This window comes from Triturus cristatus, chromosome 1_1 (genome assembly GCF_964204655.1).
Source record: "Triturus cristatus chromosome 1_1, aTriCri1.1, whole genome shotgun sequence".
Classification (NCBI taxonomy): Eukaryota; Metazoa; Chordata; class Amphibia; order Caudata; family Salamandridae; genus Triturus; species Triturus cristatus.
Window position 1 is genome coordinate 721,238,538 of NC_140579.1, and position 72,089 is coordinate 721,310,626.

The following is a 72,089-nucleotide window of genomic DNA, read 5'->3' on the forward strand; positions in this document are numbered from 1 at the left end:
CCCGAAACACCAGCCCCAGCATGACCCCCTACACTGCCCGAACACCACAGCACTGCCCTAATCCCTGAAACACCACCCCCTGCACGACCCCCACACTGCCCGAACACCACTGCACTGCCCTAAATCCTGAAACACCACCCCCAGCAGGACCCCCTACACTCCCTGAACACCACTGCACTGCCCTAAAACCTGAAACACTGCCCCCAGCAAGACCCCCTACACTGCCCGAACACCACTGCCCTAAACACTGAAACACCACCCCCAGCAAGACCCCCTACACTGCCCGAACACCAATGCCCTAAACACTGAAACACCAGCCCTAGCATGACCCCCCACACTGCCCGAACACCACTGCACTGCCCTAAACCATGAAATACCACATCCCAGCAAGACCGCCTACACTGCCCGACCTGCACTGCCCTAAACCCTAAAACACCAGCCCCAGCACGACCCCCTACACTCCCTAACACCACTGCACTGCCCTAAAGCCTGAAAGACCACCCAGAGTACAACCCCCTACACTACCTGAACAGCACTGCACTGCCCTAAACCCTGAAAAAACAGCCCCAGCACAAACCCCTACACTCCCCGAACACCACTGCACTGCCCTAAACCCTGAAACACCAGCCCCTGGACGATCCCCCACACTGCCTGAACACCACCGCACTAAACCCTGAAACACCAGCCCTAGCACGACCCCCTGCACTGCCTGAACACAACTGCAATGCCCTAAACCCTGAAACACCACCCCAGCAAGACCCCCTACACTGCCCGAACTGCACTGCCCTAAACCCTGAAACACCAGCCCTAGCACGACCTCCTACACTCCCGAACACCACTGCACTGCCCTAAAGCCTGAAACACCTGCCCCAGCACGACCCCCTACACTGCCCGAACACCATTGCACTGTCCTACACCCTGAAACACCAGCCCCAGCATGACACCCTACACTGCCCCAACACCACTGCACTTCCCTAAACCATGAAACACCACCCCAGCACGACCCCCTATACTGCCCGAACACCACTGCACTGCGCTAAACCCTGAAACACCACCCAGAGTATGACCCCCTACATTACCCGAACAGCACTGCACTGCCCTAAACCCTGAAACACCAGCCCCAGCACGACCCCCTACACTCCCCGCACATCATTGCACTGCCCTAAACCCTGAAACACCAGCCCCAGCACGACCCCTACAGTCCCCGAACACCACTGCACTGCCCTAAACCCTGAAACACCACCCCCAGCAAGCCCCCTACACTGCCACAACACCACTGCACTGCCCTAAACCCTGAAACACCACCCCAGCAAGCCCCCTACACTGCCAGAACACCACTGCACTGCCCTAAACCATGAAACACCACCCCAGCACGACCCCCTATACTGCCCAAACACCACTGCACTGCACTAAACCCTGAAACACCACCCACAGTATGACCCCCTACATTACCGGAGCAGCACTGCACTGCCCTAAACCCTGAAACACCAGCCCCAGCACGACCCCCTACACTCCCCGAACATCATTGCACAGCCCTAAACCCTGAAACACCAGCCCCAGCACGACCCCTACAGTCCCCGAACACCACTGCACTGCCCTAAACCCTGAAACACCAGCCCCAGCATGACACCCTACACTGCCCCAACACCACTGCACTTCCCTAAACCATGAAACACCACCCCAGCACGACCCCCTATACTGCCCGAACACCACTGCACTGCGCTAAACCCTGAAACACCACCCAGAGTATGACCCCCTACATTACCCGAACAGCACTGCACTGCCCTAAACCCTGAAACACCAGCCCCAGCACGACCCCCTACACTCCCCGCACATCATTGCACTGCCCTAAACCCTGAAACACCAGCCCCAGCACGACCCCTACAGTCCCCGAACACCACTGCACTGCCCTAAACCCTGAAACACCACCCCCAGCAAGCCCCCTACACTGCCACAACACCACTGCACTGCCCTAAACCCTGAAACACCACCCCAGCAAGCCCCCTACACTGCCAGAACACCACTGCACTGCCCTAAACCATGAAACACCACCCCAGCACGACCCCCTATACTGCCCAAACACCACTGCACTGCACTAAACCCTGAAACACCACCCACAGAATGACCCCCTACATTACCGGAGCAGCACTGCACTGCCCTAAACCCTGAAACACCAGCCCCAGCACGACCCCCTACACTCCCCGAACATCATTGCACAGCCCTAAACCCTGAAACACCAGCCCCAGCACGACCCCTACAGTCCCCGAACACCACTGCACTGCCCTAAACCCTGAAACACCACCCCCAGCAGGCCCCCTACACTGCCCGAACACCACTGCTCTACCTTAAACCCTAAAATATCACTCCGAACACGACCCCCTACACTGCCCGAACTTCACCGCTCTTCGCTGAACCCTGAAACACCACCCCCGCACGACCTACACTGCCTGAACACCACTATACTGCCCTAATCCCTGAAACACCACTCCCGCACGACCCCCCACCACGCCCGAACACCAATGCACTGGCCTACACCCTGAAACACCACCCCCTGCATGACCCCCCACACTGCCCGAACACCACTGCATTGCCTTAAACCCTGAAACACCACCCCCAGCAAGACCTGCTACACTGCCCAAACACCACTGCACTACCCTAAACCCTGAAACACCACCCCAGCAAGACCCCCTACACTGCCCGAACACCACTGCCCTAAACCCTGAAATACCACCCCTAGCAAGACCCCCTACACTACCTGAACACCACTGCACTGCCCTAAACCCTGAAACACCAGCCCCAGAATGACCCCCTACACTGTCCGAACCCCACTGCACTGACCTAATCCCTGAAACACCAGCAACAGCACGACCGCCTACACTGCCCGAACACTGCACTGCCCTAAACCCTGAAACACCAGCCGCAACACGACCCCCAACACTGCCCGAACACCACTGCACTGCCCTAAACCCTAAAACACCACCCCCAGCAAGACCCCCTACACTGCCCAAAAAGCACTGCACTGCCCTAAACCCTGAAACACCAACCCCAGCACGACCCCCTATTCTCCCCAGACACCAGTGCACTACCCTAAACCCTGAAACACCAGCCCCAGCAAGACTCCCTACACTGCTCGAACACCACTGCACTGCCCTAAACACTGAAACACCGCCCCCAGCACGACCGCCTACACTGCCCGAACACTACTGCACTGATCTAAACCCTGAACCAGCATCCCCAGCATGACACCCTACACTTCCCATACACCACTGCCCTAAACTCTGACACACCACGCCAGCAAGACCCCCTACACAGTCCGAACACCACTGCCCTAAACCCTGAAACACCACCCCCAACATGACCCCCTACGCTCCCCGAACACCACTGCACTGCCCTAAACCCTGAAACACCAGCCCCAGCACGACTCCCTACACTGCCCGAACACCACTGCTCTGCCCTAAATCCTAAAACTCTACCCCCCGCACATCCCCCTACACTGCCAGAACACCACTTCATTGTCCTAAACCCTGAAACACCACCCCCAGCAAGAACCCCTACACTGCCCGAACACCACTGCCCTAAACCCTGAAACACCCCCAGCACGACCCCTATACTGCCCGAACACCATTGCTCTGCCCTATATCCTAAATCGCCAGCCCCAGCACGACCCCCTACACTGCCCGAACACCACTGCACTGCCCTAAACCCTGAAATTCCACGCCCAGCACGACCCCCTACACTGCCCTCACACCATTGCTCTCCCTAAATCCTGAAATACCAACCCCAGTAAGAACCCTCTACACTGCCCGAACACCACTGCACTGCCATAAACCCTAAAACACCAGCCCCGGCACGACCCCCTACACTGCCCAAACACCACTGCACTACCCTAAACACTGAAACACCATCCTCAGCACGACCCCCTGCACTGCCCGAACACCACTGCACTGCACTAAACCCTGAAATACCACCCCCTGCACGACCCCCACACTGCCCGAACATCACTGCACTGCCCTAAATCCTGAAACACCACCCCAGCAAGACCCCTAAACTGCCCAAACACCACTGCACTGCTCAAAAACCTGAAACACTGCCCCAACAAGATGCCCTTCACTGCCCGAACACCACTGCCCTAAACACTAAAACACCAGCCCTAGCGAGACCCCCTACACTGCCCGAACACCACTGCACTGCCCTAAACCATGAAACACCACCCCCAGCAAGACCCCCTACACTACCCGACCTGCATTGCCTTAAACCCTGAAACACCAGCCCCAGCATGACCCCTACACTCTCGAACACCACTGCACTGCCCTAAAGCCTGAAACACCTGCCCCAGCACGACCCCCTACACTGCCCGAACACCATTGCACTGTCCTAAACCCTGAAACACCAGCATCAGCATGATCCCCTACACTGCTTGAAAACCACTGCACTGCCCTAAACCCTGAAACAGCAGCCCCAGAAAGACTCCCTACACTGCCCTAAACACTGAAACACCAACCCCAGCATGACCCCCTACACTGCCCGAACACCACTGCACTGCCCTAAACCCTGAAACATCATTCCCAGCTAGACCCCTAAACTGCCTGAACACCTCTGCCCTAAACCCTGAAACACTACCATCAGAACGACCCCCTACACTTTCCGAACACCACTGCTCTGCCCTAAATCCTGAAACTCCACCCCCAGCACGTCCCCCTACACTGCCCGAACACCATTGCTCTGCCCTATATCCTAAATTGCCAGCCCCAGCACGACCCCCTACACTGCCCGAACACCACTGCACTGCCCTAAACTCTGAAACTCCACCACAGCACGATCCCTTACACTGCCTGAACACCATTGCTCTGGCCTAAATCCTGAAACACCAGCCCCAGCAACACCCCTGTACACTGCCCGAACACCACTGTACTGCCCTAAACCATAAACACCACCCCCTGCATGACCCCCACACGGCCCGAACACCACTGCACTGCCTTAAACTGTGAAACACCAGCCCAAGCACAACCCCCTACACTGCCCGAACACCACTGCACTGCCCTAAACCCTGAAACATCATCCCCAGCATGACCCCCTACACTGCCCGAACACCACTGCACTGTCCTAAACCCTGAAACTCCACCCCCAGCACGACCACCTACACTGCCTGAAAACCACTGCACTGCCCTAAACCCTGAAACAGCAGCCCCAGAAAAGACCCCCTTCACTGCCAGAACACCACTGCACTGCCCTAAACACTGAAACACCAACCCCAGCACGACCCCCTACACTGCCTGAAAATCAATGCACTGCCCTAATCCGTGAAACACCAGCCCCAGCAAGACCCCCTACACTGCCCGAACACCACAGCACTGCCCTAAACACTGAAACACCAGCCCCAGCACGACCCCCTACACTGCCCAAATGCAACTGCTCTGCCCTAAACCCTAGACCAGCATGACGCCCTACACTGCCTGAACACCACTGCACTGCCCTAAGCCCTGAAACACCAGCCCCAGGATGAACCCCTACACTGCCCGAACACCACTGCACTGCCCTGAACCCTGAAACACCAGCCCCAGCACGACCCCCTACACTACCCGAACACCACTGCACTTCCCTAAATCCTGAAACACCAGCCCCAGGATGACCCCCCACACTGCCCGAACACCACTTCACTGCCCTAAACCCTGAAACACCACCCCCAGCAAGACCCCCTACACTGTCCAAACACCACTGCACTGCCCTAAACCCTGAAACACCACCCCCGAACATCCCCCTACACTGCCCGAACACCACTGCTCTGCCCTGAACCCTGAAACACCGGCCCTAGCACGACCCCCTACACTCCCAGAACAACATTGCACTGCCCTAAACCCTGAAACACCAGCCCCAGCACGACCCCTACAGTTCCCGAACACCACTGCACTGCCCCAAACCCTGAAACACCAGCTTCAGCACAACCCTCTACATTGCCCGAACACCACTCCACTGCCCTAAACCCTGAAACACCAGCCCCAGCACAACCCCCTACACTCCCCGAACAACATTGCACTGCCCTAAACCCTGAAACACCAGCCCCAGAACGAACCCTACAGTTCCCAAACACCACTGCACTGCCCTAAACCATGAAACACCAGCTTCAGCACGACCCCCTACAATGCCCAAACACCACTGCACTGCCCTAAACCCTCAAGCACCAGCCCCAGCACGACCCCCTACACTGCCCGAACACCACTGCACTGTCCTAATCCATTATACACCAGCCCCAGCACGACCCCTACAGTGCAGGAATACCACTGCACTGCCCTAAACCCTGAAACACCAGCCCCAGCACGACCCCCTACACTGCCCGAACACCACTGTACTGCCCTAAATCCTGAAACACCAACCCCTGCATGACCCCCACACTGCCCGACACCACTGCCCTGCCCTAAATCCTGAAACACCACACCCAGCAAGACCCCCTACACTGCCCGAACACCAATGCCCTAAACACTGAAACACCGCCCCCAGCAAGACCCCCTACACTGCCCGATCACCACTGCACTGCCCTAAACCCTGAAACACCACCCCCAGCAAGACCAACTACACTGCCTGAACACCTCTGCCCTAAACCCTGAAACACCACCATCAGAACGACCCCCTACACTTCCCGAACACCAATGCCCTAGACACTGAAAAAGCACCCCCAGCAAGACCCCCTACACTGCCCGATCACCACTGCACTACCCTAAACTCTGAAACACAAGCCCCAGCACGACCCCCTACACTGTCCGAACACCACTGCACTGCCCTAAACCCTGAAACACCAGCCCCAGCATGACCCCCTAAACTCCCCGAACACCACCGCTCTGCCCTAACCCTGAAACACCAGCCCCAGCATGACCCCACCACTGCCAGAACACCCCTGCGCTGCCCTAAACCCTGAATCACCAGCCCCAGCACTTCCCCCTGAACTGCCCGAACACCAATGCACTGCCCTAAACCCTGAAACACCAGCCACAGTACGAACCACTACACTGCCCGAACACCACTGCACTGCCCTAAACCCTGAAACACCAGCCCCAGCACGACCGCCTACACTGCCCGAACACCACTGCACTGCCCTAAATCCTGAAACATCAGCCCCAGCACGACCCCCTACTCTGCCCGAACACCACTGCACTGACCTAAACCCTGAAGCACCAGCCCCTGCGCGACCCCCTACACTGCCCGAACACCACTGCACTGCCCTAATCCATGAAACACCAGCCCCAGCATGCCCCCCTACAGTGCGAGAACACCACTGCATTGCCCTAAACCCTGAAACACCAGCCCTAGCAAGACCCCTACACTGCCCAAACAGCACTGCACTGCCCTAAACCCTGAAACACCACCCCCGGACGAACCCCACACTGCCTGATCAACACTGCACTGCCCTAAACCCTGAAACACCACCCCCAGCAAGACCAACTACACTGCCTGAACACCTCTGCCCTAAACCCTGAAACACTACCATCAGAACGACCCCTACACTTCCCGAACACCACTGCTCTGCCCTAAATCCTGAAACGCCACCCCCAGCACGACCTCCTACACTGCCCGAACACCATTGCTCTGCCCTAAATCCTAAATCGCCAGCCCCAGCACGACCCCTACACTGCCCGACCACCACTGCACTGCCCTAAACCCTGAAACTCCACCCCAGCACGATCCCTTACACTGCCTGAACACCATTGCTCTGACCTAAATCCTGAAACACCAGCCCCAGCAAGACCCCTCTACACTGCCCGAACACCACTGTACTGCCCTAAACCATAAACACCACCCCCTTCATGACCCCCACACTGCCCGAACACCACTGCACTGCCTTAAACCGTGAAACTCCACCCCAACACAACCCCATACACTGCCCGAACAGCACTGCACTGTCCTAAACCCTGAAACACCAGCCCAAGCACGACCCCCTACACTGCCCGAACACCACTGCACTGCCCTAAACCCTGAAACACCATCCCCAGCATGACTCCCGACACTGCCCGAATACCACTGCACTGCCCTAAACCCTGAAACTCCACCCCCAGCATGACCACCTACACTGCCTGAAAACCACAGCACTGCCCTAAACCCTGAAACAGCAGCCCCAGAAAAGACCCCCTTCACTGCCAGAACACCACTGCACTGCCCTAAACACTGAAACACCAACCCCAGCACGACCCCCTACACTGCCTGAAAATCAATGCACTGCCCTAATCCCTGAAACACCAGCCCCAGCAAGACCCCCTACACTGCCCGAACACCACTGCACTGCCCTAAACACTGAAACACCAGCCCCAGCACGACCCCCTACACTGCCCAAATGCAACTGCTCTGCCCTAAACCCTAGACCAGCATGACGCCCTACACTGTCTGAACACCACTGCACTAAGCCCTGAAACACCAGCCCCAGGATGAACCCCTACACTGCCCAAACACCACTGCACTGCCATGAACCCTGAAACACCAGCCCCAGGATGACCCCCCTCCACTGCCCGAACACCACTACACTACACTGCCCTGAACCCTGAAGCACCAGCCCCGGCATGACCCCCCACACTGCCCGAACACCACTTCACTGCCCTAAACCCTGAAACACCACCCCCAGCAAGACCCCCTACACTGTCCAAACACCACTGCACTGCCCTAAACCCTGAAACACCACCCCCGAACATCGCCCTACACTGCCCAAACACCACTGCTCTGCCTTAAACCCTAAAACATCAGCCCGAGCACGACCCCCTACACTGCCCAAACACCACCACTCTGCGCTATACCCTAAAACACCAGCCCCAGCACGACCCCCTACACTGCCCAAACACCACTGCTCTGCCCTAAACCTTAACCCAGCACAACCCCCTACACTGCCTGAACACCACTGCACTGTCCTAAACCCTGAAACACCAGGCCCAGCATGACCCCCTACACTGCCAGAACACCACTGCACTTCCCTAAGCCCTGAAACACCACCCCCAGCAAGACCCCCTACACTGCCCGAACACCACTGCACTGCCCTAAACCCTGAAACACCACCCCCAGCAAGACCCCCTACACTGCCCGACCACCACTGTCCTAAACCCTGAAACACTGGCCCTAGCACGACCCCCTACACTCCCAGAACAACATTGCACTGCCCTAAACCCTGAAACACCACCCCTAGCAAGACCCCCTACACTGCCCGAACACCACTGCACTGCCCTAAACCCTGAAACACCACCCCCAGCAAGACCCCCTACACTGCCCGACCACCACTGTCCTAAACCCTGAAACACCGGCCCTAGCACGACCCCCGACATTCCCAGAACACCACTGCACTGCCCTAAACCCTGAAACACCAGCTTCAGCACGACCCTCTACACTGCCCGAACACCACTCCACTGCCCTAAACCCTGAAACACCAGCCCCAGCACAACCCCCTACACTCCCCGAACAGCATTGCACTGCCCTAAACCCTGAAACACCAGCCCCAGAACGAACCCTGCAGTTCCCGAACACCACTGCACTGCCCTAAACCATGAAACACCAGCTTCAGCACGACCCCCTACAATGCCCAAACACCACTGCACTGCCCTAAACCCTCAAGCACCAGCCCCAGCACGACCCCCTACACTGCCCGAACACCACTGCACTGTCCTAATCCATTATACACCAGCCCCAGCACGACCCTCTACAGTGTGGGAATACCACTGCACTGCCCTAAACCCTGAAACACCAGCCCCAGCACGACCCCCTACACTGCCCGAACACCACTGTACTGCCCTAAATCCTGAAACACCAACCCCTGCATGACCCCCACACTGCCCGACACCACTGCCCTGCCCTAAATCCTGAAACACCACCCCCAGCAAGACCCCCTACTCTGCCTGAACACCACTGAACTGCCCTAAAGCCTGAAACACCGCCCCCAGCAAGACCCCCTACACTGCCCGAACACCACTGTCCTAAACACTGAAACACCACACCCAGCAAGACCCCCTACACTGCCCGAACACCAATGCCCTAAACACTGAAACACCACCCCCAGCAAGACCCCCTACACTGCCCGATCACCACTGCACTGCCTTAAACCCTGAAACACCACCCCCAGCAAGACCAACTACACTGCCTGAACACCTCTGCCCTAAACCCTGAAACACCACCATCAGAACGACCCCCTGCACTTCCCGAACACCAATGCCCTAAACACTGAAACAGCACCCCCAGCAAGACCCCCTACACTGCCCGATCACCACTGCATTGCCCTAAATCCTGAAACTCCACCCCCAGCATGACCCCATACACTGCCCAAACACCATTGCTCTGCCCTATATCCTGCAACATCAGCCCCAGCACGACCCCCTACACTGCCCGAACACCACTGCACTGCCCTAAACCCTGAAGCACCAGCCCCTGCGCGACCCCCTACACTGCCCGAACACCACTGCACTGCCCTAATCCATGAAACACCAGCCCCAGCATGCCCCCCTACAGTGCGAGAACACCACTGCATTGCCCTAAACCCTGAAACACCAGCCCTAGCAAGACCCCTACACTGCCCAAACAGCACTGCACTGCCCTAAACCCTGAAACACCACCCCCGGACGAACCCCACACTGCCTGATCAACACTGCACTGCCCTAAACCCTGAAACACCACCCCCAGCAAGACCAACTACACTGCCTGAACACCTCTGCCCTAAACCCTGAAACACTACCATCAGAACGACCCCTACACTTCCCGAACACCACTGCTCTGCCCTAAATCCTGAAACGCCACCCCCAGCACGACCTCCTACACTGCCCGAACACCATTGCTCTGCCCTAAATCCTAAATCGCCAGCCCCAGCACGACCCCTACACTGCCCGACCACCACTGCTCTGCCCTAAACCCTGAAACTCCACCCCAGCACGATCCCTTACACTGCCTGAACACCATTGCTCTGACCTAAATCCTGAAACACCAGCCCCAGCAAGACCCCTCTACACTGCCCGAACACCACTGTACTGCCCTAAACCATAAACACCACCCCCTTCATGACCCCCACACTGCCTGAACACCACTGCACTGCCTTAAACCGTGAAACTCCACCCCAACACAACCCCATACACTGCCCGAACAGCACTGCACTGTCCTAAACCCTGAAACACCAGCCCAAGCACGACCCCCTACACTGCCCGAACACCACTGCACTGCCCTAAACCCTGAAACACCATCCCCAGCATGACTCCCGACACTGCCCGAATACCACTGCACTGCCCTAAACCCTGAAACTCCACCCCCAGCATGACCACCTACACTGCCTGAAAACCACAGCACTGCCCTAAACCCTGAAACTTATTTTAATAAACAAAGGTCCTTGGCATAAGAGGAAATGATACGAATGTTTCAACATAGACTACAATGAGCACTATGGAGGTTCTTCCAATGTCCAGCCGGACAGAGGAATATTTATTCCGGCTGGACATTGGAAGAACCTCCATAGTGCTCATTGTAGTCTATGTTGAAACATTCGTATCATTTCCTCTTATGCCAAGGACCTTTGTTTATTAAAATAAGTTATTACCCGAGGTCCCTAGGCTACCAAAACGGGTTCCCTTGTTCTTTTCTCTATACTAAACCCTGAAACAGCAGCCCCAGAAAAGACCCCCTTCACTGCCAGAACACCACTGCACTGCCCTAAACACTGAAACACCAACCCCAGCACGACCCCCTACACTGCCTGAAAATCAATGCACTGCCCTAATCCCTGAAGCACCAGCCCCAGCAAGACCCCCTACACTGCCCGAACACCACTGCACTGCCCTAAACACTGAAACACCAGCCCCAGCACGACCCCCTACACTGCCCAAATGCAACTGCTCTGCCCTAAACCCTAGACCAGCATGACGCCCTACACTGTCTGAACACCACTGCACTGCCCTAAGCCCTGAAACACCAGCCCCAGGATGAACCCCTACACTGCCCAAACACCACTGCACTGCCATGAACCCTGAAACACCAGCCCCAGGATGACCCCCTCCACTGCCCGAACACCACTACACTGCCCTGAACCCTGAAGCACCAGCCCCGGCATGACCCCCCACACTGCCCGAACACCACTTCACTGCCCTAAACCCTGAAACACCACCCCCAGCAAGACCCCCTACACTGTCCAAACACCACTGCACTGCCCTAAACCCTGAAACACCACCCCCGAACATCGCCCTACACTGCCCAAACACCACTGCTCTGCCTTAAACCCTAAAACATCAGCCCGAGCACGACCCCCTACACTGCCCAAACACCACCGCTCTGCGCTATACCCTGAAACACCAGCCCCAGCACGACCCCCTACACTGCCCAAACACCACTGCTCTGCCCTAAACCTTAGCCCAGCACAACCCCCTACACTGCCTGAACACCACTGCACTGTCCTAAACCCTGAAACACCAGGCCCAGCATGACCCCCTACACTGCCAGAACACCACTGCACTTCCCTAAGCCCTGAAACACCACCCCCAGCAAGACCCCCTACTCTGCCCGAACACCACTGCACTGCCCTAAACCCTGAAACACCACCCCCAGCAAGACCCCCTACACTGCCCGACCACCACTGTCCTAAACCCTGAAACACCGGCCCTAGCACGACCCCCTACACTCCCAGAACAACATTGCACTGCCCTAAACCCTGAAACACCACCCCTAGCAAGACCCCCTACACTGCCCGAACACCACTGCACTGCCCTAAACCCTGAAACACCACCCCCAGCAAGACCCCCTACACTGCCCGACCACCACTGTCCTAAACCCTGAAACACCGGCCCTAGCACGACCCCCTACACTCCCAGAACACCACTGCACTGCCCTAAACCCTGAAACACCAGCTTCAGCACGACCCTCTACACTGCCCGAACACCACTCCACTGCCCTAAACCCTGAAACACCAGCCCCAGCACAACCCCCTACACTCCCCGAACAGCATTGCACTGCCCTAAACCCTGAAACACCAGCCCCAGAACGAACCCTGCAGTTCCCGAACACCACTGCACTGCCCTAAACCATGAAACACCAGCTTCAGCACGACCCCCTACAATGCCCAAACACCACTGCACTGCCCTAAACCCTCAAGCACCAGCCCCAGCACGACCCCCTACACTGCCCGAACACCACTGCACTGTCCTAATCCATTATACACCAGCCCCAGCACGACCCTCTACAGTGTGGGAATACCACTGCACTGCCCTAAACCCTGAAACACCAGCCACAGCACGACCCCCTACACTGCCTGAACACCACTGTACTGCCCTAAATCCTGAAACACCAACCCCTGCATGACCCCCACACTGCCCGACACCACTGCCCTGCCCTAAATCCTGAAACACCACCCCCAGCAAGACCCCCTACACTGCCTGAACACCACTGAACTGCCCTAAAGCCTGAAACACCGCCCCCAGCAAGACCCCCTACACTGCCCGAACACCACTGTCCTAAACACTGAAACACCACACCCAGCAAGACCCCCTACACTGCCCGAACACCAATGCCCTAAGCACTGAAACACCACCCCCAGCAAGACCCCCTACACTGCCCGATCACCACTGCACTGCCTTAAACCCTGAAACACCACCCCCAGCAAGACCAACTACACTGCCTGAACACCTCTGCCCTAAACCCTGAAACACCACCATCAGAACGACCCCCCTACACTTCCCGAACACCAATGCCCTAGACACTGAAACAGCACCCCCAGCAAGACCCCCTACACTGCCCGATCACCACTGCACTTCCCTAAATCCTGAAACTCCACCCCCAGCACGACCCCATACACTGCCCAAACATCATTGCTCTGCCCTAAATCCTGAAACATCAGCCCCAGCACGACCCCCTACACTGCCCGAACACCACTGCACTGCCCTAAACCCTGAAGCACCAGCCCCTGCGCGACCCCCTACACTGCCCGAACACCACTGCACTGCCCTAATCCATGAAACACCAGCCCCAGCATGACCCCCTACAGTGCGAGAACACCACTGCATTGCCCTAAACCCTGAAACACTAGCCCCAGCAAGACCCCTACACTGCCCAAACAGCACTGCACTGCCCTAAACCCTGAAACACCACCCCCTGCACGAACCCCACACTGCCCGATCACCACTGCACTGCCCTAAACCCTGAAACACCACCCCCAGCAAGACCAACTACACTGCCTGAACACCTCTGCCCTAAACCCTGAAACACCACCATCAGAACGACCCCCTGCACTTCCCGAACACCAATGCCCTAAACACTGAAACAGCACCCCCAGCAAGACCCCCTACACTGCCCGATCACCACTGCATTGCCCTAAATCCTGAAACTCCACCCCCAGCATGACCCCATACACAGCCCAAACACCATTGCTCTGCCCTATATCCTGCAACATCAGCCCCAGCACGACCCCCTACACTGCCCGAACACCACTCCACTGCCCTAAACCCTGAAGCACCAGCCCCTGTGCGACCCCCTACACTGCCCGAACACCACTGCACTGCCCTAATCCATGAAACACCAGCCCCAGCATGACACCCTACAGTGCGAGAACACCACTGCACTGCCCTAAACCCTGAAACACCAGCCCCAGCAAGACCCCTACTCTGCCCAAACACCACTGCACTGCCCTAAACCCTGAAACACCACCCCCTGCATGAACCCCACACTGCCCGAACACCACTGCACTGCCCTAAATCCTGAAACACCACCCCCAGCAAGACCCCCTACACTGCCCGAACACCACTGCACTGCCCTAAACCCTGAAACACCAGCCCCAGCACGAACCGCTACACTGCCAGAACACCACTGCACTGCCCTAAATCCTGAAACACCACCCCCAGCAAGACCCCCTACACTGTCCAAACACCACTGCACTGCCCTAAACCCTGAAACACCACCCCCGAACATCCCCCTACACTGCCCGAACACCACTGCTCTGCCTTAAACCCTAAAACATTAGCCCGAGCACGACCCCCTACACTGCCCAAACACCACCGCTCTGCGCTATACCCTGAAACACCAGCCCCAGCAAGACCCCCTACACTGCCCAAACACCACTGCTCTGCCCTAAACCTTAGCCCAGCACAACCCCCTACACTGCCTGAACACCACTGCACTGCCCTAAACCCTGAAACACCAGGCCCAGCATGACCCCCTACACTGCCAGAACACCACTGCACTGCCCTAAATCATGAAACGCCACCCCCAGCAAGATGCCCTGCACTGCCCGAACACCACTGCACTGCCCTAAACCCTGAAACACCACCCCCAGCAAGACCCCCTACACTGCCTGAACACCACTGCCCTAAACACTGAATTACCACCCCCAGCAAGACCCCCTACACTGCCTGAACACCACTGCCCTAAACACTGAAACACCACCCCCAGCAAGACCCTCTACACTGCCCGAACACCACTGCACTGCCCTAAACCCTGAAACACCACCCCCAGCAAGACCCCCTACACTGCCTGAACACCACTGCCCTAAACACTGAAACACCACCCCCAGCAAGACCCTCTACACTGCCCGAACACCACTGCTCTGCCCTAAATCCTGAAACTCCACCCCAGCACGACCCCCTACACTGCCCGAACACCATTGCTCTGCCCTAATTCAAAAATCGCCAGCCCCAGCACGACCCCCTACACTGCCCGAACACGACTGCCCTCAACACTGAAACACCACCCCCAGCAAGACCCCCTACACTGCCTGAACACCAATGCCCTAAACACTGAAACACCACCCCCAGCAAGACCGTCTACACTGCCCGAACACCGCTGCACTGCCCTAAACGCTGAAACACCACCCCCAGCAAGACCCCCTACACAGCTCGAACACCATTGCTCTGCCCTAAATCCTGTCACACCACCCCCAGCAAGACCCCCTACACTGCCCGAACACCACTGCACTACCCTAAACCCTGAACACCACCCCCAGCAAGACCCCCTACACTGCCTGAACACCACTGCCCTAAAACCTGAAACACCAGCCCCAGCACGACCCCCTACCCTGCCCAAACACCACTGCACGGACCTAAAGCCTGAAACACCTGCCCCAGCACGAACCCCTTCACTGCCCCAACACCATTGCACTGTCCTAAAACCTGAAACACCAGCCCCAGCACGACCCCCTATACTGCCCCAACACCACTGCACTTCCCTAAACCATAAAACACCACCCCCAGCACGACCCCCTACTCTGCCCGAACTCCACTGCACTAAACCCTGAAACACCACCCAGAGTACAACCCCCTACAATACCCAAACACCACTGCACTGCCCTAAACCCTGAACCACCAGCCCTAGCACGGCCCTACACTCTCCGAACATCATTGCACTGACCTAAACCCTGAAACACCAGCCCCAGCACGACCCCTACACTCCACGAAGACCACTGCACTGCCCTAAACCCTGAAACATCAGCCCCAGCACAACCTACTACACTGCCCGAACACCACTGTACTGCCCTAAACCCTGAAGCACCAGCCCCTGCGTGACCCCTACACTGCCCGAACACCACTGCACTGCCCTAATCCATAAAACACCAGCCCCAGCACGACCCCCTCCAGTGCGGGAACACCATTGCACTGCCCTAAACCCTGAAACACCGTCCCCAGCACGACCCCTACACTGCCCAAACACCACTGCACTGCCCTAAACCCTGAAACACCACCCCCTGCATGAAACCCACACTGCCCGAACACCACTGCACTGCCCTAAATCCTGAAACACCGCCCCCAGCATGAGCCCCTACACTGCCCGAACACCACTGCACTGCCCTAAACCCTGAAACACCAACCCCAGCACGAACCCCTACACTGCCAGAACACAACTGCACTGCCCTAAACCCTGAAACACCACCACCAGAAAGACCCCCTACTCTACCCGAACACCACTGCACTGCCCTGAACCCAGAAACACCACCCCCAGCAAGACCCCCTACATTGCCCGAACACCACTGCCCTAAACCCAGAAATACCAGCCCTAGCACGACCCACTACACTGTCCGAACACCAATGCACTGCCCTCAACCCTGAAACACCACCCCCAGCAAGACCCTCTACACTGCCCGAATTGCACTGCCCTAAACCCTGAAACACCAGCCCCAGCACAACCCCCTACACTCCCTAACACCACTGCACCGCCCTAAATCCTGAAACACCTGTCTTAGCACGACCCCCTAAACTACCCGAACACCATTGCACTGTCCTAAAACCTGAAACAGCAGCCCCAGCATGACCTCCTACACTGCCCCAACACCACTGCACTTCCCTAAACCATGAAACACCACCCCCAGCACGACCCCCTACAGTGCGGGAACACCACTGCACTGCCCTAAACCCTGAAACACCAGCCCCAGCATGACCCCCTACACTGTCCGAACACCACTGCACTGCTCTAAACCCTGAAACACCACCCCCTGCATGAACCCCACACTGCCCGAACATCACTGTACTGCCCTAAATCCTGAAACACCACCCCCAGCAAGACCTCCTGCACTGCCCGAACACCACTGCACTGCCCTAAAACCTGAAACACCACCCCCATCAAGACCCCCTACACTGCTCGATCACCACTGCCCTAAACACTGAAACACCACCCCCAGCAAGACCCCCTACACTGCCGGAACACCAAGACCTAAACACTGAAACACCACCCCAGCAAGACCCCCTACACTGCGCGAACACCACTGCACTGCCCTAAACCTTGAAACACCTGCCCCAGCACGACCCCCTACACTGCCCAAACACCATTTCACTGTCCTAAAACCTGAAACACCAGCCCCAGCACGACCAGCTACAACACCCCAACACCACTGCACTTCCCTAAACCATGAAACACCACCTCCATCATGACCCCCTACACTCCCTGAACATAATTGCACTGCCCTAAACCATGAAACACCAGCCCCAACACGACCCCTACACACCCCGAACACTACTGCACTGCCCTAAACCCTGAAACACCAGCACCAGCACGACCCCCTACACTGCCCGAACACCACTGCACTGCCCTAAACCCTGAAGCACCTGCCCCAGCACGACCCCCTACACTGCCCGAACACCACTGCACTGCCCTAATCTATGAAACACCAGCCCCAGCACGACCCCCTACAGTGCAGGAACACCACTGCACTGCCCTAAACCCTGAAGCACCCGCCCCAGCACGACCCCCTACACTGCCCGAACACCACTGCACTGCCCTAATCTATGAAACACCAGCCCCAGCACGACCCCCTACAGTGCAGGAACACCACTGCACTGCCCTAAACCCTGAAACACCAGCCCCAGCACAACCCCCTACACTGACCTAACACCATTTCACTATCCTAAACCCTGAAGCATCACCCCCTGCATGACCCCCACACTGCCCGAACACCACTGTACTGCCCTAAACCCTGAATCACCATCCCCAGCAAGACCCCCTACACTGCCCGAACAACACTGCACTGCCCTAAAACCTGAAACACCGCCCCCAGCAAGACCCCCTTCACTGCCCGAACACCACTGCCCTAAACACTGAAACACCACCCCTAGCAAGACCCCCTACACTGCCCGAACACCAGTGCACTGCCCTAAACCCTGAAACACCACCCCCAGCAGGAACCCCTACACTGCCCGAACACCACTGCCCTAAACCCTGAAACAACACCCTCAACACGACCCCCTACACTTCCCGAACACCACTGCTCTGCCCTAAATTCTGAAACTCCATCCCAGCACTACCCCCTATACTGCCCGAACACGATTGCTCTGCCCTAAATCCTAAATTGGCAGCCCCAGCACGACCCCCTACACTGCCCAAACACCACTGCACTGGCCTATACCCTGAAATTCCACGCCCAGCACGACCCCCTACACTGCCCGAACACCATTGCTCTCCCTAAATCCTGAAACACCAACCCCAGTAAGACCCCTCTACACTGCCCAAACACCACTACACTGCCATAAACCCTAAAACACCAGCACCGGCACGACCCCCTACACTGCCCGAACACCACTGCACTGCCCTAAACCCTGAAACATCAGCCTCAGCACGACCCCCTACACTGCCCGAACACCACTGTACTGCCCTAAACCCTGAAACACCACCCCCGCACATCCCCCTACACTGCCAGAAAACCACTGCTCTGCCCTAAACTCTAAAATATCAGCCCAAGCACGACCCCCTACACTGCCCAAACACCACTGCTCTGCCCTAAACCCTAGCCCAGCATGACCCCCTACACTGCCTGAACATCATTGCACTATCCTAAACCCTGAAACACCAGCTCCAGCATGACCCCCTACACTGCCCGATCACCACTGCCCTAAACACTGAAACACCACCCCCAGCAAGACCCCCTACACTGCCCGAACACCACTGCACTGCCCTAAACCCTGAAACACCACCCCAGCAAGACCCCCTACACTGCCCGAACACCTCTGGCCTAAACCCTGAAACACCACCCTCAGCACGACCCCCTACACATCCAGAACACCACTGCTCTGCCCTAAATCCTGAAACTCCACCCCAGCACGACCCCCTACACTGCCCGAACACCATTGCTCTGCCCTAAACCCTGAAACTCCACCCCCAGCACGACCCCCTACACAGCTCGAACACCATTGCTCTGCCCTAAATCCTGACACACCAGCCCCAGCAAGACCCCTCTTCACTGCCCGAACACCACTGCACTGCCCTAATCCCTAAAACACCAGCCCTGGCACGACCCCCTACACTGCCCGAACACCACTGCACTGCCCTAATCCCTGAAACACCAGCCTCAGCACGACCCCCTACACTGCCCTAACACCACTGCACTGACCTAAACCCTGAAACACCACCCCGCACATCCCCCTACACTGCCCGAACACCACTGCTCTGCCTTAAATCCTAAAACATCAGCCCAAGCACGACCCCCTACACTGCCCAAACACCACCGCTCTGTGCTAATCCCTGAAACACCAGCCCCAGCACGACCCCCAACACTGCCCAAACACCACTGCTCTGCCATAAACCCTAGCCCAGCATGACCCCCTACACTGCCTGAACACCACTGCACTGCCCTAAACCCTGAAACACCAGCCCCAGCATGACCCCCTACACTGCCCGAACACCAATGCACTGCCCTAAACCTTGAAACACCAGAACGCTTATGACCCCTTACACTGCCCGAACACCACTGCACTGCCCTAAACCCTGAAACATTACCCCCTGCACGACCTCCCACACTGCCTGAACACCACTGCATTGCCCTAAACCCTGAAACACCACCCCCAGCAAGATCCCTTACACTGCCCGAACACCACTGTACTGCCCTAAACCCTGAAACACCAGCCCCAGAACAACCCCCTACACTGCCAGAACACGACTGCAATGCCCTAAACCCTGAAACACCCGCCCCAGCATGACCACCTACACTGCCCAAACACCACTGCACTGCCCTCAACCCTGAAACTCCACCCCAGGACGACCCCCCACACTGCCCAAACACCGCTGCACTGCCCTAAACCATAAAACACTAGTCCCAACTCTACCTCTACACTGCCCGAACACCACTGCACTGCCCTAAACCCTGAAACACCAGTCACAGCATGACAACCTACTCTGCACTAACACCACTGACTTGCCTAAACCTTGAAACACCAGTCCCAGCATGACCCCCTACACTCCCCGAACACCACTGCACTGCCCTAAACCCTGAAACACCAGCCCCAGCATGACCCCCTACAGTGCACGAACACCACTGCACTGCCCTAAACCCTGAAGCACCTACCCCAGCACGACCCCCTACACTGCCTGAACAGCACTGCACTGCCCTAAACCATGGAACACCAGCCCCAACACGACCCCTACACTCCCCGAACACCACTGCACTGCCCTAAACCCTGAAACACCAGCCCCAGCACGACCCCCTACAGTGCCCGAACACCACTGCACTGCCCTAAACCCTGAAGCACCTACCCCAGCACGACCCCCTACACTGCCCGAACAGCACTGCACTGCCCTAATCCATGAAACACCAGCCCCAGCATGACCCCCTACAGTGCAGGAACACCACTGCACTGCCCTAAACCCTGAAACCCCAGCCCCAGCACAACCCCCTACACTGCCCGAACACAACTGCACTGCCCTAATCCATGAAACACCAGCCACAGCATGACCCCCTACAGTGCGGGAACACCACTGCACTGCCCTTAACCCTGAAACACCAGCCCCAGCACCACCCTCTACACTGCCCGAACACCATTGCACTGCCCTAAACCCTGAAACATCACCCCATGCACGACCCCCACACTGCCGGAACACCACTGCTCTGCCCTAAACCCTGAATCACCACCTCCAGCAAGACCCCCTACACTGCTCGAACACCACTGCACTGCCCTAAACCCTGAAACACCACCCCCAGAAAGACCCCCTACACTGCCCGAACAACACTGCACTGCCCTAAACCCTGAAACACCACCCCCAGTAAGACTGCCTACACTGCCCAAACACCACTGCACTGCCCTCAACCCTGAAACACCAGACCCAGAACAACCCCCTACACTGCCAGAACACCACTGCAATGCCCTAAACCCTGAAACACCAGCCCCAGCATGACCACCTACACTGCCCAAACACCACTGCACTGCCCTCAACCCTGAAACTCCACCCCCAGGAAGACCCCCCACACTGCCCAAACACCGCTGCACTGCCCTAAACCATAAAACACCAGTCCCAGCTCTACCTCTACACTGCCCGAACACCACTGCACTGCCCTAAACCCTGAAACACCAGTCACAGCATGACAACCTACACTGCACGAACACCACTAACTTGCCTAAACCTTGAAACACCAGTCCCAGCATGACCCCCTACACTCCCCGAACATCATTGCACTGCCCTAAACCATGAAACACCAGCCCCAACATGACCTCTACACTCCCCGAACACCACTGCACTGCCCTAAACCGTGAAACACCCACCCCAGCACGACCCCCTACACTGCCCGAACACCACTGCACTGCCCTAATCAATGAAACACCAGCCCCAGCAGAACCCCCTACAGCGCAGGATCACCACTGCACTGCCCTAAACCCTGAAACACCAGCCCCAGCACAACCCCCTACACTGACCTAACACCATTGCACTGCCCTAAACCCTGAAACATCACCCCCTGCATGACGCCCACACTGCCCGAACACCACTGCACTGCCCTAAACCCTGAATCACCACCCCCAGCAAGACCCCCTACACTGCCCGAACAACACTGCACTGCCCTAAAACCTGAAACACCGCCCCAGCAAGACCCCCTTCACTGCTAAACACTGAAACACCCCCCCAGCAAGACCCCCTACACTGCCCGAACACCACTGCACTGCCCTAAACCCTGAAACACCACCCCCAGCAAGAACCCCTACACTGCCCGAACACCACTGCCCTAAACCCTGAAACACCACCCTCAGCACGACCCTCTACACTTCCCGAACACCACTGCTCTGCCCTAAATTCTGAAACTCCACCCCCAGCACGACCCCCTATACTGCCCGAACACCATTGCTCTGCCCTAAATCCTAAATCGCCAGCCCCAGCACGACCCCTGACACTGCCCGAACACCACTGCACTGCCCTAAACCTTGAAATTCCATGCCCAGCACGACCCCCTACACTGCCCGAACACCATTGCTCTCCCTAAATCCTGAAACACCAACCCCAGTAAGACCCCTCAACACTGCGCTAACACCACTGCACTGCCATAAACCCTAAAACACCAGCCCCCGCAAAACCCCCTACACTGCCCGAACACCACTGCACTGCCCTAAACCCTGAAACATCAGCCTCAGCACGACCCCTTACACTGCCCGAACACCACTGCACTGCCCTAAACCCTGAAACACCACCCCGCACATCCCCGTACACTGCCGGAAAACCACTCCTCTGCCTTAAACCCTAAAATATCAGCCCAAGCACGACCCCCTACACTGCCCAAACACCACCGTTCTGCGCTAATCCCTGAAACATCAGCCCCAGCACGGCCCCCTACACTGCCCAAACACCACTGCTCTGCCCTAAACCCTAGCACAGCATGACCCCCTACACTGCCTGAACACCACTGCACTACCCTAAACCCTTAAACTCCAGCCCCAGCATGACCCCCTACACTGCCGGAACACTACTGAACTGCCCTAAACCCTGAAACACCAGCCACAGCATGACCCCCTACACTGCCCAAACACCACTGCACTGCCCTAAACCCTGAAACACCAGCCCCAGCACGACCCCCTACACTCCCTGAACACCACTGCACTGCCCTAAACCCTGAAACATCAGCGCCAGCACGACCCCCTACACTGCCCAAACCCCACTGCACTGCCCTAAACCCTGAAACACCAGCCCGACCCCCTACACTCCCTGAACACCACAGCACTGCACTAAACCCTGAAACAGCAGCCCCAGCACGACCCCCTACACTGCCCAAACCCCACTTCACTGCCCTAAACCCTGAAACACCAGCCCCAACACGACCCCTACACACCCGAACACCACTGCACTGCCCTAAACCCTGAAACACCAGCCCCAGCACGACCCCCTACACTCCCCGAACACCACTGCACTGCCCTAAACCATGAAACAGCAGCACCAGCACGACCCCCTACACTGCCCGATCCCCACTGCACTGACCTAAACCCTGAAACACCAGCAACAGCACGACCGCCTACACTGCCCGAACACTGCACTGCCCTAAACCCTGAAACACCAGCCCCAACACGACCCCCAACACTGCCCCAACACCACTGCACTGCCCTAAACCCTAAAACACCACCCCAGCAAGACCCCCTACACTGCCCGAACACCACTGCACTGCCCTAAACTCTGAAACGCCACCCCAGCAAGACCCCCTACATTGCCTGAACACCACTGCACTGCCCTAAACCCTGAAACACCACCCCCAGCAAGACCCCCTACACTCCCCTGTCACCATTGCACTGCCCTAAACCCTGAAACACCACCCCCAGTAAGACCCCCTTCACTGCCCGAATACCACTGCTCTGCCATAATCCCTGAAACTCCAACCACAGCACGACCCCCCACACTGCCCGAACATTACTGCACTAAACCCTGAAACACCAGCCCCAGAACAACCCCCTACACTGCCCGAACACCACTGCACTGCCCTAAACCCTGAAACACCAGCCCCAGCACGACCCCCTACACTGCCCAAACACCACAGCACTGCCCTAAATCCTGAAACACCATTCCCAGCAAGACCCGCTACACTGCCCGAACTACACTGCACTGCCCTAAACCCTGAAGCACCAGCCCCAGAACGACCCCCTACACTGTCCGAACACCACTGCACTGCCCTAATCCATGAAACACCACCCCCAGTAAGTCCTCCTACACTGCCCGAACACCACTGTTCTGCCCTAAATCATGATCACCTGCCCCAGTACGACCCCCTACACTGCCCGAAAACCAATGCTCTGCCATAATCACTGAATCTCCAACCCCAGCACGACCCTCTACACTGCCCGAACACTATTGCACTGCCCTAAACCCTGAAACACCAGCCCCGGACTAACCCCCACACTGCCGGAACACCACTGCACTGCCCTAAACCCTGAAACACCAGCCCCAGCACGACACCCTACACTGCCCAAACACCACTGCACTGCCCTAAATCCTGAAACACCATTCCCAGCAAGACCGCCTACACTGCCTGAACACCACTGCACTACCCTAAACCCTGAAACTCCAAACCCCAGGATGACCACCCACACTGCCCAAACACTGCTGCACTGCCCTAAACCATAAAACACCAGCCCCAGCTCCACCTCTACACTGCCCGAACACCACTGCACTGCCATAAACTCTGAAACACCAGTCACAGCATGACCCCCTACACTGCACGAACACCACTGCACTGCCCAAAACTCTGAAACACCAGCCCCAGCATGACCCCCTACATTCCCCGAACATCATTGCACTGCCCTAAACCCTGAAACAAAAGCCCCAACACGACCCCTACACTCCCGAACACCACTGCACTGCCCTAAACCCTGAAACACCAGCCCCAGCACGACCCCCTATACTGCCCGAACACCACTGCACTGCCCTAAACCCTGAAGCACCAGCCCCAGCACGACCCCCTACACTGCCCGAACACCACTGCACTGCCCTAATCCATGAAACACCAGCCCCAGCAAGGCCCCCTACAGTAAGGGAACACCACTGCCATAAACCCTGAAACATCAGCCCCAGCACGACCCCCTACCCTGCCCGAACACCACTACACTGCCCTAAAACCTGAAACACTACCCCAGCAAGACACCCTATACTTCCTGAAAACCACTGCACTGCCCTAAACCCTGAAGCACCAGCCCCAGCACGAACCCTACACTGCCCGAACCCAACTGCACTGACCTAAACCCTGAAACACCAGCAACAGCACGACCGCCTACACTGCCCGAACACTGCACTGCCCTAATCTATGAAACACCAGCCCCAGCAAGGCCCCCTACAGTGCGGGAACACCACTGCACTGCCATAAACCCTGAAACACCAGCCCCAGCATGACCCCCTACCCTGCCCGAACACCACTACACTGCCCTAAAACCTGAAACACTACCCCCAGCAAGACACCCTATACTTCCTGAAAACCACTGCACTGCCCTAAACCCTGAAGCACCAGCCCCAACACTGCCCGAACACCACTGCACTGCCCTAAACCCTGAAACACCACCCCCAGCAAGACCCCCTACACTGCCCGAACACCACTGCACTGCCCTAAACCCTAAAACGCCACCCCAGCAAGACCCCCTACATTGCCTGAACACCACTGCACTGCCCTAAACCCTGAAACACCACCCCCAGCAAGACCCCCTACACTGCCCGAACACCACTGCACTGCCCTAAACCCTGAAACGCCACCCCAGCAAGACCCCCTACATTGCCTGAACACCACTGCACTGCCCTAAACCCTGAAACACCACCCCCAGCAAGACCCCCTACACTCCCCTGTCACCATTGCACTGCCCTAAACCCTGAAACACCACCCCCAGTAAGACCCCCTACACTGCCCGAACACCACTGCTCTGCCCTAAATCATAATCACCTGCCCCAGCACGACCCCCTACACTGCCCGAAAACCACTGCTCTGCCATAATCCCTGAAACTCCAACCCCAGCACGACCCCCTACACTGCCCGAACACTACTGCACTGCCCTAAACCCTGAAACACCAGCCCCAGAACGACCCCCTACACTGTCCGAACCCCACTGCACTGACCTAAACCCTGAAACACCAGCAACAGCACGACCGCCTACACTGCCCGAACACTGCACTGCCCTAAACCCTGAAACACCAGCCCCAACACGACCCCCAACACTGCCCAAACACCACTGCACTGCCCTAAACCCTGAAACGCCACCCCAGTAAGACCCCCTACATTGCCTGAACACAACTGCACTGCCCTAAACTCTGAAACACCATACCCAGCAGGACCCTCTACACTCCCCTGTCACCATTGCACTGCCCTAAACCCTGAAACACCACCCCCAGTAAGACCCCCTGCACTGCCCGAACACCACTGCTCTAAATCATAATCACCTGCCCTAGCACAACCCCCTACACTGCCCGAAAACCACTGCTCTGCCCTAAATCCTGAAACACCATTCCCAGCAAGACCCCCTACACTGCCCGAACACTACTGCACTGCCCTAAACCCTGAAACACCAGCCCCCAAATGACCCCCTATACTGCCCGAACACCACTGCACTGCCCTAAATCCTGAAACACCATTCCCAGCAAGACCCCCTACACTGCCCGAACACCACTGCACTGCCCTAAACCCTGAAACTCCACCCCCAGGATGACCCTCCACACTGCCCAAACACTGCTGCACAGCTCTAAACCATAAAACACCAGCCCAAGTTCCACCTTTACACTGCCCGAACACCATTGCACTGCCCTAAACCCTGAAACACCAGCCCCAGCATGACCCCCTACACTCCTCGAACATCATTGCACTGCCCTAAACCCTGAAAAACCAGCCCCAACCCGACCCCTACACTCCCCGAACACCACTGCACTCCCCTAAATCCTGAAACACCAGCCCCAGCATGACCCCCTACACTGCCCGAACACCACTGCACTGCCCTAAACCCTGAAGCACCAGCCCCAGCACGTCCCCCTACACTGTCCGAACACCACTGCACTGCCCTAATCCATGAAACATCACCCCCAGTAAGACCCCCTACACTGCCCGAACACTACTGCTCTGCCCTACATCATTGTCACCTGCCCCAGCACGACCCCCTACACTGCCCGAAAACCACTGCTCTGCCATAATCACTGAAACTCCAACCCAGCATGACACCCTACACTGCCCGAACACTATTGCACTGCCCTAAACCCTGAAACACCAGCCCCAGAACAACCCCCTACACTGCCCGAACACCACTCCACTGCCCTAAACCCTGAAACACCAGCCCCAACACGACACCCTACACTGCCCAAACACCACTGCACTGCCCTAAATCCTGAAACACCATTCCCAGCAAGACCCCCTACACTGCCTGAATACAACTGCACTGCCCTAAACCCTGAAACTCCACCCCCAGGATGACCCCCCACACTGCCCAAACACTGCTGCACTGCCCTAAACCATAAAACACCAGCCCCAGCTCCACCTCTACACTGCCCGAACACCACTGCACGGCCATAAACCCTGAAACACCAGTCACAGCATGACCCCCTACACTGCCCGAACAACACTGCACTGCCCTAAACCCTGTAGCACAGGCCCCAGAACGACCCCCTACACTGTCCGAACACCACTGCACTGCCCTAATCCATGAAACACCACCCCCAGTAAGTCCCCCTACACTGTCCGAACACCACTGTTCTACCCTAAATCATGATCACCTGCCCCAGTACGACCGCCTACACTGCCCGAAAACCAATGCTCTGCCATAATCACTGAATCTCCCACCCCAGCACGACCCTCTACACTGCCCGAACACTATTGCACTGCCCTAAACCCTGAAACACCAGCCCCAGACCAACCCCCACACTGCCGGAACACCACTGCACTGCCTATACCCTGAAACACCAGCCCCAGCACGACACCCTACACTGCCCAAACACCACTGCACTGCCCTAAATCCTGAAACACCATTCCCAGCAAGACCGCCTACACTGCCCGAACACCACTGCACTGCCCTAAACCCTGAAACTCCACCCCCAGGATGACCACCCACACTGCCCAAACACTGCTGCACTGCCCTAAACCATAAAACACCAGCCCCAGCTCCACCTCTACACTGCCCGAACACCACTGCACTGCCATAAACCCTGAAAAACCAGTCACAGCATGACCCCCTACACTGCACGAACACCACTGCACTGCCCAAAACCCTGAAACACCAGCCCCTGCATGACCCCCTACATTCCCCGAACATCATTGCACTGCCCTAAACCCTGAAACACCAGCCCCAACACGACCCCTATACTCCCCGATCACCACTGCACTGCCCTAAACCCTGAAACACCAGCCCCAGCACGACCCCCTACACTGCCCGAACACCACTACACTGCCCTAAACCCTGAAGCACCAGCCCCAGAACGACCCCCTACACTGCCCGAACACCACTGCACTGCCCTAATCCATGAAACACCAGCCCCAGCAAGGCCCCCTACAGTGCGGGAACACCACTGCACTGCCATAAACCCTGAAACACCAGCCCCAGAATGACCCCCTACCCTGCCCGAACACCACTACACTGCCCTAAAACCTGAAACACTACCCCCAGCAAGACACCCTATACTTCCTGAAAACCACTGCACTGCCCTAAACCCTGAAGCACCAGCCCCAGCACGACCCCTACACTGCCCGAACCCCACTGCACTGACCTAAACGCTGAAACACCAGCAACAGGATGACCGCCTACACTGCCCGAACACTGCACTGCCCTAAACCCTGAAACACCAGCCCCAACACGACCCCAACACTGCCCGAATACCACTGCACTGCCCTAAACCCTGAAACACCACCCCCAGCAAGACCCCCTACACTGCCCGAACACCACTGCACTGCCCTAAACCCTGAAACGCCACCCCAGCAAGACCCCCTACATTGCCTGAACACCACTGCACTGCCCTAAACCCTGAAACACCACCCCCAGCAAGACCCCCTACACTCCCCTGTCACCATTGCACTGCCCTAAATCCTGAAACACCACCCCCAGTAAGACCCCCTACACTGCCCGAAAACCACTGCTCTGCCATAATCCCTGAAACTCCAACCCCAGCACGACCCCCTACACTGCCCGAACACTACTGCACTGCCCTAAACCCTGAAACACCAGCCCCAGAACGACCCCCTACACTCTCCGAACCCCACTGCACTGACCTAAACCCTGAAACACCAGCAACAGCACGACCGCCTACACTGCCCGAACACTGCACTGCCCTAAACCCTGAAACACCAGCCCCAACACGACCCCCAACACTGCCCAAACACCACCATTCTGCGCTAATCCCTGAAACATCAGCCCCAGGACGGCCCCCTACACTGCCCAAACACCACTGCTCTGCCCTAAACCCTAGCACAGCATGACCCCCTACACTGCCTGAACACCACTGCACTACCCTAAACCCTGAAACACCAGCCCCAGCATGACCCCCTACACTGCTGGAACACTACTGAACTGCCCTAAACCCTGAAACACCAGCCACAGCATGACCCCCTACACTGCCCGAACACCACTGCACTGCCCTAAACCCTGAAACACCACCCCCAGCAAGACCCCTACACTGCCAGAACACAACTGCACTGCCCTAAACCCTGAAACACCACCCCCAGCAAGACCCCCAACACTGCCCGAGCACCACTGCCCCAGATCCCCCAGCACCACTGTCCCAGATCCCCTCTCCTTGAATGAGTTACAGAATAAAAATAATCACACAATAAGCCAGTTACCTTTCTTTCAGGAAGTCAGCCTTGAAGAATCCAAGAGCCAAATTCTTAAAATCAAATCTGGTTCTCCTTTTGATCCCTGCCCCCCTTACGTTCTCCACACCATGGTGGAGATCGTAAATCCGATCATTAATAATATCATTAACTCCTCACTTTCCCAGGGAGTAGTCCCTGAAGAATGGAAAGTTGCAGCAGTGAAACCCCTACAGAAAAAGCCATTATCAGACCCCGCCATTCTTACCAATCTACGACCAATTTCATTACTCCCTACTTTCTGTAAACTTACAGAAAAGGAAGTAAATAAACAGCTCACCTCTTTTTTAGAGGCAAATAACATCTGGCACCCGAACCAAGCTGGCTTCAGAGCAAAACATTCGACTGAATCGGCTCTAAATTTCTCCGTGGAAACACTTAGAACAGCACTAGACCAGGGAAAAAAAGCTGTCCTCATACTTTTAGACCTATCCGCGGCTTTCGACACGGTGTCGCATACCATCTTGATAGACCGACTAGCCGCGGCAGGAATAACGGGCAAGGTACTGAGCTGGCTAAAGAGTTTTTTGACAAACAGACGACAAGTTGTTACCTTGGGCCAATTTAGATCAGCAGAAATCCCACTGAATTCAGGTGTGCCACAGGGCTCGTGTTTGAGTCCGACACTTTTCAATGTATATATGGCTCCCCTGATTGCCCTTATATCATCCTTCGGCATAGCTACCATCGCATATGCAGATGATACACAACTCATCCTAGTGATGGAGGGTGAATCCAGCCAAGCAGAAGCCAGACTCCAGAACTGTTTGAAGGCTACTTTCCACTGGATGAGCACAAATCATCTTAAATGCAATTCAGGGAAAACTGAGATCCTACCTGTTGGAAAAAACAACTCCTTCAATCCAACTCTATGGTGGCCAGAAGACGCCACCGTCCCTCCCAATACAGCAAATGCAGTCCGTAATTTGGGAATAAAATTTGACCCTTCTCTGAGCTTTAAACAACAAGCAAATGCCGTGGCAGGGATCTGCTTCGGCATAATAAAGGGACTTAGGAAATTTTTCGATCTGATCCCTTTTGCAGCAAGGAAGACGGTGGCGGTTGCCCTTATCACGTCCCGCATTGACTACTGTAATAGTATATATGCGGGAACAAATAGGACAGTATGCCATAAACTGCAAATTGTACAACATGCAGCGGCCAGATTAGTGTTGGGCTGGAAAAGAAGGACCTCAGCTTCAACAGCTCTGAACATACTGCATTGGCTGCCAATACACAAAAGGGTGTTGTTTAAAATCCTGCTAATTACCTATAGAGCATTTAACAAAACAGGACCCAAATACATTGAAAACATGTTCCAACACTATGCCCCTGTACGATGTCTGAGATCTCAAAATGAGAATTTTCTCACTATCCCTAAGTTCAGACTTAAAACCAAAGGAGGCAAGTCCCTGGCAGTTTTGGGATCCAAAGCCTGGAACTCTCTGCCGTCCTCCCTTCGGCAAATTTCCACAGAAATTTCCTTCAGAAGCACCCTCAAAACCTGGATCTATACGTTATCTGACACAAAATGCAAAAATCTGATATAATCATTCCATCTCCGAAACATCATAAGAATCTTTTCATCAGATCCTGTCTCGTACTCAGAAGCGCAAAGATGCTCCATGGAGTGCAACCAGCGCTATACAAAACCGAATTACATTACATTACATTACATTACATTACATTACACTGCCCTAAAACTTGAAACACCAGCACGACCCCCTACCCTGCCCGAACACCACTACACTGCCCTAAAACCTGAAACACTACCCCCAGCAAGACACCCTATACTTCCTGAAAACCACTGCACTGCCCTAAACCCTGAAGCACCAGCCCCAGCACGAACCCCTACACTGCCCGAACACAACTGCACTGCCCCAATCCATGAAACACCAGCCACAGCATGACCCCCTACAGTGCGGGAACACAACTGCACTGCCCTAAACCCTGAAACACCAGCCACAGCACGACCCTCTACACTGCCCGAACACCATTGCACTGCCCTAAACCCTGAAACATCACCCCATGCACGACCCCCACACTGCCCGAACACCACTGCACTGCCCTAAACCCTGAATCACCACCTCCAGCAAGACCCCCTACACTGCCTAAACAACACTGCACTGCCCTTAAACCTGAAACACCGCCCCCAGCAAGACCCCGTTCACTGCCCAAACACTACTGCCCTAAACACTGAAACACCACCCCCAGCAAGACCCCTACACTGCCAGAACACAACTGCACTGCCCTAAACCCTGAAACACCACCCCCAGCAAGACCCCCAACACTGCCCGAGCACCACTGCCCTAAAACTTGAAACACCAGCCCTAGCACGACCCCCTACCCTGCCCGAACACCACTACACTGTCCTAAAACCTGAAACACTACCCCCAGCAAGACACCCTATACTTCCTGAAAAACACTGCACTGCCCTAAACCCTGAAGCACCAGCCCCAGCACGACCCCCTACACTGCCCGAACACAACTGCACTGCCCTAATCCATGAAACACCAGCCACAGCATGACCCCCTACAGTGCAGGAACACAACTGCACTGCCCTAAACCCTGAAACACCAGCCCCAGCACGACCCTCTACACTGCCCGAACACCATTGCACTGCCCTAAACCCTGAAACATCACTCCATGCACGACCCCCACACTGCCCGAACACCACTGCACTGCCCTAAACCCTGAATCACCACCTCCAGCAAGACCCCCTACACTGCCCAAACAACACTGCACTGCCCTTAAACCTGAAACACCGCCCCCAGCAAGACCCCGTTCACTGCCCAAACACTACTGCCCTAAACACTGAAACACCACCCCAAGCAAGACCCCCTACACTGCCCGAACACCAATGCCCTAAACACTGAAACACCCCCCCAGCAAGACCCCCTACACAGCCCGAACACCACTGCACTGCCTTAAACCCTGAAACACCACCCCCAGCAAGACATCCTACACTGCCCGAACACCACTGCCCTAAACCCTGAAACACCACACTCAGCACGACCCCCTACAGCTCCCGAACACCACTTCTCTGCCCTAAACTCTGAAACACAACCCCCAGCACGACCCCCTATACTGCCCGAACACAATTGCTCTAACGTAAATCCTAAATCGCCAGCCCCAGCACAACCCCCTACACTGCCCGAACACTATTGCACTGCCCTAAACCCTGAAACACCAGCCCCAGACCAACCCCCACACTGCCGGAACACCACTGCACTGCCCTATACCCTGAAACACCAGCCCCAGCACGACACCCTACACTGCCCAAACACCACTGCACTGCCCTAAATCCTGAAACACCATTCCCAGCAAGACCGCCTACACTGCCCAAACACCACTGCACTGCCCTAAACCCTGAAACTCCACCCCCAGGATGACCACCCACACTGCCCAAACACTGCTGCACTGCCCTAAACCATAAAACACCAGCCCCAGCTCCACCTCTACACTGCCCGAACACCACTGCACTGCCATAAACCCTGAAACACCAGTCACAGCATGACCCCCTACACTGCACGAACACCACTGCACTGCCCAAAACCCTGAAACACCAGCCCCAGCATGACCCCTACACTCCCCGAACACCACTGCACTGCCCTAAACCCTGAAACACCAGCCACAGCACGACCCCCTATACTGCCCGAACACCACTGCACCAAAACCCTGAAACTCCACCCCAGCACGCCCCCTACACAGCCCGAACACCATTGCTCTGCCCTAATTCCTGAAACAGCAGCCCCAGCAAGACCCCTCTTCACTGCCTGAACACCACTGCACTTCCCTAAACCCTAAAACACCAGCCCCGGCACGACCCCCTACACTGCCCGAACACCACTGCACTGCCCTAAACCCTGAAACACCAGCCCCAGCACGACCGCCTACACTTCCCGAACACCACGGCACTGCCATAAACCCTAGCCCAGAACGACCCCCTACACTGCCTGAACACCACTGCACTGCCCTAAACCCTGAAACACCACCCCCGCACATCCCCCTACACTGCCCGAACACCACTGCTCGGCGCTAATCCCTGAAAAACAAGCCCCAGCACGACCCCAACCCTGCCCAAACACCACTGCACTGCCCTAAACCCTGAAACACCAGCCCCAGCATGACACCCTACACTGCCCGAACACCACTGCACTGCCCTAAACCCTGAGGCACTAGCCCCAGCACGACCCCCACACTGCCCGAACACCACTGTACTGCCCTAATCCATGAAACACCAGCCCCAGCACGACCCCCTACAGTGCGGGAACACCATTGCACTGCCCTAAACCCTGGAACCACCAGCCACAGCACGACCCCCACACTGCCCGAACACCACTGCACTGCCTTAAACCCTGAAACACCAGCCACAGCACGACCCCCTATACTGCCCGAACACCACTGCACTAAACCCTGAAGCACCAGCCCCAGAACGACCCCCTACACTGCCCGAACACCACTGCACTGCCCTAATCCATGAAACACCAGCCCCAGCAAGGCCCCCTACATTGCGGGAACACCACTGCACTGCCATAAATCCTGAAACACCAGCCCCAGCATGACCCCCTACCCTGCCCAAACACCACTACACTGCCCTAAAACCTGAAACACTACCCCCAGCAAGACACCCTATACTTCCTGAAAACCACTGCACTGCCCTAAACCCTGAAGCACCAGCCCCAGCACGACCCCCTACACTGCCCGCACCCCACTGCACTGAACTAAACCCTGAAACACCAGCAACAGGACGACCGCCTACACTGCCCGAACACTGCACTGCCCTAAAACCTGAAACACCGCCCCCAACACGACCCACAACACTGCCCGAACACCACTGCACTGCCCTAAACCCTGAAATACCACCCCCAGCAAGACCCCCTACACTGCCCGAACACCACTGCACTGCCCTAAACCCTGAAACGCCACCCCAGCAAGACCCCCTACATTGCCTGAACACCACTGCACTGCCCTAAACCCTGAAACACCACCCCCAGCAAGACCCCCTACACTCCCCTGTCACCATTGCACTGCCCTAAACCCTGAAACACCACCCCCAGTAAGACCCCCTAAACTGCCCGAACACCACTGCTCTGCCCTAAATCCTGAAACTCCACCCCAGCACGACCCCCTACACTGCCCGGACACCATTGCTCTGCCATAAATACTAAATCGCCAGCTCCAGCACGACCCCCTACCCTGCCCGAACACCACTGCACCAAAACCCTGAAACTCCACCCCAGCACGCCCCCTACACAGCCCGAACACCATTGCTCTGCCCTAATTCCTGAAACAGCAGCCCCAGCAAGACCCCTCTTCACTGCCTGAACACCACTGCACTTCCCTAAACCCTAAAACACCAGCCCCGGCACGACCCCCTACACTGCCCGAACACCACTGCACTGCCCTAAACCCTGAAACACCAGTCCCAGCACGACCGCCTACACTTCCCGAACACCACGGCACTGCCATAAACCCTAGCCCAGAACGACCCCCTACACTGCCTGAACACCACTGCACTGCCCTAAACCCTGAAACACCACCCCCGCACATCCCCCTACACTGCCCGAACACCACTGCTCGGCGCTAATCCCTGAAAAACAAGCCCCAGCACGACCCCCAACCCTGCCCAAACACCACTGCACTGCCCTAAACCCTGAAACACCAGCCCCAGCATGACACCCTACACTGCCCGAACACCACTGCACTGCCCTAAACCCTGAGGCACTAGCCCCAGCACGACCCCCACACTGCCCGAACACCACTGTACTGCCCTAATCCATGAAACACCAGCCCCAGCACGACCCCCTACAGTGCGGGAACACCATTGCACTGCCCTAAACCCTGGAACCACCAGCCACAGCACGACCCCCACACTGCCCGAACACCACTGCACTGCCTTAAACCCTGAAACACCAGCCACAGCACGACCCCCTATACTGCCCGAACACCACTGCACTAAACCCTGAAGCACTAGCCCCAGAACGACCCCCTACACTGCCCGAACACCACTGCACTGCCCTAATCCATGAAACACCAGCCCCAGCAAGGCCCCCTACATTGCGGGAACACCACTGCACTGCCATAAACCCTGAAACACCAGCCCCAGCATGACCCCCTACCCTGCCCGAACACCACTACACTGCCCTAAAACCTGAAACACTACCCCCAGCAAGACACCCTATACTTCCTGAAAACCACTGCACTGCCCTAAACCCTGAAGCACCAGCCCCAGCACGACCCCCTACACTGCCCGCACCCCACTGCACTGAACTAAACCCTGAAACACCAGCAACAGGACGACTGCCTACACTGCCCGAACACTGCACTGCCCTAAACCCTGAAACACCAGCCCCAACACGACCCCCAACACTGCCCGAACACCACTGCACTGCCCTAAACCCTGAAACACCACCCCCAGCAAGACCCCCTACACTGCCCGAACACCACTGCACTGCCCTAAACCCTGAAACGCCACCCCAGCAAGACCCCCTACATTGCCTGAACACCACTGCACTGCCCTAAACCCTGAAACACCACCCCCAGCAAGACCCCCTACACTCCCCTGTCACCATTGCACTGCCCTAAACCCTGAAACACCACCCCCAGTAAGACCCCCTAAACTGCCCGAACACCACTGCTCTGCCCTAAATCCTGAAACTCCACCCCAGCACGACCCCCTACACTGCCCGGACACCATTGCTCTGCCATAAATACTAAATCGCCAGCTCCAGCACGACCCCCTACCCTGCCCGAACACCACTGCACCAAAACCCTGAAACTCCACCCCAGCACGCCCCCTACACAGCCCGAACACCATTGCTCTGCCCTAATTCCTGAAACACCAGCCCCAGCAAGACCCCTCTTCACTGCCTGAACACCACTGCACTTCCCTAAACCCTAAAACACCAGCCCCGGCACGACCCCCTACACTGCCCGAACACCACTGCACTGCCCTAAACCCTGAAACACCAGCCCCAGCACGACCGCCTACACTTCCCGAACACCACGGCACTGCCATAAACCCTAGCCCAGAACGACCCCCTACACTGCCTGAACACCACTGCACTGCTCTAAACCCTGAAACACCACCCCCGCACATCCCCCTACACTGCCCGAACACCACTGCTCGGCGCTAATCCCTGAAAAACAAGCCCCAGCACGACCCCCAACCCTGCCCAAACACCACTGCACTGCCCTAAACCCTGAAACACCAGCCCCAGCATGACACCCTACACTGCCCGAACACCACTGCACTGCCCTAAACCCTGAGGCACTAGCCCCAGCACGACCCCCACACTGCCCGAACACCACTGTACTGCCCTAATCCATGAAACACCAGCCCCAGCACGACCCCCTACAGTGCGGGAACACCATTGCACTGCCCTAAACCCTGGAACCACCAGCCACAGCACGACCCCCACACTGCCCGAACACCACTGCACTGCCTTAAACCCTGAATCACCACCCCCAGCAAGACCCCCTACTCTGCCCGAACACCACTGCCCTAAACACTGAAACACCACCCCCAGCAAGACCCCCTACACTGCCCGAACACCAATGCCATAAACACTGAAACACCCCCTCAGCAAGACCCCCTACACTGCCCGAACACCACTGCACTGCCCTAGACCCTGAAACACCACCCCCAGCAAGACCCCCTACACTGCCCGAACACCACTGCCCTAAACCCTGAAACACCACCCTCAGCACGACCCCCTACACTTCCCGAACACCACTGCTCTGCTCTAAATTCTGAAACTCCAACCCCAGCACGACCCCCTATACTGCCCGAACCCCATTGCTCTACCCTAAATCTTAAATCGCCAGCCCCAGCACGACCCCTACACTGCCTGAACACCACTGCATTGCCCTAAACCCTAAAACACCAGCCCCGGCATGGTCCCCTACACTGCCCAAACACCACTGCACTGCCCTACACCCTGAAACTCCAGCCTCAGCACGACCCCCTACACTGCCCGAACACCACTGCACTGCCCTAAACCCTGAAACACCACCCCCCGCACATCCCCCTACACTGCCCGAACACCACTGCTCTGCCTTAAACCCTAAAATATCAGCCCAAGCACGACCCCCTACACTGCCCGAACACCACCGTTCTGCACTAATCCCTGAAACACCAGCCAAAGCTCGGTCATCTACACTGCCCAAACACCACTGCTCTGCTCTAAGCCCTAGCCCAGCATGACCCCCTACACTGCCCGAACACCACAGACCTGCCCTAAACCCTGAAACACCAGCCCCTGGATGACCCCCTACACTTCCAGAACACCACTGCTCTACCCTAAACCCTGAAACATTAACCCCTGCATGACCCTCTACACTGCCAGAACACAACTGCACTGCCCTAAACCCTGAAACACCACCCCCAGCAAGACCCCCTACACTGCCCGAACACCATTGCACTGTCCTAAAACCTGAAATACCAGCCCCAGCACAACCCCCTATACTGCCCGAACACCACTGCACTGCCCTAAACCCTGAAGCCCCAGCCCCAGAACGACCCCCTACACTGCCCGAACACCACTCCACTACCCTAAACCCTGAAACACCAGCCCCAGCATGACCCCCTACACTCCCCAAACACTGCACTGCCCTAAACTAAACCCTGAAACACCACACCCAGCAAGACCCCCTACACTGCCAGAACACAACTGCACTGCCCTAAACCCTTAAACACCACCACCAGCAAGACCCCCTACACTGCCCGAACACCAATGCCATAAACACTGAAACACCCCCTCAGCACGACCCCCTACACTGCCCGAACACCATTGCTCTCCCTAAATCCTTAAACTCCAACCCCAGTAAGACCCCTCTACACTGCCCTAACACCACTGCACTGCCCTACACCCTGAAACTGCAGCCTCAGCACGACCCCCTACACTGCCCGAACACCACTGCACTGCCCTAAACCCTGAAACACCACCCCCGCACATCCCCCTACAATGCCCGAACACCACTGCTCTGCCTTAAACCCTAAAATATCAGCCCAAGCACGACCCCCTACACTGCCCGAACACCACCGTTCTGCACTAAACCATGAAACACCAGCAACAGCACGACCACCTACACTGCCCGAACACCACTGCTCTGCCCTAAACCCTGAAACACCAGTCCCAACACGACCCCCACACTGCCTGAAGACCACTGCACTGCCCTAAACCCTGAAACACCACCCCCAGCAAGAACCCCTACACTGCCAGAACACAACTGCACTGCCCTAAACCCTGAAATACCACCCCCAGCAAGACCCCCAACACTGCCCGAATACCACTGCCCTAAAACCTGAAACACCAGCCCCAGCACGACCCCCTACCCTGCCCGAACACCACTACACTATCCTAACACCTGAAACACCATGCCCAGCAAGACACCCTATACTTCCTGAACATCACTGCACTGCCCTAAATCCTGAAACACCAGCCCCAGCACAACCCCCTACACTCCCCGAACACCACTGCACTGCCCTAAACCCTGAAACACCAGCCCCAGCACAACCCCCTACACTCCCCGAACACCACTGCACTGCCCTAAACCCTGAAACACCACCCCCGCACATCCCCCTACAATGCCCGAACACCACTGCTCTGCCTTAAACCCTAAAATATCAGCCCAAGCACGACCCCCTACGCTGCCCGAACACCACCGTTCTGCACTAATCCCTGAAACACCAGCCAAAGCTCGGTCATCTACACTGCCCAAACACCACTGCTCTGCCCTAAACCCTAGCCAAGCATGACCCCCTACACTGCCTGAACACCACTGCACTGCCCTAAACACTGAAACACCAGCCCAAGCATGACCCCCTACACTGCCCGAACACCACTGAACTGCCCTAAACCCTGAAACACCAGCCCCAGCATGACCCCCTACAGTTCCAGAACACCACTACACTACCCTAAAACCTGAAACACCATGCCCAGCAAGACACCCTATACTTCCTGAACATCACTGCACTGCCCTAAACCATGAAACACCAGCCCCAGCACAACCCCTACATTCCCCGAACACCACTGCACTGCCCTAAACCCTGAAACACCAGCCCCAGCACGACCCCCTACACTGCCCGAACACCACTGCACTGCCCTAAACTCTGAAACGCCAGCAACAGCACGACCACCTACACTGCCCGAACACCACTGCTCTGCCCTAAACCCTGAAACACCAGTCCCAACACGACCCCCACACTGCCTGAAGACCACTGCACTGCCCTAAACCCTGAAACACCACCCCCGCAAGAACCCCTACACTGCCAGAACACAACTGCACTGCCCTAAACCCTGAAATACCACCCCCAGCAAGACCCCCAACACTGCCCGAATACCACTGCCCTAAAACCTGAAACACCAGCCCCAGCACGACCCCCTACCCGGCCCGAACACCACTACACTATCCTAACACCTGAAACACCATGCCCAGCAAGACACCCTATACTTCCTGAACATCACTGCACTGCCCTAAACCCTGAAACACCAGCCCCAGCACAACCCCCTACACTCCCCGAACACCACTGCACTGCCCTAAACCCTGAAACACCAGCCCCAGCACAACCCCCTACACTCCCCGAACACCACTGCACTGCCCTAAACCCTGAAACACCAGCAACAGCACGACAGCCTACACTGCCCGAACACCACTGCACTGCCCTAAACCCTGAAACACCAGCCCCAACACGACCCCCAACACTGCCCGAACACCACTGCACTGCCCTAAACCCTGAAATGCCAACCCAGCAAGACCCCCTACATTGCTTGAACAACACTGCACTGCCCTAAACCCTGAAACACCACCCCCAGCAAGACCCCCTACACTGCCCTGTCACCATTGCACTGCCCTAAACCCTGAAATACCACCCCAGTAAGAACCCCTACACTGCCCGAACACCACTTCTCTGCCCTAAATCATATTCACCTGCCCCAGCATGACCCCCTACACTGCCCGAACACCACTGCACTGCCCTAAACCCTGAAACACCTGCCCCAGCATGACCCTCTACACTGCCCAAACACCACTGCACTGCTCTAAATCCTGAAACACCATTCCCAGCAAGACCCCCTACACTGTCCGAACACCACTCCAGTGCCCTAAACAATGAAACTCCGCCCCCAGGACGACCCCCTACACTGCCCGAACACCACTGCTCTGCCCTAAATCATATTCACCTGCCCCATCACGACCCCCTACACTGCCCAAACACGACTGCACTGCCCTAAACCCTGAAACACCAGCCCCAGCATGACCCCCTACACTCCTCTAACACCACTGCACTGCCCTAAACCCTGAAACACCAGCCCCAGCACGACGCCCTACACTGCTCGAACACCACTGCACTGCCCTAAACCCTGAAGCACCAGCCCCAGCACGACCCCCTACACTGCCTGCCCAAACACCACTGCACTGCCCTAATCCATGAAACACCAGCCCCAGCAAGGCCCCCTTCAGTGCGGGAACACCACTGTTCTGCCCTAAACCCTGAAACGCCAGCCCCAGCACGACCCCCTACACTGCCCGAAAACCATTGCACTGCCCTAAACCCTGAAACACCACCCCCTGCACGACCCCCACACTGCCCGAACACCACTGCACTGCCCTAAACCCTGAAAGACCACCCCTAGCAAGTCCCCCTACACTGCCCGAACACCACTGCACTGCCCTAAAACCTGAAACACCGCCCCCAGCAAGACCCCCTACACTGCCCTGAACACCACTGCCCTAAACACTGGTACACCACCCCCAGCAAGACCCCCTACACTGCCCGAACACCAATGCCCTAAACACTGAAACACCACCCCCAGCAAGACCCCCTACACTTCCCGAACACCACTGCACTGCCCTAAACCCTGAAACACCACCCCCAGCAAGACCCCTTACACTGCCCGAACACCACTGCTCTTAACACTGAAACACCACCCTCAGCACAACCCCCTACACTTCCCGAACACCAGTGCTCTGCCCTAAATCCTGAAACTCCACCCCAAGCACGACCCCCTACACTGCCCAAACTCCACTACACTGCCCTAAACCCTGAAACTCCACCCCCAGCACGACCCCCTACATTGCCTGAACACCATTGCTCTGCCCTAAATCCTGAAACACCAGCCCAGCAAGACCCCTCTACACTGCCCGAACACCACTGCACTGCCCTATACTCTAAAACACCAGCCACGGCACGACCCCCTACAATGCATGAACACCACTGCACTGCCCTAAACCCTGAAGCACCAGCCCCAGCATGACCCCCTACACTGCCCGAACACCACTGCACTGCCCTAATCCATAAAATACCAGCCCCAGCAAGGTCCCCTACAGTGCGGTAACACAACTGCACTGCCCTAAACCCTGAAACGCCAGCCCCAGCACACCCCCTACACTGCCCGAACACCATTGCACTGCCCTAAACCCTGAAACCCACCCCCTGCACAACCCCCACACTGTTCGAACACCACTGCACTGCCCTAAACCCTGAAACACCAGCAACAGCACGACAGCCTACACTGCCCGAACACAACTGCACTGCCCTAAACCCTGAAACACCAGCCCCAACACGACCCCCAACACTGCCCGAACACCACTGCACTGCCCTAAACCCTGAAACACTACCCCCTGCAAGACCCCCCACACTGCCCGAACACCACTGCACTGCCCTAAACCCTGAAACACCACCCCCAGCAAGACCCCCTTCAATGCCCGAACACCACTGCACTGCCCTAAACCCTGAAATGCCAACACAGCAAGACCCCCTACATTGCTTGAACAACACTGCACTGCCCTAAACCCTGAAACACCATTCCCAGCAAGACCCCCTACACTGCCCTGTCACCATTGCACTGCCCTAAACCCTGAAATACCACCCCCAGTAAGACCCCCTACAATGCCCGAACACCACTGCTCTGCCCTAAATCATATTCACCTGCCCCAGCATGACCCCCTACACTGCCTGAACACCACTGCACTGCCCTAAATCCTGAAACGCCATTCCCAGCAAGACCCCCTACACTGCCCGAACACCACTCCAGTGCCGTAAACAATGAAACTCCACCCCCAGGACGACCCCCCACACTGCCCAAACACCGCTGCACTGCCCTAAACCATAAAACACCAGCCCCAGCTCCACCTCTACACTGCCCGAACACCACTGCACTGCCCTAAACCCTGAAACACCAGCCCCAGCATGACCCCCTACACTTCTCTAACATCATTGCAGTGCCCGAAACACTGAAACACCAGCCCCAACACGACCCCTACACTCCCCGAACACCACTGCACTGCCCTAAACCCTGAAACACCAGCCCCAGCACGACCCCGTACACTGCCTGCCCAAACACCACTGCACTGCCCTAATCCATGAAACACCAGCCCCAGCAAGGCCCCCTTCAGTGCGGGAACACCAATGTACTCCCCTAAACCCTGAAACGCCAGCCCCAGCATGACCCCCTACACTGCCCGAAATCCATTGCACTGCCCTAAACCCTGAAACACCACCCCCTGCACGACCCCCACACTGCCCGAACACCACTGCACTGCCCTAAACCCTGAAACACCACCCCCAGCAAGTCCCCCTACACTGCCCAAACACCACTGCACTGCCCTAAAACCTGACACACCGCCCCCAGCAAGACCCCCTACACTGCCCGAACACCACTGCCCTAAACACTGAAACACCACCCCCAGCAAGACCCCCTACACTGCCCGAACACCAATGCCCTAAACACTGAAACACCACCCCCAGCAAGACCCCCTACACTTCCCGAACACCACTGCACTGCCCTAAACCCTGAAACACCACCCCCAGCAAGCCCCCTACACTGCCAGAACACCACTGCCCTAAACTCTGAAACACCACCCTCAGCACAATGCCCTACACTTCCCGAACACCAGTGCTCTGCCTTAAATCCTGAAACTCCACCCCAAGCACGACCCCCTACACTGCCCGAACAGCATTGCTCTGCCCTAAATCCTAAATCACCAGCTCCAGCACGACCCCCTACACTGCCCGAACACCACTGCACTGCCCTAAACCCTGAAACTCCACCCCCAGCACGACCCCCTACATTGCCTGAACACCATTGCTCTGCCATAAATCCTGAAACACCAGCCCGGCAAGACCACTCTACACTGCCCGAACACCACTGCACTGCCCTATATTCTAAAACACCAGCCCCGGCATGACCCCCTACACTGCATGAACACCACTGCACTGCCCTAAACCCTGAAACACCAGCCCCAGCACGACCCCCTACACTGCCCGAACACCACTGCACTGCCCTAAACCCTGAAGCACCAGCCCCAGCACGACCCCCTACACTGCCCGAACACCACTGCACTGCCCTAATCCATAAAACACCAGCCCCAGCAAGGTCCCCTACAGTGCGGTAACACAACTGTACTGCCCTAAACCCTGAAACGCCAGCCCCAGTTCGCACCCCTACACTGCCCGAACACCATTGCACTGCCCTAAATCCTGAAACCCCACCCCCTGCACGACCCCCACACTGTTCGAACACAACTGCACTGCCCTAAACCCTGAAACACCACCCCCAGCAAGACCCCTACACTGCCCGAACACCTCTGCACTGCCCTAAAACCTGAAACACCGCCCCCAGCAAGACCCCTTACACTGCCCGAACACCACTGCCCTAAACACTGAAACACCACCCCCAGCAAGACCCCCTACACTGCCCGAAAACCATTGCACTGCCCTAAACCCTGAAACACCACCCCCTGCACGACCCCCAACACTGCCCGAACACCTCTGCACTGCCCTAAATCCTAAATCGCCAGCACTAGCACGACCCCCGACACTGCCCGAACAACACTGTACTGCCGTAAACCTTGAATCTCCATGCCCAGCAAGACCCCCTACACTGCCCGAACACCACTGCACTGCCCTAAACCCTGAAACACCAGCCCCAGCACAACCCCCTACACTACCCGAACACCACTGCACTGCCCTAAACCCTGAAACACCAGCAACCGCACGACAGCCTACACTGCCCGAACACCACTGCACTGCCCTAAACCCTGAAACACCAGCCCCAACACGACCCCCAACACTGCCCGAACACCACTGCACTGCCCTAAACCCTGAAACACTACCCCCTGCAAGACCCCCCACACTGCCCGAACACCACTGCACTGCCCTAAACCCTGAAACACCACCCCCAGCAAGACCCCCTTCAATGCCCGAACACCACTGCACTGCCCTAAACCCTGAAATGCCAACCCAGCAAGACCCCCTACATTGCTTGAACAACACTTCACTGCCCTAAACCCTGAAACACCACCCACAGCAAGACCCCCTACACTGCCCTGTCACCATTGCACTGCCCTAAACCCTGAAATACCACCCCCAGTAAGAACCCCTACACTGCCCGAACACCACTGCTCTGCCCTAAATCATATTCACCTGCCCCAGCATGACCTCCTACACTGCCCGAACACCACTGCACTGCCCTAAACCCTGAAACACCTGCCCCAGCATGACCCTCTACACTGCCCAAACACCACTGCACTGCTCTAAATCCTGAAACACCATTCCCAGCAAGACCCCCTACACTGTCCGAACACCACTCCAGTGCCCTAAACAATGAAACTCCACCCCCAGGACGACCCCCTACACTGCCCGAACACCACTGCTCTGCCCTAAATCACATTCACCAGCCCCAGCACGACCCCCTACACTCCTCTAACATCATTGCAGTGCCCAAAACACTGAAACACCTGCCCCAACACGACCCCTACACTCCCCGAACACCACTGCACTGCCCTAAACCCTGAAACACCAGCCCCAGCACGACGCCCAACACTGCCCGAACACCACTGCACTGCCCTAAATCGCCAGCACTAGCACGACCCCCGACACTGCCCGAACAACACTGTACTGCCGTAAACCTTGAAACTCCATGCCCAGCAAGACCCCCTACACTGCCCGAACACCACTGCACTGCCCTAAACCCTGAAACACCAGCCCCAGCACAACCCCCTACACTACCCGAACACCACTGCACTGCCCTAAACCCTGAAACACCAGCAACCGCACGACAGCCTACACTGCCCGAACACCACTGCACTGCCCTAAACCCTGAAACACCAGCCCCAACACGACCCCCAACACTGCCCGAACACCACTGCACTGCCCTAAACCCTGAAACACTACCCCCTGCAAGACCCCCCACACTGCCCGAACACCACTGCACTGCCCTAAACCCTGAAACACCACCCCCAGCAAGACCCCCTTCAATGCCCAAACACCACTGCACTGCCCTAAACCCTGAAATGCCAACCCAGCAAGACCCCCTACATTGCTTGAACAACACTTCACTGCCCTAAACCCTGAAACACCACCCACAGCAAGACCCCCTACACTGCCCTGTCACCATTGCACTGCCCTAAACCCTTTAATACCACCCCCAGTAAGAACCCCTACACTGCCCGAACACCACTGCTCTGCCCTAAATCATATTCACCTGCCCCAGCATGACCCCCTACACTGCCCGAACACCACTGCACTGCCCTAAACCCTGAAACACCTGCCCCAGCATGACCCTCTACACTGCCCAAACACCACTGCACTGCTCTAAATCCTGAAACACCATTCCAGCAAGACCCCCTACACTGTCCGAACACCACTCCAGTGCCCTAAACAATGAAACTCCACCCCCAGGACGACCCCCTACACTGCCCGAACACCACTGCTCTGCCCTAAATCACATTCACCAGCCCCAACACGACCCCTACACTCCCCGAACACCACTGCACTGCCCTAAACCCTGAAACACCAGCCCCAGCACGACGCCCTACACTGCTCGAACACCACTGCACTGCCCTAAACCCTGAAGCACCAGCCCCAGCACGACCCCCTACACTGCCTGCCCAAACACCTCTGCACTGCCCTAATCCATGAAACACCAGCCCCAGCAAGGCCCCCTTCAGTGCGGGAACACCACTGTTCTGCCCTAAACCCTGAAACGCCAGCCCCAGCACGACCCCCTACACTGCCCGAAATCCATTGCACTGCCCTAAACCCTGAAACACCACCCCCTGCACGACACCCACACTGCCTGAACATCACTGCTCTGCCCTAAACCCTGAAACACCACCCCTAGCAAGTCCCCCTACACTGCCCGAACACCACTGCACTGCCCTAAAACCTGAAACACCGCCCCCAGCAAGACCCCCTACACTGCCCGAACACCACTGCCCTAAACACTGAAACACCACCCCCAGCAAGACCCCCTACACTGCCCGAACACCAATGCCCTAAACACTGAAACACCACCCCCAGCAAGACCCCCTACACTTTCCGAACACCACTGCACTGCCCTAAACCCTGAAATACCACCCCCAGCAAGACCCCCTACACTGCCCGAACACCCCTGCCCTAAACACTGAAACACCACCCTCAGCACAACCCCCTACACTTCCCGAACACCAGTGCTCTGCCCTAAATCCTGAAACTCCACCCCAAGCACGACCCTCTACACTGCCCGAACACCATTGCTCTGCCCTAAATCCTAAATCGCCAGCTCCAGCACGACCCCCTACACTGCCTGAACACCACTGCACTGCCCTAAACCCCCGAAACTCTACCCCCAGCACGACCCCCTACATTGCCTGAACGCCATTGCTCTGCCCTAAATCCTGAAACACCAGCCCAGCAAGACCCCTCTACACTGCCCGAACACCACTGCACTGCCCTAAACCCTGAAACCCCACCCCCTGCACGACCCCCACACTGTTCGAACACCACTGCACTGCCCTAAACCCTGAAACACCAGCAACAGCACGACAGCCTACACTGCCCGAACACAACTGCACTGCCCTAAACCCTGAAACACCAGCCCCAACATGACCCCCAACACTGCCCGAACACCACTGCACTGCCCTAAACCCTGAAACACTACCCCCTGCAAGACCCCCCACACTGCCCGAACACCACTGCACTGTCCTAAACCCTGAAACACCACCCCCAGCAAGACCCCCTTCAATGCCCGAACACCACTGCACTGCCCTAAACCCTGAAATGACAACCCAGCAAGACCCCCTACATTGCTTGAACAACACTGCACTGCCCTAAACCCTGAAACACAATCCCCAGCAAGACCTCCTACACTGCCCTGTCACCATTGCACTGCCCTAAACCCTGAAATACCACCCCCAGTAAGACCCCCTACACTGCCCGAACACCACTCCAGTGCCCTAAACAATGAAACTCCACCCCCAGGACGACCCCCCACACTGCCTAAACACCGCTGCACTGCCCTAAACCATAAAACACCAGCCCCAGCTCCACCTCTGCACTGCCCGAACACAACTGCACTGCCCTAAATCATATTCACCTGCCCCAGCACGACCCCCTACACTGCCCGAACACCACTGCACTGCCCTAAATCCTGAAACACCATTCCCAGCAAGACCCCCTACACTGCCCGAACACCACTCCAGTGCCCTAAACAATGAAACTCCACCCCCAGGACGACCCCCCACACTGCCCAAACACCGCTGCACTGCCCTAAACCATAAAACACCAGCCCCAGCTCCACCTCTACACTGCCCGAACACCACTGCACTGCCCTAAACCCTGAAACACCAGCCCCAGCATGACCCCCTACACTCCTCTAACATCATTGCAGTGCCCGAAACACTGAAACACCAGCCCCAACATGACCCCTACACTCCCCGAACACCACTGCACTGCCCTAAACCCTGAAACACCAGCCCTAGCACGACCCCCTACACTGCCCGAATACCACTGCACTGCCCTAAACCCTGAAGCACCAGCCCCAGCACGACCCCCTACACTGCCTGCCCAAACACAACTGCACTGCCCTAATCCATGAAACACCAGCCCCAGCAAGGCCCCCTTCAGTGCGGGAACACCAATGTACTGCCCTAAACCCTAAAACGCCAGCCCCAGCATGACCCCCTACACTGCCCGAAATCCATTGCACTGCCCTAAACCCTGAAACACCACCCCCTGCACGACCCCCACACTGCCCGAACACCACTGCACTGCCCTAAACCCTGAAACACCACCCCAAGCAAGTCCCCCTACACTGCCCGAACACCACTGCACTGCCCTAAAACCTAAAACATCGCCCCCAGCAAGACCCCCTACACTGCCCGAACACCACTGCCCTAAACACTGAAACACCAACCCCAGCAAGACCCCCTACACTGCCCGAACACCAATGCCCTAAACACTGAAACACCACCCCCAGCAAGACCCCCTACACTGCCCGAACACCACTGCCCTAAACCCTGAAACACCACCCTCAGCACAACGCCCTACACTTCCCGAACACCAGTGCTCTGCCTTAAATCCTGAAACTCCACCCCAAGCACGACCCCCTACACTGCCCGAACACCATTGCTCTGCCCTAAATCCTAAATCACCAGCTCCAGCACGACCCCCTACACTGCCCAAACACCACTGCACTGCCCTAAACCCTGAAACTCCACCCCCAGCACGACCCCCTACATTGCCTGAACACCATTGCTCTGCCATAAATCCTGAATCACCAGCCCGGCAAGACCCCTCTACACTGCCCGAACACCACTGCACTGCCCTATATTCTAAAATACCACCCACGGCACGACCCCCTACACTGCATGAACACAAATGCACTGCCCTAAACCATGAAACACCAGCCCGAACATGACCCCTACACTCCCCGAACACCACTGCACTGCCCTAAACCCTGAAACACCAGCCCCAGCATGACCCCCTACACTGCCCGAACACCACTGCACTGCCCTAAACCCTGAAGCACCAGCCCCAGCACGACCCCCTACACTGCCTGAACACCACTGCACTGCCCTAATCCATAAAACACCAGCCCCAGCAAGGTCCCCTACAGTGCGGTAACACAACTGCACTGCCCTAAACCCTGAAACGCCAGCCCCAGTTCGCACCCCTACACTGCCAGAACACCATTGCACTGCCCTAAATCCTGAAACCCCACCCCCTGCACGACCCCCACACTGTTCGAACACCACTGCCCTGCCCTAAACCCTGAAACACCACCCCCAGCAAGACCCCTACACTGCCCGAACACCACTGCACTGCCCTAAAACCTGAAACACCGCCCCCAGCAATACCCCTTACACTGCCCGAACACCACTGCCCTAAACACTGAAACACCACCCCCAGCAAGACCCCCTACACTGCCCGAACACCAATGCCCTAAACACTGAAACACCCCCCCAGCAAGACCCCCTACACTGCCCGAACACCACTGCACTGCCCTAAATCCTAAATCGCCAGCAAGAGCACGACCCCCGACACTGCCCGAACAACACTGTACTGCCGTAAACCCTGAAACTCCATGCCCAGCACAACCCCCTACACTGCCCGAACACCACTGTACTGCCATAAACCCCGAAACACCACCCCCAGCAAGACCCCCTACATTGCCCGAACACCACTGCCATAAACCCTGAAACACCACCCTCAGAACTACCCCCTACACTTCCCGAACACCAATGCTCTGCCCTAAATTCTGAAACTCCACCCCCAGCACAACCCCCTACACTACCTGAACACCATTGCTCTGCCCTAAATCCTAAATCGCCAGCCCTAGCATGACCCCCTACACTGCCCGATCACCACTGTACTGCCGAAAACCCTGAAACTCCACGCCCAGCATGACCCCCTACACTGCCCGAGCACCATTGCTCTCCCTAAATCCTGAAACACCAGCCCCAGCAAGAACCCTCTACACTGCCTGAACACCACTGCTCTGTCCTAAACCCTAAAACACCAGCCCCGGCACGACCCCCTACACTGCCCGAACACCACTGCACTGCCCTAAACCCTGAAACACCAGCCTCAGCACGACTCCCTAAACTGCCTGAACACCACTGCACTGCCCTAAACCCTGAAACACCACCCTCCACACATCCCCCTACACTGCCCGAACACCACTGCTCTGCCTTAAACCCTAAAATATCAGCCCAAGCACGACCCCCTACACTGCCCAAACACCACCGTTCTGCGCTAATCCCTGAAACGCCAGCCCCAGCACGGCCCCCTACACTTCCCAAACACCACTGCTCTGCCATAAACCCTAGCCCAGCATGACACCCTACACTGCCTTAACACCACAGCACTGCCCTAAACCCTGAAACACCAGCCCCACCATGACCCCCTACACTGCCCGAACACCACTGAACTGCCCTAAACTCTGAAACATTAACCCCTGCACGACCCCCACACTGCCTGAACACCACTGCACTGCCCTAAACCCTGAAACACCATGCCCATCAAGACCCCCTTTACTCCCTGAACACCAATGCACTGCCCTAAACTGTGAAACACCAGCCCCAGCACTGCCCCCTACACTCCCCAAACACCACTGCACTGCCCTAAACCCTGAAACACCAGCCCCAGCATGACACCCTACACTGCACGAACACCACTTCACTACCCTAAACCCTGAAACACAACCCCCGTACATCCCCCTACACTGCCCGAACACCACTGCTCTGCCTTAAACCCTAAAACATCAGCCCGAGCATGATCCCCTACACTGCTCAAACACCACCGCTCTGCGCTAATCTCTGAAACACCGGCCCCAGCACGACCCCCTACACTGCCCAAACACCACTGCTCTGCCCTAAACCCTATCCCAGCATGACCCCCTACACTGCCCGAACACCAATGCACTGTCCTAAACCCTGAAACACCAGCCCCAGCATGACTCCATTCACTGCCCGAACACCACTGCACGGCCCTAAACCCTGAAACATTACCCCCGCACGACCTCCAACACTGCCTGAACACCACTGCATTGCCCTAAACCCTGAAACACCACCCCCAGCAAGACCCCCTACACTGCCCGAACACCACTGCACTGACCTAAAGCCTGAAACAACTGCCCCAGCACGACCCCCTTCACTGCCCGAACACCATTGCACTGTCCTAAACCCTGAAACACCAGCCCCAGCACAACCCCCTATACTGCCCCAACACCACTGCACTTCCCTAACCCATGAAACACCACCCCCAGCACGACTCCCTACTCTGCCCGAACACCACTGCACTGCACTAAACCCTGAAACACCACCCAGAGTACGACCCCCTACACTGCCCGAACACCACTGCACTGCCCTAAACCCTGAAACACCAGCCCCAGCACGACTCCCTACACTCCCCGAACATTATTGCACTGACCTAAACCCCGAAACACCAGCCCCAGCACGACCGCTTAACTCCACGAAGACCACTGCACTGCCCTAAACCCTGAAACATCAGCCCCAGCATGACCCCCTACACTGCCCGAACACCACTGCACTGCCCTAAACCCTGAAGCACCAGCCCCTGCGTGACCCCCTTCACTGCCCGAAAACAACTCCACTGCCCTAATCCATGAAACACCAGCCCCTGTACGACCCCTCCAGTGCGGGAACACCACTGCTCTGCCCTAAACCCTGAAACACCACCCTCTGCACGACCCCACACTGCCCGAACACCACTGCACTGCCCTAAATCCTGAAACACCACCCCCAGAAAGACCCCCTACACTGCCTGAACACCACGGCACTGCCCTGAACCCAGAAACACCACCCCAGCAAGACCCCCTACATTGCCCGAACACCATTGCCCTAAACCCTGAAATACCAGCCCTAGCACGACCCCCTACACTGTACGAACACCACTGCACTGCCCTAAACCCTGAAACACCACCCCTAGCAAGACCCCCTACACTGCCTGAACTGCACTGCCCTAAACCCTGAAACACCAGCCCCAGCACGACCCCCTACACCCCCTAACACCACTGCACTGCCCTAAAGGCTGAAACACCTGCCCTAGCACGACCCCCTAAACTACCCGAACACCATTGCACTGTCCTAAAACCTGAAACACCACCCCCAGCAAGACCCCCTACACTGCCCGAACACCACTGCACTGCCCTAAACCCTGAAACACCATCCCCAGCACGACCTACACTCCCCAAACATCATTGCACATCCCTAAACCCTGAAACCCAGCCCCTGCACGACCCCTACACTCCTCCAACACGACTGCACTGCCCTAAACCCTGAAACATAAGCCCCAGCACGACTCCCTACACTGCCCGAACACCAATGCACGGCGCTATACCCTGAACCACCATTCCCTGCACGACCCCCTACACTGCCCAAACACCACTGCACTGCCCTAATCCATGAAACACCAGCCCCAGCACGACCCCCTACAGTGCGGGAACACCATTGCACTGCCCTAAACCCTGAAACACCAGCCCCAGCATGACCCCCTACACTGCCCGAACACCACTGCACTGCCCTAAACCCTGAAACACTACCCCCTGCATGAACCCCACACTGCCCGAACACCACTGTACTGCCCTAAAACATGAAACACCACCCCCAGCAAGACGCACTGCACTGCCCGAACACCACTGCACTGCCCTAAAACCTGAAAAACCGCACCAGCAAGACCCTCTACACTGCCCGAACACCACTGCCCTAAACACTGAATTACCACCCCCAGCAACACCCCCTACACTGTCTGAACACCAATGCCCTAAACACTGAAACACCACCCCCAGCAAGACCCTCTACACTGCCCGAACACCACTGCACTGCCCTCAACCCTGAAACACCACCCCCAGCAAGACCCCCTACACTGCCCGAACACCACTGCCCTAAACACTGAAACACCACCCCCAGCAAGACCCCCTACACTGCCTGAACACCAATGCCCTAAACACTGAAACACCACCCCCAGCAAGACCCTCTACACTGCCCGAACACCACTGCACTGCCCTAAACCCTGAAACACCACCCCCAGCAAGACCCCCTACACTGCCTGAACACCAATGCCCTAAACACTGAAACACCACCCCCAGCAAGACCCCCTACACTGCCTGAACACCAATGCCCTAAACACTGAAACACCACCCCCAGCAAGACCCTCTACACTTCCCGAACACCACTGCTCTGCCCTAAACCCTGAAACACCAGCCCCAGCATGACCCCCTACACTCCTCTAACATCATTGCAGTGCCCGAAACACTGAAACACCAGCCCCAACATGACCCCTACACTCCCCGAACACCACTGCACTGTCCTAAACCCTGAAACACCAGCCCCAGCACGACCCCCTACACTGCCCGAACACCACTGCACTGCCCTAAACCCTGAAGCACCAGGCCCAGCACGACCCCCTACACTGCCTGCCCAAACACCACTGCACTGCCCTAATCCATGAAACACCAGCCCCAGCAAGGCCCCCTTCAGTGTGGGAACACCAATGTACTGCCCTAAACCCTGAAACGCCAGCCCCAGCACGACCCCCTACACTGCCCGAAATCCATTGCACTGCCCTAAACCCTGAAACACTACCACCTGCACGGCCCCCACACTGCCCGAACACCACTGTACTGCCCTAAACCCTGAAACACCACCCCCAGCAAGTCCCCCTACACTGCCCGAACACCACTGCACTGCCTTAAAACCTGAAACACCGCCCCCAGCAAGACCCCCTACACTGCCCGAACACCACTGCCCTAAACACTGAAACACCACCCCTAGCAAGACCCCCTACACTGCCCGAACACCAATGCCCTAAACTCTGAAACACCACCCCCAGCAAGACCCCCTACACTTCCCGAACACCACTGCACTGCCCTAAACCCTGAAACACCACCCCCAGCAAGACCCCCTACACTGCCCAAACACCACTGCTCTGCCCTAAACCCTAGCACAGCACAACCCCCTACACTTCCCGAACACCAGTGCTCTGCCCTAAATCCTGAGACTCCACCCTAAGCATGACCCCCTACATTGCCCGAACACCATTGCTCTGCCCTAAATCCTAAATCGCCAGCTCCAGCACGACCCCCTACACTGCCCGAACACCACTACACTGCCCTAAACCCTGAAACTCCACCCCCAGCACGACCCCCTACATTGCCTGAACACCATTGCTCTGCCCTAAATCCTGAAACACCAGCCCCGGCACGACCCCCTCCACTGCATGAACACAAATGCACTGCCCTAAACCATGAAACACCAGCCCGAACATGACCCCTACACTCCCCGAACACCACTGCACTAAACCCTGAAACACTAGCCCCAGCACGACACCCTATACTGCCCGAACACCACTGCACTACCCTAAACCCTGAAGCACCAGCCCAACAGCACGACCCCCTACACTGCCCGAACACCACTGCACTGCCCTAATCCATAAAACACCAGCCCCAGCAAGGTCCCCTACAGTGCGGTAACACAGCTGCACTGCCCTAAACCCTGAAACGCCAGCCCCAGCACGCACCCCTACACTGCCCGAACACCATTGCACTGCCCTAAACCCTGAAACGCCACCCCGCACGACCCCCACACTGTTCGAGCACCACTGCACTGCCCTAAACCCTGAAACACCACCCCCAGCAAGACCCCTACACTGCCCGAACACCACTGCACTGCCCTAAAACCTGAAACACCGCCCCCAGCAAGAACCCTTACACTGCCTGAACACCACTGCCCTAAACACTGAAACACCCCCCCAGCACGACCCCCTACACTGCCCGAACAACACTGTACTGCCGTAAACCCTGAAACTCCATGCCCAGCACGACCCCCTACACTGCCCGAACACCACTGTACTGCCATAAACCCCGAAACACCACCCCCTGCAAGACCCCCTACATTGCCCAAACACCACTGCCATAAACCCTGAAACACCACCCTCAGAACGACCCCCTACACTTCCCGAACACCACTGCACTGCCCTCAACCCTGAAACACCACCCCCAGCAAGACCCCCTACACTGCCCGAACACCACTGCCCTAAACACTGAAACACCACCCCCAGCAAGACCCCCTACACTGCCTGAACACCAATGCCCTAAACACTGAAACACCACCCCCAGCAAGACCCTCTACACTGCCCGAACACCACTGCACTGCCCTAAACCCTGAAACATCACCCCCAGCAAGACCCCCTACACTGCCTGAACACCAATGCCCTAAACACTGAAACACCACCCCCAGCAAGACCCCCTACACTGCCTGAACACCAATGCCCTAAACACTGAAACACCACCCCCAGCAAGACCCTCTACACTGCCCGAACACCACTGCTCTGGCCTAAACCCTGAAACACCAGCCCCAGCATGACCCCCTACACTCCTCTAACATCATTGCAGTGCCCGAAACACCAGCCCCAACATGACCCCTACACTCCCCGAACACCACTGCACTGTCCTAAACCCTGAAACACCAGCCCCAGCACGACCCCCTACACTGCCCGAACACCACTGCACTGCCCTAAACCCTGAAGCACCAGGCCCAGCACGACCCCCTACACTGCCTGCCCAAACACCACTGCACTGCCCTAATCCATGAAACACCAGCCCCAGCAAGGCCCCCTTCAGTGTGGGAACACCAATGTACTGCCCTAAACCCTGAAACGCCAGCCCCAGCATGACCCCCTACACTGCCCGAAAACCATTGCACTGCCCTAAACCCTGAAACACTACCACCTGCACGACCCCCACACTGCCCGAACACCACTGTACTGCCCTAAACCCTGAAACACCACCCCCAGCAAGTGTCCCTACACTGCCCGAACACCACTGCACTGCCTTAAAACCTGAAACACCGCCCCCAGCAAGACCCCCTACACTGCCCGAACACCACTGCCCTAAACACTGAAACACCACCCCTAGCAAGACCCCCTACACTGCCCGAACACCAATGCCCTAAACTCTGAAACACCACCCCCAGCAAGACCCCCTACACTTCCCGAACACCACTGCACTGCCCTAAACCCTGAAACACCACCCCCAGCAAGACCCCCTACACTGCCCGAACACCACTGCCCTAAACCCTGAAACACCACCCTCAGCACAACCCCCTACACTTCCCGAACACCAGTGCTCTGCCCTAAATCCTGAGACTCCACCCTAAGCATGACCCCCTACACTGCCCGAACACCATTGCTCTGCCCTAAATCCTAAATCGCCAGCTCCAGCACGACCCCCTACACTGCCCGAACACCACTACACTGCCCTAAACCCTGAAACTCCACCCCCAGCACGACCCCCTACATTGCCTGAACACCATTGCTCTGCCCTAAATCCTGAAACACCAGCCCCGGCACGACCCCCTACACTGCATGAACACAAATGCACTGCCCTAACCCATGAAACACCAGCCCGAACATGACCCCTACACTCCCCGAACACCACTGCACTGCCCTAAACCCTGAAACACTAGCCCCAGCACGACACCCTATACTGCCCGAACACCACTGCACTACCCTAAACCCTGAAGCACCAGCCCAACAGCACGACCCCCTACACTGCCCGAACACCACTGCACTGCCCTAATCCATAAAACACCAGCCCCAGCAAGGTCCCCTACAGTGCGGTAACACAGCTGCACTGCCCTAAACCCTGAAACGCCAGCCCCAGCACGCACCCCTACACTGCCCGAACACCATTGCACTGCCCTAAACCCTGAAACGCCACCCCGCACGACCCCCACACTGTTCGAGCACCACTGCACTGCCCTAAACCCTGAAACACCACCCCCAGCAAGACCCCTACACTGCCCGAACACCACTGCACTGCCCTCAACCCTGAAACACCACCCCCAGCAAGACCCCCTACACTGCCCGAACACCACTGCCCTAAACACTGAAACACCACCCCCAGCAAGACCCCCTACACTGCCTGAACAACACTGTACTGCCGTAAACCCTGAAACTCCATGCCCAGCACGACCCCCTACACTGCCCGAACACCACTGTACTGCCATAAACCCCGAAACACCACCCCCTGCAAGACCCCCTACATTGCCCGAACACCACTGCCATAAACCCTGAAACACCACCCTCAGAACGACCCCCTACACTTCCCGAACACCACTGCACTGCCCTCAACCCTGAAACACCACCCCCAGCAAGACCCCCTACACTGCCCGAACACCACTGCCCTAAACACTGAAACACCACCCCCAGCAAGACCCCCTACACTGCCTGAACACCAATGCCCTAAACACTGAAACACCACCCCCAGCAAGACCCTCTACACTGCCCGAACACCACTGCACTGCCCTAAACCCTGAAACATCATCCCCAGCAAGACCCCCTACACTGCCTGAACACCAATGCCCTAAACACTGAAACACCACCCCCAGCAAGACCCCCTACACTGCCTGAACACCAATGCCCTAAACACTGAAACACCACCCCCAGCAAGACCCTCTACACTGCCCGAACACCACTGCTCTGCCCTAAACCCTGAAACACCAGCCCCAGCATGACCCCCTACACTCCTCTAACATCATTGCAGTGCCCGAAACACTGAAACACCAGCCCCAACATGACCCCTACACTCCCCGAACACCACTGCACTGTCCTAAACCCTGAAACACCAGCCCCAGCACGACCCCCTACACTGCCCGAACACCACTGCACTGCCCTAAACCCTGAAGCACCAGGCCCAGCACGACCCCCTACACTGCCTGCCCAAACACCACTGCACTGCCCTAATCCATGAAACACCAGCCCCAGCAAGGCCCCCTTCAGTGTGGGAACACCAATGTACTGCCCTAAACCCTGAAACGCCAGCCCCAGCACGACCCCCTACACTGCCCGAAAACCATTGCACTGCCCTAAACCCTGAAACACTACCACCTGCACGACCCCCACACTGCCCGAACACCACTGTACTGCCCTAAACCCTGAAACACCACCCCCAGCAAGTCCCCCTACACTGCCCGAACACCACTGCACTGCCCTCAACCCTGAAACACCACCCCCAGCACAACCCCCTACACTGCCCGAACACCACTGTACTGCCATAAACCCCGAAACACCACCCCCTGCAAGACCCCCTACATTGCCCGAACACCACTGCCATAAACCCTGAAACACCACCCTCAGAACGACCCCCTACACTTCCCGAACACCACTGCACTGCCCTCAACCCTGAAACACCACCCCCAGCAAGACCCCCTACACTGCCCGAACACCACTGCCCTAAACACTGAAACACCACCCCCAGCAAGACCCCCTACACTGCCTGAACACCAATGCCCTAAACACTGAAACACCACCCCCAGCAAGACCCTCTACACTGCCCGAACACCACTGCACTGCCCTAAACCCTGAAACATCACCCCCAGCAAGACCCCCTACACTGCCTGAACACCAATGCCCTAAACACTGAAACACCACCCCCAGCAAGACCCCCTACACTGCCTGAACACCAATGCCCTAAACACTGAAACACCACCCCCAGCAAGACCCTCTACACTGCCCGAACACCACTGCTCTGCCCTAAACCCTGAAACACCAGCCCCAGCATGACCCCCTACACTCCTCTAACATCATTGCAGTGCCCGAAACACTGAAACACCAGCCCCAACATGACCCCTACACTCCCCGAACACCACTGCACTGTCCTAAACCCTGAAACACCAGCCCCAGCACGACCCCCTACACTGCCCGAACACCACTGCACTGCCCTAAACCCTGAAGCACCAGGCCCAGCACGACCCCCTACACTGCCTGCCCAAACACCACTGCACTGCCCTAATCCATGAAACACCAGCCCCAGCAAGGCCCCCTTCAGTGTGGGAACACCAATGTACTGCCCTAAACCCTGAAACGCCAGCCCCAGCATGACCCCCTACACTGCCCGAAAACCATTGCACTGCCCTAAACCCTGAAACACTACCACCTGCACGACCCCCACACTGCCCGAACACCACTGTACTGCCCTAAACCCTGAAACACCACCCCCAGCAAGTGTCCCTACACTGCCCGAACACCACTGCACTGCCTTAAAACCTGAAACACCGCCCCCAGCAAGACCCCCTACACTGCCCGAACACCACTGCCCTAAACACTGAAACACCACCCCTAGCAAGACCCCCTACACTGCCCGAACACCAATGCCCTAAACTCTGAAACACCACCCCCAGCAAGACCCCCTACACTTCCCGAACACCACTGCACTGCCCTAAACCCTGAAACACCACCCCCAGCAAGACCCCCTACACTGCCCGAACACCACTGCCCTAAACCCTGAAACACCACCCTCAGCACAACCCCCTACACTTCCCGAACACCAGTGCTCTGCCCTAAATCCTGAGACTCCACCCTAAGCATGACCCCCTACACTGCCCGAACACCATTGCTCTGCCCTAAATCCTAAATCGCCAGCTCCAGCACGACCCCCTACACTGCCCGAACACCACTACACTGCCCTAAACCCTGAAACTCCACCCCCAGCACGACCCCCTACATTGCCTGAACACCATTGCTCTGCCCTAAATCCTGAAACACCAGCCCCGGCACGACCCCCTACACTGCATGAACACAAATGCACTGCCCTAACCCATGAAACACCAGCCTGAACATGACCCCTACACTCCCCGAACACCACTGCACTGCCCTAAACCCTGAAACACTAGCCCCAGCACGACACCCTATACTGCCCGAACACCACTGCACTACCCTAAACCCTGAAGCACCAGCCCAACAGCACGACCCCCTACACTGCCCGAACACCACTGCACTGCCCTAATCCATAAAACACCAGCCCCAGCAAGGTCCCCTACAGTGCGGTAACACAGCTGCACTGCCCTAAACCCTGAAACGCCAGCCCCAGCACGCACCCCTACACTGCCCGAACACCATTGCACTGCCCTAAACCCTGAAACGCCACCCCGCACGACCCCCACACTGTTCGAGCACCACTGCACTGCCCTAAACCCTGAAACACCACCCCCAGCAAGACCCCTACACTGCCCGAACACCACTGCACTGCCCTAAAACATGAAACACCGCCCCCAGCAAGAACCCTTACACTGCCTGAACACCACTGCCCTAAACACTGAAACACCCCCCCAGCAAGACCCCCTACACTGCCCGAACACCACTGCACTGCCCTAAATCCTAAATCGCCAGCCCTAGCACGGCCCCCTACACTGCCCGAACAACACTGTACTGCCGTAAACCCTGAAACTCCATGCCCAGCACGACCCCCTACACTGCCCGAACACCACTGTACTGCCATAAACCCCGAAACACCACCCCCTGCAAGACCCCCTACATTGCCCGAACACCACTGCCATAAACCCTGAAACACCACCCTCAGAACGACCCCCTACACTTCCCGAACACCAATGCTCTGCCCTAAATTCTGAAACTCCACCCCCAGCACGACCCCCTACACTACCTGAACACCATTGCTCTGCCCTAAATCCTAAATCGCCAGCCCTAGCACGACCCCCTACACTGCCCGAACACCACTGTACTGCCGTAAACCCTGAAACTCCACGCCCAGCACGACCCCCTACACTGTCCGAACACCATTGCTCTACGTAAATCCTGAAACACCAGCCCTGGCACGACCCCCTACACTGCCCGAACACCACTGCTCTGCCCTAAACCCTGAAACACCAGCCTCAGCACGACCCCCTAAACTGCCTGAACACCACTGCACTGCCCTAAACCCTGAAACACCACCCTCCACACATCCCCCTACACTGCCCGAACACCACTGCTCTGCCTTAAACCCTAAAATATCAGCCCAAGCACGACCCCCTACACTGCCCGAACACCACTGCCCTAAACACTGAAACACCACCCCAGCAAGACCCCCTACACTGCCCGAACACCACTGCCCTAAACACTGAAACAGCACCCCCAGCAAGACCCCCTACACTGCCCGAACACGAATGCCCTAAACACTGAAATACCACCCCCAGCAAGACCCCCTACACTTCCCGAACACCACTGCACTGCCCTAAACCCTGAAACACCACCCCCAGCAAGACCCCTTACACTGGCCGAACACCACTGCCCTAAACCCTAAAACACCACCCTCAGCACAACCCCCTACACTTCCCGAACACTAGTGCTCTGCCCTAAATCCTGAAACTCCACCCCAAGCACGACCCCCTACACTGCCCGAACACCATTGCTCTGCCCTAAATCCTAAATCGCCAGCTCCAGCATGACCCCCTACACTGCCCGAACACCACTACACTGCCCTAAACCCTGAAACTCCACCCCCAGCACGAGCCCCTACATTGCCTGAACACCATTGCTCTGCCCTAAATCCTAAATCGCCAGCTCCAGCACGACCCCCTACACTGCCCGAACACCACTACACTGCCCTAAACCCTGAAACTCCACCCCCAGCACGACCCCCTACATTGCCTGAACACCATTGCTCTGCCCTAAATCCTGAAACACCAGCCCCGGCACGACCCCCTCCACTGCATGAACACAAATGCACTGCCCTAAACCATGAAACACCAGCCCGAACATGACCCCTACACTCCCCGAACACCACTGCACTGCCCTAAACCCTGAAACACTAGCCCCAGCACGACACCCTATACTGCCCGAACACCACTGCACTACCCTAAACCCTGAAGCACCAGCCCAACAGCACGACCCCCTACACTGCCCGAACACCACTGCACTGCCCTAATCCATAAAACACCAGCCCCAGCAAGGTCCCCTACAGTGCGGTAACACAGCTGCACTGCCCTAAACCCTGAAACGCCAGCCCCAGCACGCACCCCTACACTGCCCGAACACCATTGCACTGCCCTAAACCCTGAAACGCCACCCCGCACGACCCCCACACTGTTCGAGCACCACTGCACTGCCCTAAACCCTGAAACACCACCCCCAGCAAGACCCCTACACTGCCCGAACACCACTGCACTGCCCTAAAACCTGAAACACCGCCCCCAGCAAGAACCCTTACACTGCCTGAACACCACTGCCCTAAACACTGAAACACCCCCCCAGCACGACCCCCTACACTGCCCGAACAACACTGTACTGCCGTAAACCCTGAAACTCCATGCCCAGCACGACCCCCTACACTGCCCGAACACCACTGTACTGCCATAAACCCCGAAACACCACCCCCTGCAAGACCCCCTACATTGCCCGAACACCACTGCCATAAAGCCTGAAACACCACCCTCAGAACGACCCCCTACACTTCCCGAACACCACTGCACTGCCCTCAACCCTGAAACACCACCCCCAGCAAGACCCCCTACACTGCCCGAACACCACTGCCCTAAACACTGAAACACCACCCCCAGCAAGACCCCCTACACTGCCTGAACACCAATGCCCTAAACACTGAAACACCACCCCCAGCAAGACCCTCTACACTGCCCGAACACCACTACACTGCCCTAAACCCTGAAACACCACCCCCAGCAAGACCCCCTACACTGCCTGAACACCAATGCCCTAAACACTGAAACACCACCCCCAGCAAGACCCCCTACACTGCCTGAACACCAATGCCCTAAACACTGAAACACCACCCCCAGCAAGACCCTCTACACTGCCCGAACACCACTGCTCTGCCCTAAACCCTGAAACACCAGCCCCAGCATGACCCCCTACACTCCTCTAACATCATTGCAGTGCCCGAAACACTGAAACACCAGCCCCAACATGACCCCTACACTCCCCGAACACCACTGCACTGTCCTAAACCCTGAAACACCAGCCCCAGCACGACCCCCTACACTGCCCGAACACCACTGCACTGCCCTAAACCCTGAAGCACCAGGCCCAGCACGACCCCCTACACTGCCTGCCCAAACACCACTGCACTGCCCTAATCCATGAAACACCAGCCCCAGCAAGGCCCCCTTCAGTGTGGGAACACCAATGTACTGCCCTAAACCCTGAAACGCCAGCCCCAGCACGACCCCCTACACTGCCCGAAAACCATTGCACTGCCCTAAACCCTGAAACACTACCACCTGCACGACCCCCACACTGCCCGAACACCACTGTACTGCCCTAAACCCTGAAACACCACCCCCAGCAAGTCCCCCTACACTGCCCGAACACCACTGCACTGCCTTAAAACCTGAAACACCGCCCCCAGCAAGACCCCCTACACTGCCCGAACACCACTGCCCTAAACACTGAAACACCACCCCTAGCAAGACCCCCTACACTGCCCGAACACCAATGCCCTAAACTCTGAAACACCACCCCCAGCAAGACCCCCTACACTTCCCGAACACCACTGCACTGCCCTAAACCCTGAAACACCACCCCCAGCAAGACCCCCTACACTGCCCGAACACCACTGCCCTAAACCCTGAAACACCACCCTCAGCACAACCCCCTACACTTCCCGAACACCAGTGCTCTGCCCTAAATCCTGAGACTCCACCCTAAGCATGACCCCCTACACTGCCCGAACACCATTGCTCTGCCCTAAATCCTAAATCGCCAGCTCCAGCACGACCCCCTACACTGCCCGAACACCACTACACTGCCCTAAACCCTGAAACTCCACCCCCAGCACGACCCCCTACATTGCCTGAACACCATTGCTCTGCCCTAAATCCTGAAACACCAGCCCCGGCACGACCCCCTACACTGCATGAACACAAATGCACTGCCCTAAACCATGAAACACCAGCCCGAACATGACCCCTACACTCCCCGAACACCACTGCACTGCCCTAAACCCTGAAACACTAGCCCCAGCACGACACCCTATACTGCCCGAACACCACTGCACTACCCTAAACCCTGAAGCACCAGCCCAACAGCACGACCCCCTACACTGCCCGAACACCACTGCACTGCCCTAATCCATAAAACACCAGCCCCAGCAAGGTCCCCTACAGTGCGGTAACACAGCTGCACTGCCCTAAACCCTGAAACGCCAGCCCCAGCACGCACCCCTACACTGCCCGAACACCATTGCACTGCCCTAAACCCTGAAACGCCACCCCGCACGACCCCCACACTGTTCGAGCACCACTGCACTGCCCTAAACCCTGAAACACCACCCCCAGCAAGACCCCTACACTGCCCGAACACCACTGCACTGCCCTAAAACATGAAACACCGCCCCCAGCAAGAACCCTTACACTGCCTGAACACCACTGCCCTAAACACTGAAACACCCCCCCCAGCAAGACCCCCTACACTGCCCGAACACCACTGCACTGCCCTAAATCCTAAATCGCCAGCCCTAGCACGACCCCCTACACTGCCCGAACAACACTGTACTGCTGTAAACCCTGAAACTCCATGCCCAGCACGACCCCCTACACTGCCTGAACACCACTGTACTGCCATAAACCCCGAAACACCACCCCCTGCAAGACCCCCTACATTGCCCGAACACCACTGCCATAAACCCTGAAACACCACCCTCAGAACGACCCCCTACACTTCCCGAACACCAATGCTCTGCCCTAAATTCTGAAACTCCACCCCCAGCACGACCCCCTACACTACCTGAACACCATTGCTCTGCCCTAAATCCTAAATCGCCAGCCCTAGCACGACCCCCTACACTGCCCGAACACCACTGTACTGCCGTAAACCCTGAAACTCCACGCCCAGCACGACCCCCTACACTGTCCGAACACCATTGCTCTACGTAAATCCTGAAACACCAGCCCTGGCACGACCCCCTACACTGCCCGAACACCACTGCTCTGCCCTAAACCCTGAAACACCAGCCTCAGCACGACCCCCTAAACTGCCTGAACACCACTGCACTGCCCTAAACCCTGAAACACCACCCTCCACACATCCCCCTACACTGCCCGAACACCACTGCTCTGCCTTAAACCCTAAAATATCAGCCCAAGCACGACCCCCTACACTGCCCGAACACCACTGCCCTAAACACTGAAACACCACCCCAGCAAGACCCCCTACACTGCCCGAACACCACTGCCCTAAACACTGAAACAGCACCCCCAGCAAGACCCCCTACACTGCCCGAACACCAATGCCCTAAACACTGAAATACCACCCCCAGCAAGACCCCCTACACTTCCCGAACACCACTGCACTGCCCTAAACCCTGAAACACCACCCCCAGCAAGACCCCTTACACTGGCCGAACACCACTGCCCTAAACCCTGAAACACCACCCTCAGCACAACCCCCTACACTTCCCGAACACTAGTGCTCTGCCCTAAATCCTGAAACTCCACCCCAAGCACGACCCCCTACACTGCCCGAACACCATTGCTCTGCCCTAAATCCTAAATTGCCAGCTCCAGCATGACCCCCTACACTGCCCGAACACCACTACACTGCCCTAAACCCTGAAACTCCACCCCCAGCACGAGCCCCTACATTGCCTGAACACCATTGCTCTGCCCTAAATCCTGAAACACCAGCCCAGCAAGACCCCTCTACACTGCCTGAACACCACTGCACTGCCCTATATTCTAAAACACCAGCCCCGGCACGACCCCCTACACTGCATGAACACAAATGCACTGCCCTAAACCATGAAACACCAGCCCGAACATGACCCCTACACTCCCCGAACACCACTGCACTGCCCTAAACCCTGAAACACCAGCCCCAGCATGACACCCTACACTGCCCGAACACCACTGCACTGCCCTAAACCCTGAAGCACCAGCCCCAGCACGACCCCCTTCACTGCCCGAACACCACTGCACTGCCCTAATCCATAAAACACCAACCCCACCAAGATACCCTACAGTGCGGTAACACAACTGCACTGCCCTAAACCCTGAAACGCCAGCCCCAGCACGCACCCCTACACTGCCCGAACACCATTGCACTGCCCTAAACCCTGAAACCCCACCCCTTGCACGACCCCCACACTGTTCGAACACCACTGCACTGCCCTAAACCCTGAAACACCACCCCTAGCAAGACCCCTACACTGCCCGAACACCACTGCACTGACCTAAAACCTGAAACACCACCCCAGCAAGACCCCTTACACTGCCCGAACACCACTGCCCTAAACACTGAAACACCACCCCCAGCAAGACCCCCTACACTGCCCGAACACCAATGCCCTAAACACTGAAACACCCCCCCAGCAGGACCCCCTACACTGCCCGAACACCACTGCACTGCCCTAAATCCTAAATCGCCAGCCCTAGCACGGCCCCCTACACTGCCCGAACAACACTGTACTGCCGTAAACCCTGAAACTCCATGCCCAGCACGACCCCCTACACTGCCCGAACACCACTGTACTGCCATAAACCCCGAAACACCACCACCAGCAAGATCCCCTATATTGCCCGAACACCACTGCCATAAACCCTGAAACACCACCCTCAGAACGACCCCCTACACTTCCCGAACACCAATGCTCTGCCCTAAATTCTGAAACTCCACCCCCAGCACGACCCCCTACACTACCTGAACACCATTGCTCTGCCCTAAATCCTAAATCGCCAGCCCTAGCACGACCCCCTACACTGCCTGAACACCACTGTACTGCCGTAAACCCTGAAACTCCACGCCCAGCACGACCCCCTACACTGCCCGAACACCATTGCTCTCCCTAAATCCTGAAACACCAGCCCCAGCAAGACCCCTCTACACTGCCCGAACACCACTGCTCTTCCCTAAACCCTAAAACACCAGCCCCGGCACGACCCCCTACACTGCCCGAACACCATTGCACTGCCCTAAACCCTGAAACACCAGCCTCAGCACGACCCCCTAAACTGCCTGAACACCACTGCACCGCCCTAAACCCTGAAACACCACCCTCCACACATCCCCCTACACTGCCCGAACACCACTGCTCTGCCTTAAACCCTAAAATATCAGCCCAAGCACGACCCCCTACACTGCCCAAACACCACCGTTCTGCGCTAATCCCTGAAACGCCAGCCCCAGCCAGCCCCCTACACTTCCCAAACACCACTGCTCTGCCATAAACCCTAGCCCAGCATGACACCCTACACTGCCTTAACACCACAGCACTGCCCTAAACCCTGAAACACCAGCCCCACCATGACCCCCTACACTGCCCGAACACCACTGAACTGCCCTAGACCCTGAAACACCAGCCGCAGCATGAACCCCTACACTGCCTGAACACCACTGCACTGCCCTAAACACTGAAACATTAACCCCTGCATGACCCCCACACTGCCTGAACACCACTGCACTGCCCTAAACCCTGAAACACCATCCCCATCAAGACCCCCTTTACTCCCTGAACACCAATGCATTGCCCTAAACCGTGAAACACCAGCCCCAGCACTACCCCCTACACTCCCCAAACACCACTGCACTGCCCTAAACCCTGAAACACCAGCCCCAGCATAACACCCTACACTGCACGAACACCACTGCAATGCCCTAAACCCTGAAACACAACCCCCGTACATCCCCTACACTGCCCCAACACCACTGCCCTAAAACCTGAAACACCAGCCCCAGCACAACCCCCTACCCTGCCCGAACACCCCTACACTGCCCTAAACCCTGAAACACAACCCCCGTACATCCTCCTACACTGCCCGAACACCACTGCTCTGCCTTAAACCCTAAAACATCAGCCCGAGCATGATCCCCTACACTGCCCAAACACCACCGCTCTGCGCTAATCCCTGAAACACCGGCCCCAGCACGAACCCCTACACTGCCCAAACACAACTGCACTGCCCTAAACCCTGAAACGCCAGCCCCAGCACGCACCCCTACACTGCCCGAACACCATTGCACTGCCCTAAACCCCACCCCCTGCACGACCCCCACACTGTTCGAACACCACTGCACTGCCCTAAACCCTGAAACACCACCCCTAGCAAGACCCCTACACTGCCCGAACACCACTGCACTGCCCTAAAACCTGAAACACCGCCCCAGCAAGACCCCTTACACTGCCCGAACACCACTGCCCTAAACACTGAAACACCACCCCCAGCAAGACCCGTACACTGCCCGAACACCAATGCCCTAAACACTGAAACACCCCCCCAGCAGGACCCCCTACACTGCCCGAACACCACTGCACTGCCCTAAATCCTAAATCGCCAGCCCTAGCACGGCCCCCTACACTGCCCGAACAACACTGTACTGCCGTAAACCCTGAAACTCCATGCCCAGCACGACCCCCTACACTGCCCGAACACCACTGTACTGCCATAAACCCCGAAACACCACCACCAGCAAGACCCCCTATATTGCCCGAACACCACTGCCATAAACCCTGAAACACCACCCTCAGAACGACCCCCTACACTTCCCGAACACCAATGCTCTGCCCTAAATTCTGAAACTCCACCCCCAGCACGACCCCCTACACTACCTGAACACCATTGCTCTGCCCTAAATCCTAAATCGCCAGCCCTAGCACGACCCCCTACACTGCCTGAACACCACTGTACTGCCGTAAACCCTGAAACTCCACGCCCAGCACGACCCCCTACACTGCCCGAACACCATTGCTCTCCCTAAATCCTGAAACACCAGCCCCAGCAAGACCCCTCTACACTGCCCGAACACCACTGCTCTTCCCTAAACCCTAAAACACCAGCCCCGGCACGACCCCCTACACTGCCCGAACACCACTGCACTGCCCTAAACCCTGAAACACCAGCCTCAGCACGACCCCCTAAACTGCCTGAACACCACTGCACCGCCCTAAACCCTGAAACACCACCCTCCACACATCCCCCTACACTGCCCGAACACCACTGCTCTGCCTTAAACCCTAAAATATCAGCCCAAGCACGACCCCCTACACTGCCCAAACACCACCGTTCTGCGCTAATCCCTGAAACGCCAGCCCCAGCCAGCCCCCTACACTTCCCAAACACCACTGCTCTGCCATAAACCCTAGCCCAGCATGACACCCTACACTGCCTTAACACCACAGCACTGCCCTAAACCCTGAAACACCAGCCCCACCATGACCCCCTACACTGCCCGAACACCACTGAACTGCCCTAAACCCTGAAACACCAGCCGCAGCATGAACCCCTACACTGCCTGAACACCACTGCACTGCCCTAAACACTGAAACATTAACCCCTGCATGACCCCCACACTGCCTGAACACCACTGCACTGCCCTAAACCCTGAAACACCATCCCCATCAAGACCCCCTTTACTCCCTGAACACCAATGCATTGCCCTAAACCGTGAAACACCAGCCCCAGCATAACACCCTACACTGCACGAACACCACTGCAATGCCCTAAACCCTGAAACACAACCCCCGTACATCCCCTACACTGCCCGAACACCACTGCCCTAAAACCTGAAACACCAGCCCCAGCACAACCCCCTACCCTGCCCGAACACCACTACACTGCCCTAAACCCTGAAACACAACCCCCGTACATCCTCCTACACTGCCCGAACACCACTGCTCTGCCTTAAACCCTAAAACATCAGCCCGAGCACGAACCCCTACACTGCCCAAACACCACTGCTCTGCCCTAAACCCTATCCCAGCATGACCCCCTACACTGCCCGAACACTAATGCACTGTCCTAAACCCTGAAACACCAGCCCCAGCATGACTCCATACACTGCCCGAACACCACTGCACTGCCCTAAACCCTGAAACATTACCCCCCGCACAACCCCCAACACTGCCTGAACACCACTGCATTGCCCTAAACCCTGAAACACCACCCCCAGCAAGACCCCCTACACTGCCCGAACACCACTGTACTGACCTAAAGCCTGAAACAACTGCCCCAGCACGACCCCCTTCACTGCCCGAACACCATTGCACTGTCCTAAAACCTGAAACACCAGCCCCAGCACAACCCCCATACTGCCCCAACACCACTGCACTTCCCTAAACCATGAAACACCACCCCCAGCACGACTCCCTACTCTGCCCGAACACCACTGCACTGCACTAAACCCTGAAACACCACCCAGAGTACGACCCCCTACACTGCCCGAACACCACTGCACTGCCCTAAACCCTGAAACACCAGCCCCAGCACGACCCCCTACACTCCCCGAACATCATTGCACTGACCTAAACACTGAAACACCAGCCCCAGCACGACCACTACACTCCACGAAGACCACTGCACTGCCCTAAACCGTGAAACATCAGCCCCAGCACGACCCCCTACACTGCCCGAACACCACTGCACTGCCCTAAGCCCTGAAGCACCAGCCCCTGCGTGACCCCCTTCACTTCCCGAACACCACTGCACTGCCCTAATCCATGAAACACCAGCCCCTGTACGACCCCCTCCAGTGCGGGAACACCACTGGACTGCCCTAAACCCTGAAACACCAGCCCCAGCACGACCCCTACACTGCCCAAACACCACTGCACTGCCCTAAACCCTGAAACACCACCCCTTGCACGAACCTCACACTACCCGAACACCACTGCACTGCCCTAAATCCTGAAACACCACCCCCAGCAAGACCCCCTACACTGCCCAAACACCACTGCACTGCCCTAAACCCTGAAACACAAGACCCAGCATGAACCCCTACTCTGCCAAAACACAACTTAACTGCCCTAAACCCTGAAACACCACCATCAGCAAGACCCCCTATACTACCCGAACACCACTGCACTGAACCCTGAAACATCAGCCCCAGCACGACCCCCTACGCTGCCCGAACACCACTGCACTGCCCTAAACCCTGAAGCACCAGCCCCTGTGTGACCCCCTTCACTGCCCGAACACCACTGCACTACCCTAATCCATGAAACAACAGCCCCTGTACGACCCCCTCCAGTGCGGGAACACCACTGGACTGCCCTAAACCCTGAAACACCAGCCCCAGCACGACCCCTACACTGCCCAAACACCACTGCACTGCCCTAAACCCTGAAACACCACCCCCTGCACGAACCCCACACTACCCGAACACCACTGCACTGCCCTAAATCCTGAAACACCACCCCCAGCAAGACCCCCTACACTGCCCAAACACCACTGCACTGCCCTAAACCCTGAAACACAAGACCCAGCACGAACCCCTACACTGCCAAAACACAACTGAACTGCCCTAAACTCTGAAACACCTCCATCAGCAAGACCCCCTACACTACCCGAACACCACTGCACTGCCCTGAACCCAGAAACACCACCCCAGCAAGACCCCCTACATTGCCCGAACACCACTGCCCTAAACCCTGAAATACCAGCCCTAGCACGACCCCCTACACTGTCCGAACACCACTGCACTGCCCTAAACCTTGAAACACCACCCCGAGCAAGACCCCCTACACTGCCCGAACTGCACTGCCCTAAACCCTGAAACACCAGCACCAGCACGACCCCCTACACCCCCTAACACCACTGCACTGCCCTAAAGCCTGAAACA